Source organism: Marmota monax, unplaced genomic scaffold, assembly GCF_021218885.2.
Source record: "Marmota monax isolate L192 unplaced genomic scaffold, Marmota_monax_Labrador192_F-V1.1 WCK01_AAM20220418_F8-fsc00068, whole genome shotgun sequence".
Taxonomy (NCBI): domain Eukaryota; kingdom Metazoa; phylum Chordata; class Mammalia; order Rodentia; family Sciuridae; genus Marmota; species Marmota monax.
This window is the reverse complement of record NW_026692352.1, coordinates 443,958-516,046: the sequence shown is the minus strand read 5'-3', so window position 1 is coordinate 516,046 and position 72,089 is coordinate 443,958. Positions and strand designations below refer to the sequence as shown.

Here is a 72,089-nt window from a genome sequence, read left to right as displayed (position 1 = left end):
CCTTTGAACTGAAATAGAAATATGCTCTGATGCCTAGCCTTCTTGATCTATGATTTACATGTTTAAATTGTGAATTTGTCTGCATTGGTAGCTCAGTGGTAGAGCATTTGCCTAGTAATATGAAAGGCCCTGAGTTTGATCCCCAACTCTGCAAAAAAAAAAAAAAAAAAAAAAAATTAAAGATATATCTTCTACCCTTCATCTCACTTAAAAAAAAAAAAAAGTATTATTTCACACATAAATGTCACAGTTCTATTAGCCTGATCTAAGAGTGATGCCTTAATGTTCAGCTGCTATCTGGTTTTCATGAATGAGTTCAAATTAAATATTTCAAAATGGAAGTTTCCACAATTCAGTTACTTACATGTAAATCTTGTCATTGTTTTTTAAGGATTAACTGAGTATATGATTAAGATGGTAAATTTTTGTATCTATTTTAATATTTTATACATGTTAATTGTGACTCTTGTCTAGTCATTTGAACTCCCATTGAGTTATTTTTAACCACACAGAGTCTGTTATTTTACCAGAACTCAGTCCCACAGACACTTAATCTAATAGTTCATTTCTAATTGAAGCTGAGTTTGTCTTTCCTTCAGGCTGGTAGAAAGGATAGATTTTTCTTGGGCACAAGAAGCTGCCCAGCCTCCCAACAAGGAAATCAAAATGAAAGGGCAGGTTAGGGTGGCTGCTGAACCCATGTGCCACATCAATCAGCTGTAGCAAAGCAATAGATTTATGAGTAACATTTTAAAATACAAAATTGGACTTTGTTGCCATTTTGCCTACAATCTCCAGGGTTTCCATTTATTCTTAGACTACTAAAAAAAAACTCCTTAAAATGATCTGAATTTTTCCATGGTCTACAATCTTACCTTTGCTGTTATCTCTTCCTAAACCAGTTACTCTAATGGGCAAGCCTTTTTCTCAGCTCTGTGTCTTTACATGCACTAATTCCTCTTTCTGAATCATCCCTCTCCCACTCTGCCAAATTAAATATACTGGATTTGAAGAGATAGTCATATATATATATATATATATATATATATATATATATATATATATTTTTTTTTTTTTTTTTTTTAACTTGGGACTACATTTCTATTGAAGTTCAAACTTGAAAAAGGGATTTGGGACCACCAAGGCTTCCAAGTGGTCCAGTCTTCAACACTCATTTTAGTTTGAGCATGTTTTTCCATCTCAGAGGCCATGGGAATTTAGCTTCTTCCTTTTATTTTTATTTATTTTTCTTTCATACTGAGTGAAAAATTAGTTTCATGTTTTAGCATTGTTTTCTTCCTTTGCCTAAGGAAAAAAAATGTGTATTCTTAGTTTAATAATTTGATGATTATTTGCCATTTATTTGATAAACATTGCTTATGCACTTAGTATGTGCCAGGATATACATGGGATGCTGAATGGAAATGAAATCCAGGTCCTGACAGAGACACCACAGCCATAACTCCCTACCCTACTATGATTATAAAGAAACTAATATGATCCTTAAATCTGAAAAAAAAAAATTTGATTCCTTAGAGACATCTTTACTATGAAAGTACAATGCTAGTTATTTTATTGTTTCATGAAAACTTTTATATTACCTTATAATAACCATAAGAAATTGCAAAGATTTTTTTTCACAAGTAAAATAAATATTTATTATTTTCTAGATTCACAATTTATTTTCCTATATCTGGAATGACTGAACAGACTTCTGCCTAAAACAACAAAGGAAATATAAGTTCTGATTAATAAGGAATTTTTTCATGTGTTCTTTCTCTGAAGTCGCTGGCTACAGGTTTAGTCTTTGACCTAACATACTTAGGAACTTTCCCCTGATCCCCCAGGAAACAAGCATCTATAACTGGGACCTCTTGGGAAAAAGCAGAAGAATGACTTTGTCCCGGATCTGCTTGGTCTTTACTCCATAGACAATAGGGTTGAGTGCAGGTGGAATAATCACGTAGAGGTTGGCAAACATGATATGAAAGGTACGAGGGACATTATGTCCAAAGCGATGGGCAAGGATGGAGAAGAATGCTGGAATATAGAACATGAGGATGACACAGATATGGGACCCACAGGTGCCAAGGGCCTTCTGGCATGCATCTCGGGAGGGAAGGCGAAAAACAGCACCGAGGATGAGGGTGTAGGAGACAGCAATTAGGATCACGTCTATAATCACTGTCATGATGGGGACAGAAAAACCATACCAGATGTTGATGGAGATGTCTGCACAGGCAAGCCGGGCAACACCTATGTGCTCACAGTATGTGTGAGCAATGATGTGTGTCTTACAGAAAGGTAGGCGATTCACCAGGAAAACACATGGGACAAAAACACAGAAACTCCGTAAAGAGATTCCCACAGCAATTTTGACAATGGCTTTGGGGGTTAGAATAGTGGTGTATCTCAAAGGAGAGCAGATGGCTACATAGCGGTCAAATGCCATAGCCAGCAGTATAGCTGAGTCTAGGACAAAAGTGTAGTGCAAAAAGAATAATTGGGTGAGACAGCCAGGAAAACTGATTTTCTGTGGACCAAACCAGAAGATGCTAAGGGTTTTGGGAACACACGTGGTAGACAATATGAGATCTGTCAAGGCCAGCATAGAAAGGAAAAAGAACATGGGTGTGTGAAGACTGTGCTCCACCACAATGAGATAGACAAGAATACTATTGCACACGATGGCCACAAAATAAATAAAGCAGAAGGGGATGCTGATCCAGACGTGGTACTGCTCAAGTCCAGGGATGCCTGAAAGGGTGAAGGGGCCTGTGTTGTAGCTACTCAGGTTGTACATGGCTGTTGAAATCCAATGCATAACTTCTGTGTCCTAAAAATGAATTGTTATAATGAAGATGAGAAAATTGTATGGTTATTCTTTCTCCATCTCTTCCTCAGGTTCAGTTCTCCTCTTTCCTATATTTGAAGAAAGAAATTCCATTGTTTTTAAGAATAGTGCTCATCACTTTAAGAAATAATCCTTAGACCCCAGTACTCCTGGCCTTCATCAACAAGTTCCTCTGGAACCTTAAAATTCATAAAATGCTATTCCCACTTTAATTAATAAGTTTACCCTAAGTCAATATATTCTGTGTTGCTGTACAGGTATGTGTGGTGAGAAAAATAATCTAACTACATGCAAGAATACAAACTAAAGGAATGGGTCACAATTGGGAAAATAAGGTCATTATCAATTATAGACTCCTGCTATACACCAGGTTCTTACACAAATATTATCTTTCTTAGAACAGCCTTTGGGAACATGGATTTTTAACCCCTTCTTTTTTTAAAATTTTTTATAGAAACTGAAATTTTGAGAATTAATCTGACCAAAAATGATCTCATCTTTAGTAACTTGCAGCATCTAGATCATTAGTTTCCACAGCCAACACCTTTCAGGCCACTGTCTCATGCCAGGTGACACTTTTACATATTGTCAGAGGCCTAGAATTCACAAAGGGCATGGGAATGTAGAGAAGAGTGTGAAGTCCATCACTGGAACCACAATTTGTCCAGCACACCAATGCTACCCACGTTTTAATGACTGTCTTGAAAGTCCTTAGGACTAGCAGTCTGGAATGTCCTCTTAGACTGTCATGTTTAATCCCTCACATGGAGAATGTTACCAGAAAAGATGTGAGGCTCAATCTCCAGTCCACCCTAAGGAAAGAAGGAGGAAATCTTGTGTAAGAATTAAGAAAAAATCAGTTCTATTGTGCTTTTTATAATACAGAGGTGACCTCTAGTGGAAAAAAAATAGAATTTATATATTCTGAATTCTGGATCATGATAAAAGCAAATAAGCAAACTTTAGAACAAGGACTGATACTTTTTAAGAACTTTGGATGTACAACAAAAATTGAAAAATCTTCATATGAAATCAATTTTTAATACTATTAACAATCCTATGAGATAGGTATTAATATTATCTACTCTTCCTGAATGCAGAAAATGAAGAAGAGAGAAGGAACTTGTGTCAATAGCCACACAAGAAGGAAATGATAAACTGGGCTTGGTGTCACACACCTATAATCCCAGAGATTCTGGAGTATGAAGCAGGGGCATCAAAGATTGGAGGCCAGCTTGGGTAACTCAGTAACAGCCTGACTCAAAATAAAAAGTAAAAAGTGCCGGAGATATAGCTCAGTGTTGGATTACGTCTGGATTCAATTCCCAGTACCACAAAAATAAAAGGGAAGAATGAAATGATAAATCTGAATCAAACTCAAGGAGACTTTTCCTAAATTCCCATATATAACACCAAACTTCTCTATAGAACCAGTAGACTATAGAGAGTGTATATGATATCAGTCTTACAAAAGACCCAAAACTAACCCATGTAAAGTTAGTAAATTAAAAGTCTAAAACAAGTTAACATCATAAAATCAAACTTATAATAAATATAGATTACTTAAACTCCCCTATTAAAAAAGCAGAGCTATTTTTAAAAAATACAATTATATGTTGCTCATGTAAAACCTAAAACAAAATGACCCAGAAAGGATAAATTATAAGGAAAACATATAATTTTTTTTAAAGAGAGAGAGAGAGAGAGAGAGAGAGAGAGAATTTTAATATTTATTTTTTAGTTTTTTCGGCGGACACAACATCTTTGTTTGTATGTGGTGCTGAGGATCGAACCCAGGCCTCACGCATGCCAGGCTAGCGCGCTACCGCTTGAGCCACATCCCCAGCTCCAGGAAAACATATAATTCAGACAAATTTAAATGTAAAGGAAGAAAACTTACCAAAATGGAAATCAGAAAAGGTAAAATTTCATTCATAAAGCATTAAGTATAATATAAGGAATACTCCCTGATGAAGATGTAAGTCATGCCAGTGGCAGACAATTCTTCTTAGAACTCTTATTTGAGATAGCTGTTTCCTAGCAACTTCATTTGCTCACTTTTTCCTATGTTTTAATGATCTTCCACAATTCTCCTTAAAATTCTTTTTAATTGTTTAAGACATGTCTAGACATTAACTGGAGTAAGTTTGGTATTCCTGTGTGGCTCACCTACCCAAAATGTTGTTCTCACAGGATGGTTTTATATGCTATTGAAGTATAGTCACCCAATTCCAATGTCACACCATAACTCAGTACCATTTATCAGCCCCATAAATAAAACATTAAGACATTCCACTTTGAATCTGCTCAGTAATGTGATTCAGTTATCAAAAATTTGGTCTTTGAAAACCTCTAAGATATTGACTTTCTCACTTCTACTCATTTAGACTCTAGGCATCTTTGCATTCTTCTCTAACCAGGTGAAATTCTGATTCATCATTTCAATTACTCTCTTACCAATATTTTGCTTGCCCTTGCTCCACTGACCTTCCATCATGTATGTGTCGCAAAACTCGATTCCTAGATTAATTAACCTAGTAATTTCTCTAGGTCATGGAAAACAAACTTGCTAACTTTTTAAGGAGGCCTATTTGCATCCCCATAACTTCATGACAATTAACCTTCAACTTCACTCTTGATGCTGCCCAATGATCCATCCATGTTCGAATCCATCTCCTCCATAACTTTTTTCTCTACTTTCCTCAATCCCATCTCCATCCAACTTCCCCATCTCCCTCCAACTACATCTTTAGACAGCAACCTTTCATTTTATTTCAAAGAGAAATTAGAAGTCAGTAGATATGAAATCATGTATGACTAAGGCCTCACATTTGTATTGGCATCTTTTCTCTACCCTTATTTTCTTGTTATAGTTGGGAAAAAATGCCCCTTTCATATCTGAGGCCAAAATCAAATCTGTACCTTCTATCTCAAGCTTTCCCTCCTTGCCAAGTATCTTTCATTGTCATTCATTCTCCTTCTGTCCTTTGTCTTCAACATAGCCCTTTTAAAATTTGTTCATTTAGCATTTAAACAATTTAAATGTGTGGAAACATTTTCTTCTAGTTTAAACGACGAAAACCAAGGACACTTTCTCATTCATAGGTGGATATGTAGTTGTCTGCATTATTTATCTTTATTTTCTCATCCCCTGCTTATCTGGTTCCCACTAGTCAACTGAAGCTGCTTTCACTCAGGACACCAATGGCATAAGTGCCCCACCTCTTTAGCCTTTGTTTGACTTCTCAGCAGCACTTGACACTATTGATCATCTCTCTCCATCCTGATGCATTCTCTTACCTTGAGGTTGTGTTACAACACTCTGAGGTTTTCTTCAACTTCCCCGGCATCTTTTCTCATCCTTTGCTGTTCTTCCTATTCTGTATCTCTTATATCCTGATATTTCTCAAGGCTTTGCCTGAGTCCCTTTTTATTCTCTCTACACTTTTTCTGATCTATATCATTAGCTCCTAAGTTCCCAATTAATAGTTACAATTGACATGTTCCAATTCTTTACCTCTCATTTAGATCTTGCAAGACACATAGATCCAATGTCTCCCTGGATACCCTCTTTTGGATGTCTCATAAGTACCTGGAGATTATTTTTTCAAAAAATTTAGTACTCATACTTCCTCAAAGCCTGCTTTTTCTGGCTTTGTCCAATATGTAAGAGCATATTAGTATTATCCACTCAATGACCCAAAGCAGAAACTTCAAATTCAACATTTATATCAGCCTGTATTTAAAGGACCCATGTGCAATGAAATATATTGAGCCAATCTTTTTTTTTTAATAAAAATTTTAAATCCTTAACAAAACTAAAAAGGCCTCAAAATCTGTTCTTGCTTCATCTTTTGAGCCATTCCAAAAATGTTTCTAGAAACATCCTGAATTTTCTAGAAATCAATGTTTTAAAAAAATTCCATTAAAAAAGCATTGTGGGACTGGGGTTGTGGCTCAGTGATAGAGTGCTTGCTCAACAAGTGTGAAGCACTGGATTCAATTCTCAACACCACATATAAATAAATAAAATAAAGGTCCGTTGACAACTAAAAAATATTTTTTTAAAAAAAGAACAATTAAAAAAAATAAGCATCATGATAAATTTCCCTATTATTTTATTTCCCACATTCTAAGTATGTAGTTATTTACTCTTACATTTCCACTTAAGTTTTCACTGAGGTGCATATATTTTCTCTGAAATGAACAGAAACGAGGCCACAAATAGAGGAAACCTATGTGATGAAGAATAAGGCCACTGTCCTTCCTTCAGTTTGAGCTATTATACGTAAGGCATTCTGAACTGGGACCCATGCCTTGATTGATCATACACTGAATGCGGCTCCTTCTTAACAATTGTTATTAAAAAAATAAATCTAGGGCTAGGGATGTGGCTCAAGCGGTATCGCGCTCCCCTGGCATGCGTGCGGCCCGGGTTCGATCCTCAGCACCACATACAAAAAAACAAGAACCGCCAAAAACTAAAAAATAAATATTAAAAAATTCTCCCTCTCACTCTCTCTTTAAAAAGTAAAAATAAAAAATAAAATAAATCTAAACACTAGGTGTGTTATTCCAAATATTTGTGAGGTAACACGTGTTCTATTGGAGCCAAAGTCTCCAGACCATGAGGCTATCTGCAGATTTCTCCCCTTGATTTAGAATAATTGTTTCCATTCCTTCTCCTGCTTTAAAGCAAAACTAAGTTCTATGTATCAGTTAAGTCTCAGACAAGACCCCTTTCATTCAGTTTAATGATATTTATATGATACTCCTCTAGGAACAGTTTCTAAATCTCTTTATATTAGAAATTATATCTCCTTTTTTATGAAATTCATCATACTTACAACTAATTGTTTAATATTTATTTTCTTCTGGCTCGACTACAATCTCTTCAAAGTCAAACAGCATGTCACTTTTGTTCATATTTTGTTTTGATAATGTACTCAGTGACTATATAGAGATGCCACTCAATAAAACTTCAAAATTGAATATCACTAATGAGTCCAGACAAAAATGAAGATTTACATTGACTCAGTGTCTCTAAAAATATATTTTAATTTATTAAGTATGAATTATTTTAAAATAAAACAAAATAAGCCCATGAAAACTGATAGCCACTAATATGCCAAGCCAAGAAGATGTAAAATAATTATTTTTAAAGATAAAAATGAATAATAACTATTTTTTTTATTAACACTGTTCATAAAAACTTCATCAGCAATATAAGGCCTTTTTTGGGATTTCTTACTTTTGCCTGTCCTTTTTATATTGGTTAGGAGAAAATTTTTTGAAAATATTAACTCCCAAGACTGAATTAGGTATCTCAGTTGAACACACTCACAATGCCATATATACTCATCCCCTGTAGCAGCACTTAGCAGTTTATTGCATTTATCTGTATATCTTCTATCTTTCTTGAGATTAGACATTTTCACATTCATAGCCTTATCTTCTCATCTTAAAACACTTAATTTTACTGAATAAATGAATGATGTTTAAATCATGGCTTACAAGCTTCTGTTTGATATGGAACATAGCCCACCTGTAGTCTCCTTCTATTTTTCTGTATTCCACTAAAGTTCAGCTTAATGAATGAATAGCTAAAATAATTAAAAGATGAATGAGTGAGTGAATAAAAAACATAATACCATTAAAAATATACCCAGGCACATACAGATTCATAAAATCTACAGTCACAGATTAGATAACTGCTTAAAAACCAATTTTGAGTATTTTGAACTTGTGTTTGATTTGTGTTTCTTATTTGTTTTATACTGGATAAGGTAATTTATTTCTCTAAAATGACTGTTTCCTCATAGATGTTATGTGGGGATTATATGAAAAGATTCTTAGCTTGGATGGGGCTGGGGATTCGGCTCAGTGGTAGAGTGCTCACCTAGTATACATGAGGCACTGAGTTCAATCCTCAGCACCACGTAAATGTAAAATAAAGATATTGTGTCCACCTAAAACTAAAAAAAAAAAAAAAAAAAAGTTAAAAAAAAAAGATTCTTAGCTTGGTACTTGAAAAATATCAAACCATTCATAAGTAGCAACTAGTATGCAATGTCATTGTTACAAACATATGCATGTACCTACTGATGCAAAAACCCACAGGAGTACAAAGTTGCAGATCACACAGAAACCAGAGAGTTGGAGTATATTCTTCTATATCCAAGTTCAAATCCTTTGATCTGGGCTGTCAGATTGTGTCCTCCATATATAGCCTCAGTTCTACTTTGCCCATTTAACTATAGTCATTCCATTCTCTGAGGCTTTAAAATCTGAGCTGCAGGTTTTATTTCACAGGGAAAACTAGTCTAAGTCCAGCCCTGTCTTCTCTTAGCCTCCCCTTGATCTTTGTGCCTTTCAGAAGCTGAGCCTGCCCTTGACTTCCCAATGCTGGCTGCCAACACTTACCAAACCCCTGACCCCCGATGGGGACTGAGGGATGAAGAGAAATGCCACTCTTAAGAAGAATTCCTCTTATTCCTCTTCCTGGATCTTCAGAGAGGGCACTCAGAGCCTGCAGTCCCCTGAGGGTCCATGAACATAAACCCAGTCAATGAATTGTGGATTGCACACGGAAACATTCCCCAAGCGTCCACACAGAGGTCCCAAGAGCTATGGTGAGCTGAGTCCCTGCCGGCTCAGATCTTCCCAGACAAGTAGTGTCCTGAGAAAGAAAAATTCTCAGAGGCTTTAAATATTCCAAGTGCTCTGTGCTCTCTACACTGTTGCTAGAACAATCTACTGGGAAATCTGAGTGTTTATAGTATGTGTATATTTGAAGGAATCTGAATCTGAATTTCTCTAAGTAGCTTTTTTGTTGGTTTGTTTGTGGGACTGAGGATAAAATCCAGGTCCTCACACATGTCAAGCATGTGCTTTACCATTGAATTATGCCCACAACTTCTCCATGTACTATTTTATTAATGTTGTAAATATCCAATCATTTATTTATTTTAATATGTGAATGCAAATGGGTAGATGAGAGGAGGAATACAGTTTCTTTCTGGTTCAAATGAAAGATGATTCGGAGAATACCATGGTTATCACAAATTGGTATTGATCAAACAGTGGAACTTTCCTAGAAAACTCTTTACATGTACTGTCACACACAATCCTGTCAATTCAGATAGCTTTAGAATCACTTTCTTTCTTCAGTCATTGTTCTATCCCTTGTCATTTCTGCTGTTGGGCTCTGATTAATCTAAAGATTTCAATCCCATACTCTCCTCCAAAGCCATAGTAATCTTCCTAAGAGAGAAATGTGAGTATTGTTTCTGCAATTTACAGAAGTGTTTAGGGTAAAGCAAATCTTCATTAGCAAAACATATGAGGTCAAGCAATTTCAGACTCTATTTCCTATTGCCATTCTACCCTGAGGTATGCCATAAATTCTAGATTCACTTTAAATAGATTAGAATCTATACAGAGTCCCAACTGCATTATAATTTCTCAAGCACAGTCTCCTTTGCATATGTTATCTTTTCCTGCTCTTTTCTGCCTGACCTCTGTGTTCACTGCCTGATAAGCTGGCAGTAATCAAAATGTCTTGTAATTACTTGTTTGGCTGTCAGTTTCTGCTTTCAGAATATGAGTTACACAGATCTCACCCTCAGTCCAACACTGAATTTCCATGGTTGTTCAGAGTGGGCATGAAATTTGTGCTTTCAATTAGTGTTATTAATATAGTAGTAGTAACAGCATTATTAACCCCTCTATTTATACCACATTTTACTTATTGAAGTGTCCTTAGAACAGGGAGTCTGACTTCATTCACAGTAGAAGAAAAAAAAAAAAGAGGTAGTTTTAATGCATTTTATGGGTTAGTCTCAGATGCATTATTTCCATTGCAAAATTCACAGTACACTGAAATAAATCTCCCAGAATTATACGTGCATTTTTGAAATATACATGGTCTGTAGTTAATATATACTGACATTAATTAATAGTAATATAATAATTTGTTTCACTGATTATAACAAATATGCCCCACTAATGTAAGATATTTATAGTATTTTATTACTAATTAAAGGGAAACCTTTATAATATCTTTTTACTGTGCCAGAAACTACTAGACTAAATTCCTAGAAGACTCAACTTAAATGCTGATTGAGAGTATTGGTGCTAAAATCCTTTAGCCAATGTGTGTGGGAGTGGCTTGTGTTTTAACTTTACGGCTGCCTGAGACCATGGATAAACACTGTGATGAATAGTAAACTAACCAAAAAGCTTAATGTACAAAGCAGGAAACTGAGTTATCCAGAGGAGCTTTGAAAAGGACTTAAAAATCTCTAGGAATATAGAGTTCAGGTGTAAGCAGAGCTGTGGGAGCCCCAGATTCTCACCTCTTACTGACCTTAAAGACTGCAAAAGCCAGGAAGTGAAGGCTTAGAAGGTTGGTTATAAACTAAAAGGCTGAGTGTTGTATATGTGTCCAAAAATGCTAACAAAGCCCCTCAGGAAAGACTGGGAGATTTACTTTTTTTCTGGGGATTTAAGAAAAATCTCTGTTTATTCATTAAATGATCACTAAGATAACTGAATAAAGAATTCAGTAGTGACACATAAAAAAGAATACAAACTTTACAAGAAATATTTCCAAAAGTCACTTTTAAAACAATTAGCAATAACAGTGAATCCTGGAAAGTGGGAAAGACTCTAATTCCCAGTGTTACCACATTGCGTTGTTTAAGTTTTCCAGCTTTTATTTTATATAAACAAGCAAAAAAGGAAAGACATAAAACATATGGACCATCACAGAAAAAGAAAAATCAACCGAACCTATCCCTGAAAGAGCCCAGATGTTAATACAAAAACAAAACAATAAGAACAACAACAAAAAAAAATTAAATAAACTAGTTAAAATATGTTCATAGAAGTAAAGGAAAGTATGCCTAGAAAAGGAAAATATCACACCAAATATGAAATATCAAGAAAAAGATAGAACTTGTAAAAAGAAACCAAGTAGAAATTCTTATGTTAAACATGTACCATAACTAAAATAAAGGTTCACTACAGGAGCTCACAGACAAATTGGTGCAAGCAGAAAAAAAAGCAGCAGCAAACAGGAAGATCGATATATAGTACCCAAAACCAGTATAGAAAGCAAAGAATATAAAAAGGGCTAAGGATGTAGCTCGGTGGTAGAGCACCACTGGGTTCAACTTGCAGTACCTAAAGAAAAGGGCGGGCAGAGGGGGCAAAAATAAAATTTATGAAGCTTCTAAAAGAAAGTATAAGGGCAGATCTTCATGACCCTGAATTTGGCAACATACTGTTACATGTGACACAAAAAGCTTGAGTGATAAAACAAAATGCAGATAAATTCAACTTGATAAAAATTTAAAAAAAAAAAGGTTTCAAAACACACCATCAAGAAAGTGAATAAACAGCCAGGCACAGTGCTACACATCTGTAATTCCAGCATCTCAGGAGGCCATGACAGGAGGATCACAAGTTCAAAGCCAGCCTCAGCAGCTGAGGGAGACCCTAAGCAACTTATTAAGACCCTGTCTCCAAAGGAAACATAAAAAGGTCTGAATACGTGACTCAGTCATCAAGCACACCTGGTTTTAATCCCTGGTACCAAAAATAAATAAATAAATGTAAACAAACAACCCTCAGAATGAAAGAAAATACTTACAAATCATGTGTCTGATAAGCATCTTGTATCTAGCAGAAATAAAGAATACTTACAATTCAATAATAAAAAATCAAATGTCCAAACTATAAAAATGAGCAAAAGACCTGAATAGATATCCTCCAAAGCAGATACACAAATGACCACTGAGCATGGGCACAGATGACCACACACTCATCAGAGAAATGCATATCAAAATCAAAATTAGATCATCAGCTCACATTCTAAAGTGTCTAGAAGCAAACTTTCAGGTAGCATAGAGCTTCGATGAAGATGGGGAAAACTAATCTTCATATATTCCTGGTGGGTGTATAAAATGATACAGCCACTTGGAAACAGCCTGACAATTCCTCAAACAATTAAGCATAGAGTTACCACATAACCTAGCAGTTTCACCTTTAGTTATACTTAGGAGAGAAAAAAAAATACATATCCACACAGAAGCCTGAACACAAATATTTATAGCAGCACTATTCATAACAGCTTCCAAAGGGCTAGGAATGTAGCTCTGTGGTAGAGCACTTGCCTAGCATGTACAAGGGCCTGAGTTCAAGCCCTAGTACTGCAAAAAACTAAAAACCACAAACACAATAGCCCCCAAATGGGAAATAATCCAAACATCAACCAACAAATAAGTGGATAAATGAAAAGCACTGTGTCCATGCATTAAAATATTTGGCTATGTGGGTGAGCAGAAGAAAAAAGGAAAAGCAGAGAGGGCAGATGAATGGTGAATGACATAATCAATATATAATCTATACATATAAAAATATCATTGTGAATCCCATTAATTCCTACAGTTAATGTGTATTACTAATTATTATTTTTTAAGCCTTAAAAATGTGCCTACACAAAGGAATGAAATAATGTCACACACAACAACATGGATGAACACTAAAAGCTGTTATTGCTAAATTAAAGAAGCCAGTCACAGAGGCCAGATAATCCTATGATTCTGTTTATATGAAATGTCCAAATTAAGTACATCCCTAAAGACAGAAGAAAAATTAGTCATTTTTAGGGGCTCAGTAAAGTGAGGTATGAAATGTGACTGATGATGGATAGAGAGATTCTTTGCGAGGTATAAAACAAAGTTCTGGAATTAGGTAATAGTGACAGGTGCACCATCTAATGAGTACGCTAAAAGTAAATTAATTTCATACCCTAAAAGGGTTAATTTTATGGTAAGTGAATCGTACCTCGATTTTTAAAAAGACTAAGAAAAATCTAGCCCCAAAGTGGCAGTCATCCTAAATTTGGAAGATGCTGAGACAGATGTATCCTATTTCCTGTCTTCCTAAATACTAGCCTTTAATATTTCTGCTTTCTTTCTGCTGCTCTAGTTCCCCTGATAACCCTTCATCTGAATTCTCCAAAGCACTAATTAGTATCACCATATATTTTATTTACAATATCTTTTCATATTCCTTGCCTCAGTGGCACAATAATCTTAGACATACATACACACACACACACACACACACACACACACACACACACACTTTTCAGTCCCAGCCACAATATGACACTCTGTGAAGACTCCCTAACCATAGCACGTAGAATTATCCCCCTTCATTCTGGGCTCCCATAGCATGTTTTAATCACAAGTATTACAATCACTGGTGGTCTATTGACCTCGAATGCTGACTGCAGAAGGGATGGATTAAGCTTTGTTAAACGGATAAATGAGCGAGACACAATAATCCCTATGCATCCTTTTCTTTAGGATGACAAAGAATGTAAGAGATACTTATGAGTAGTGGAGGGGTGAAGAGAAGGCTAAAGTAAAAAGAAACATGGGTTTGAAAGCAGACACTAGAAAGGTAATGAATGAAATAAAGCCCACAAGGAAAATGCTTTCAAGAAGAGCAATGGGAAGAAGAAAAAAAAATGTGGGATTGAAGGCATAGGAGAGAACAAGTATTGGAACAGGAAATGAAAAGCAACTCAGGCTGAGAGCCTCTGAGTTGTTGCTGAGCCCTGCCCTGTCCCCAGATGACCCAGAGTGTCTGTCAATAGAGCCCTTCCATTTAGCTCTGTGCCCAAGCGTGTACCTGTGTGCCTTTTGTCACTGTGTTAAACATGAGTCACATTGACCCAAACACTGCTGGAGGGAATTGGGACTGAGAAAGGAAATGTTACACAGAGGCAAGAGAATCTCAGCTCCCAGAGGAGAAGAGGTTTTAATAAACACTGAGGCAAGATGTGAGATTCTGATCTTTTTATTAAGGAAGCCTATGCTCCCTGTGAAATATTGAATTGATAAAATCTGAGTCTAAGAAGGTGGCATCAGAGAGGTAAGTCTGAGTCAGATACTTTTGAGGATGGAGAAGAGGTATTAATACAAAGGAGAGGTGAGAAAAGGATACCAAATGAGTGCATAGCTCTGTGGCAGTGTTCACGGAGGGGCGGGTGGCTGAAGAGAAGAATGGGCTGGGGTAGCTGGAGTCACTGTTTTCCCGGGGAGTGGAGTGGGAGAAGCGCAGCTTAGGAGGTCACTTTCCAGGTAAGGATGGAGATATTGGTGGGTAATTGATCGTTGGCTCCTAAGGAGTGTGCATGATTCATAAATTACACTTGGATCCTATCCCCAAACATTGAGGAAGGGTGGAAGGAAAAGTCTAACTCCTGTGCATGGGAACCGTGTGCAAAGGACGCGAGGGTCAAGCTCCTTGACAGAGAAGTCAGGTAAAGAATTCAAAACCAGGTGATGGGAATACACTAGAATAGTAAAAGGGATAAATTATCCACTAGAAAGAAGAAAATCAAAAGACAGAAAAGGACAGCTAGAGAAGAAAGAAGAAAGAAAGAAAGAAAGAAAGAAAGAAAGAAAGAAAGAAAGAAAGAAAGAAAGAAAGAAAGAAAGAAAGAAAGAAAGAAAGAAAGGAGTTTGTGTTTGAAGATCTGGATTTCTTCTGGCAGAGATAAACCAGAACAACCCAGTATAGATTTGTTGTACTGGAGCTTGGAAGAGAAGAGAGAAGAGAAGCCTTAGAGACATATCATGGGTTAAGAAACCAATAAGGAATGAGTCAAAGGATGACAGAGGGGTTCCAGGGGAAACTGCCTAGATTTGCAATTGTGTGTGTATGTGTGTGTGTGTGTGTGTGTGTTTAAAATAACTTAAGAAAGGCTGTCAATGAAGAATTCATTTTTTAAAAAAAATCATGTTATAAAAAAAATCATGTTATAAGTATATATAGATATACCACAGATAATTTTGCCTTTATGCATAAGGAAAAAGAATCAAATATATAAACAGATGAATGAAAGGAAGTCTAGCAGAGTAGAGGAAGGAGAATGCGGGGAGGGGAGGGAAGAGGAGGGAAAGGGGGAAAGAAAAGGGGGAATCATAAACTGAAATCAAATTCTATGCATCTATGAGTTTGTTGGGATGAACCCAACTGCTATGTATAACTATAAAGGTCTAATTAAAAAATAGACAGTCGGGCACAATGGCACATGCCTGTAATCCCAGGGGTTCGGAGGCTGAGGCAGGAGGATCACAAGTTCAATGATAGCCTCAGCAATTTAGTGAGGCCCTAAGCAACTCAGCACGACTCTGTCTCTAAATAAATGTTTTTAAAAAGGGCTCTGGATGTGGCTCACTGACTCTGTAGTTAAGCACCCCTGGGTCCAATCCCTGGTGAGAGAGAGAATAAAGAAAGAAAGAAAGATATTTAATAATATCGCACAGTTTAGTAAGACTTCCACAGACAAAAATTTAATTTAGTATACTAACAGGATAAAAATTATGTTCATTTTAAAGTCCAGAAAATTGTTAGAGAGAGAGAGAGAGAGAGAGAGAGAGAGAGAGAGAGAGAGAGAAAGAGAGAAGGGCTGTGTGGGGACATAGCTGATAGGTAGAGCATTTGCCTAGCATGCATAAGGCCTTGGATTTGATCCCTAAAACTAAAAAAAAAAAAAAAAAAAAAAAACCCTTAAGGATCTTATATCTAGGTAAAATAAAATATATTACAATGTGACAAAGGAAACAATGAATAGCAGAGAGACATTAACACCACTTTCTTTCAAACTGAAAAATGGGTAAATAATTTATAGGAGGAAAATGATCATATGAGTTGGCTCCTGGTTAGTTTTGAAGTCTGCTATATAGGAGAAAAGTTCAATTGAGAAACAGGATTTGGACAGTGATAAGAATAGCATATTTGTTGTGACAATAATTTAATCGAACTGGGGAGGGCAGTGTTAAGTGCCCTCATACATCACGAAGATTGCTTCTGAGGCTATCATCTCCACTGGATCCTGACTATGTGAGCTGAAGAGAGCACTAATTAGACTGAGTTGAAGCCTGAACACATTCAGGGGTAACACAGCAGAAACCCACAGAGACTGAGAAGTTTATGATCCTGGCAGAAGCAATGAACAACTGCTAGGGATAGAGAAGAAAGTTAAAGGTTCTATCGCTGGTTCAGAAACATTAGAATCAATCTGAATCGTAGGGAGTGGGGTCTTGCTTAAACACCAGTTGCAGTTCCCCAGCCCAGATTTTCTAATTCAGTTGGTTTGCAGAATTCACAAGTTCCCTGAGGATGTTGATGACATTAGTCTCAGAGCCATACTTAAGAAGCATTTTCCTTCCCACTCCAGACAATTATACCACATTTCACAAGACTTGGGGACTCAGAAAACATCGCACAGTTTAGTAAGACTTTCACAGACAAAAATTTAATTTGATATACTAACAGGATAAAAATTATGCTCATTTTAAAGACCAGAAAATTGTTACTCAGAGAATACAGTGAATTGTCCAACAACACACTGAAGATAGCCACAGTTAATAACTGACGAAGCAGTTATCTGACTAGGCTTTTTTTACAAGCTCCCAGGGTCCTTTCTAACTGCCATAGCTGTTTTCACTGCCTCCACTCATCAGAGCATCTGTGCCTGGGGGGAAAGAGTGCAGGATCTGCAATGCCCACCACCTTCAACCCTATTTTTCTATTCTTCCACAACATCTGCAGAGGCTATTGTCCTCTGTTGTAGGACCACAGTCCTCTGTGTAGAGCCTGAGGCTATTGCAAAGCTTATTACAGTCTGCACTCACAGAGATTGTATTCCTTTGTTTATTTGTTTGTTTTTGCTTTTTTTTTAACACAATGCTTTTATTTATTTTATTTTTTTTAATGTGGTGCTGGGGAATGAACCAGGGTCATGCCCATGCTAGGCAAGCACTCTCCCGCTGAGCCACAATCCCAGCCCTGTTTTTGCTTTTTTGATGTGCTGGGGATTCAACCCAGGGCCTTCTGCATGTGAGACAAGTGCTTTACCACTAAGCTACATCCTCAGCCATATATATATATATATATATATATATATATATATATATATATGCTGTAGATGAACACACAGTATCTTTATCTTTATTTTATGTGGGACTGAGGATCAACCCAGTGCCTCACACATGCGAGGCAAGCACTTTACCACTGAGCTACAGCCCCAGCCCTAGAGGTTGTTTTTATTGCAATAGATGTCAGTGTTTTTCAGAACTGGGACACTGTGCAGAGTCTGTGATGTATTTGAACTCTGTAGTTTTCCCTCTTACAGCTGTGTAGAGAGCTCCTGAATAAGGATGCAGAACCTATCTGTGGGAGGGACCTATGATTGTGTACTTTGTGCAGAGCCAGGGTGTGACTGTCTATAGAAAGTACGCCTTTGTGCAAAGCCCTTTAGTGCTGTGGGCCTGTGAGTATGTGCAGACCTTGTGGTTGTTTGCAAGTTTGACAGGAGCTCTGTTAGCATATTCAATGTCTGAAGCTGTTTTTCCCCTGTGATACAGTCTGCAGAACAATCGTGGCTTTTTCATCTGCTACCGGCATAGCAGCTATGAACCTCTCTGACACTCGAGTGGCAGGCTGCCTCCTCACTGGCATCCCTGGACTGGAGCACCTACACATCTGGCTCTCAGTGCCCTTCTGCACCGTGTACATAGCTGCCCTGGCAGGCAATGGCATTCTAATTTGCATCATCCTCTCCCAACCAAGCCTGCATGAGCCCATGTACATATTCCTGTCCCTGCTGGCCAGTGCTGATGTCCTACTCTCGACTTCCACCATGCCCAAGGCACTGGCCAACTTCTGGTTGGGTTCTAGCCACATTTCCTTTGATGGCTGCCTCACCCAGATGTTCTTCATCCACTTCCTCTTCGTGGCTGACTCCGCTATCTTACTGGCCATGGCCTTTGACCGCTATGTGGCGATCTGCTCCCCTCTGCGATATGCCACAATCCTCACAAGGAAGGTCATTGGGCAGATCGTTGCTGCCACCTTGACCCGCAGTTTCATCATTATGTTTCCATCCGTCTTTCTCCTCAAGCGCCTGCACTACTGCCGGATCAACATCATTGCACACACCTTCTGTGAACACATGGGCATTGCCCGTCTGTCCTGTTCTGATATCTCCATCAATGTCTGGTATGGACTGGCAGCTGCTCTTCTCTCCACAGGCCTGGACATCATTCTCATTGCTATTTCCTATATCCACATCCTCCTAGCTGTCTTCCACCTCTCTTCTCAAGAAGCCCGGTCCAAGGCCCTGAGCACTTGTGGATCCCACATCTGTGTCATTCTGCTCTTCTATATCCCTGCACTGTTTTCTGTCTTTGCCTACAGGTTTGGTGGGAAACACATCCCACGTTATGTCCACATCCTGCTGGCCAACCTCTATGTGGTCATCCCCCCTATGCTGAATCCCATCATTTATGGAGTGAGGACCAAGCAAATTCTGGAAGGCGCTAAGCAGATGTTTTCAAATCTTGCCAAGGAATTTAAATAAATGCTATAAACTTGGCTTCACCTGAATCCCTTTCAATACGAATCATTTCTCCTGTTTTCACTACATCCTCATCTCTACATTTTCCAATTATCGCCATGTTATTCTAATCCATGTCCCAACTTATTTAAATATGTCATCTAGGCAAACCAGATTTCCTTTCTTAGAAGCCTGTTTTAATACTCATCCCACTATCTTCTAATATTCAAATGCATTCTTATCTTCCATCACTTCAATAAGAACTAGCAAACCAGGGTTAATGTAATAACTTACCCCAAATTTACCATGCAAATAGGACTTTTCATGGCATCAACTTGCAGTAATTTTCTAATATGTTCTTAATTTCTTGCATATAATTTTCACATTTATTTATCAGTTTAAAATCTTCCTCATGGTAACCCCTGAGAACTGTCATATCTAAAAGCTTACATAGTTTCACAGGATATTTGTGTTTCTTACCATCTCCCTAACACCACAATCCCCCTTCCCCAATTCAAAAATACTAACACACAACAGCATGCATAGATAGACATACCTGATTATCACTTTAAGCACAACATATAATTTCAAAAACTCTCATAGAGCCTGTACTAGTGTGACCTGTTTTCCTGAACTGGTGTGACCTGACAGAGTCTAGATAATAGGAAATGAGTACTCTTTTCCATCCAAATATGCTTTGTATTTAAAAATTATATTCATCATTAAAATTAGAAGTCAAAATACCTACTCAAATATGATAGCTACAGATTTCTGCATGCTTTAAGGAATAGTTAAGGAAACAATAAACATTCATACGTAATATAATAACTAGTTCACATTCACTAATTTTTAACACCAGGATTCTACCTAAGCTGCTGTTCTCTGAGGTTAAGAAAATCAGATTAGCCTGAATTTCAGCCTAAGATCAACTCATCATTGAAAACAGTTCATATCTCAACTGTTCCCACTCCCTCACATAGTGAAAGATCCACCTTTTGAGATTTTGCACCACCTTTCATCTAAATCACTATTCTGTTGGTCATGACTATATTCTTCCTTGTTTTATTAGAAATCTTTTCATGAATGTATCTTAAGTCCCTGTGTCTAAACTGTGTATGCTTTAGGAGAAAAGATTATTTTGCAAGTACTTTTATTGCCATGGCCTAAAGCAGAACAACCTACTCGTGAAATGCAATGTATGTGTATGTATACAAAATTCTTATTAAAAATTTTAATGTCACATTTCTTCTCTCCATTCATTCTTCTTTGAGAGAATACTAAGTCCTGGGATTCAGTGTAACATAGACAAAAGAACAGTGCTAGGTGCCAGAAGATGTGAATTTAAAACCCAGATATACTAGTGACATGGTCAAAGAGCTTAAAAGTTTGCACATCAGTGAATTTACTTTTTTACGCATCTGTAAAGGAGATGAGAATGATACATCATTGTATACCTATTGCTTAGTAAGCATTCAATAAATGTTCAGTATAGTTGTTTCTTCTTTCTTCCCACAAAGCTCTTTCCACATCTTTGTAATGATGATAATGAAAATTAGAAAGAACAGATATTAGCATTCTTACTCTGTGAATGAGAAAACTCTACAGGAGTAGTGACCAGTTTTTAAGTTCTAAATCTTTTTAGAGATTCTATCTCTTTCATGGACTAACTGTATGACTCTGGACAAGCTGCTTCACCTCTCTGTCTCAACCTTCTTATCTTTAAAAGGCAAGCAATTAATAGTACCTTTCTCTTAATGACTTAATGAGAGAGAAATTAATATATACATTTTCCTGAAACAATTCTTGGCAGGTATATAAATGCTCTACAAATGATAGCTTTATTTGTATTGTTGTTTCAATTATTGTTAATCAAGGGCTCATTTGCTGACTCACAGTTAAGCAGATGGATTATCTGGTCTAATACTCTGATTTCATTTCTAGAAGGAGAAACAGGAAAAAGAAAATAATTTTAAAAAAACAGAAAAAAAATGTTTTTTACTTCATTGTTTATAATAACTGAATTCAGTAAAATATTATTTTAATATGTAAAATTTAAGCATATTTTTTAAATGGCAGACATTGCTTTAAATACAGCCATGCCACTCAAGATACACAGACTTTCCTGCTGTTTTGCAAGCATGCCAAGCTCCTTTCCCCTTCAGGCTCATACTTGTTATTCTTGTCGCCTGAGACATAGCTTCACAGGATTCCCCCCGAACCACATAGTTCCCTTCTTCCATTCAGCTCTCTGTTTATATGTCTCTTCCACAGAAACATCTTTACAATCTCCCAGTAAAAACAACAAATATGTTTCCCTTTTTTCATGACAAAAAATAAAATGAATGTAAAAAGCATTATAAGCAAAGAAACAAAAGTCAATGACAAACTAGGAAGAATCATTTTTCAGATTATGTTACAAATGAAAGACTCATTTGTCCTTCTGTAGAAGAGGTCCTTAAAACATAGAGGGAAAAAGTAATCAAAAGTTCGATGAACAAAAAGGGAAAAGACATAATTTAAACAATCCTAACTTATCATCAATTAGAGAAAATCAAACCAAGATGCCATTCCTTGCCTGTCAGATTGGCAAAGATGAAAAGCATTAACCCTGTGTTGCCCATAATGTCAGAAATCAGGTCTTCTCATACTTTGCTTATGGATGGATCATATGATTGTATTTCTGTTCAATTTGGAAATATTTCACAAAATTCTTATACATTGTTCCTTTAACTTACAAATCATATTTATTGGAAATTACATTTCAGATATGTCTCCACATGTACAAAGTATCATGTTCACAAAGTTAGTCATTATGGTAAAATTTTGTAGCATTAAAAATATATAAGACATCAAAAATGGAGTCTGAATTTCTGGATTCCAAATTTACATGTTAATGCTTACTAGAAATGTAAGAATTTGGTAACTTTTACCCAGGTACTCAAAAGCTTTGTTGGAACACAGACTTGGGTTAGTATTTTAGTACCCATATTCACTAAAGAAATGTGACAAACTATGTTTGTCCCAGTAGAATATTTTTAACCTTTTTAAACCTCAGTTTCAGCCAGGAACCATGGTACACACCCATAATCCCAGTTTCTCCTGAGGCTGATGCAGGAAGATCACAAATTCAAGGCCAGCCTCAGCAACTTAGCAACTAAGACCTTGTCTCAAAATAAAAAATAAAATGGGCTGGGGATGTGGCTCAGTGCTTAAGCACCTGATACCAATAAATAAATAAATCATATGAAAATAAAGACAAAGCAGAGTTTAATCTTAACAGAGTAAGATACAGTCTTCAAAAGAAGGAAGCCAAAATTGAAATATTTATAAAAATTTGGAGTCTTGTTTAAAATGGTTCTTTCAATTCAAGGGCTTGATTAGGATTAATAAAGATAACAGTTTAGAGTTGATGAAAACAGCAAAGAATATTTAAATAGGGTGCTTAAAATTGTCTGAGGAATAAACTATTATTTGTTGCTATCTGTTGAAGAATTGAACAAGTTGATGCTCACTTAAATGTATTTCTGGGTTGAATAATAAAGTTATTAGAAAGTTACATCTTCTTATTCAAGAGCTTTATGAAATCATCTTGACAAATACAGTGGGATAGTAAGTTTTTTGTTTGATTGTTTTTTTTAATGTGACAATAAATTGTGGAGGTAGACAATTTAATTTTTTAGTCTTGAAGTCACATTTTTACTTGAGCTGATTCTAATATGGTTTCCTCATTAATTAACAAATTCAATAAGTCTTTGGCATGTGTTATCTTATAGCTGTATGAATAGGATGATTTTACCTTGGTTTTAAATTCTTTAACAAGAGAGAGAAGATAAGGAAGTGGAGAGAGGATACTGATTAAGTAGCAATGCAGACTCACCTGAGTTTGTGATTATGAATTTAAAGTAAAAAGAAAAAGTGTCAAAAAAAAAAAAGAAAGAAAAAGTGTCTGTGTATAAATGTGTATGTGTCTCCAACCTGGGTTGAATGAGGAAGAGAGAAATTTAGATACCCAGTTTAAATAGTCTTGACATTTTGCAAGGAAAATCCAATGAAGATGGAGAATGATAGAGTGTTTGAATACATATGACAAAGAGTGGTTATAGTACTGAACGTTAAATTGAGCAAACGGGAGGAAGTGTGGACACCGTGGAGGTGCTGTGGACAGGGGAAGGTGACAGGAGCCAGTAGATTATAAATCCTCACAGGTTAGAAGGATATTGGAGGGATGATAGTATAGAGGGAAGTTTAACAGATAAAGAAACATAGCAAACTATATGAAATTAAGATTACAGGCAGGTTGTAATTACTGGTGATAATAGGGGTGATGCATGACTGTTGGAGTTAAAGACTGAAAGGAGGATGAAAGACACATTCGTTTTAGAGAAAATGATGACTAGAAGTGACAGAATAAGCAAGAGTCCCAAAGTCATCAAGAATCATGATAAAAGAATTATGGAAAGAGAGACTAAGAAACTACTAAGGAAAGAAGGGGAATGTCAACCATGAGCAGATAATTGGCCTAAAGACAATTAGTGAAAGCTGTTAAATAAAGAATTGAAATAAAGATGTGGGGGGAGGGTATGTTTTGTTTTAAGAGAAGGGAGGAAATCAGTGGTATATTACAGGGAAAACAACTAACCCCAACTCCAGGACAAGACATTATAAGAAGTGTGGGGGAAAATAAAGAATTGTCCTGTGGAAAGCAAGAAGTCAGTTAGACCAAGAAAGGAAAAGGAAAATTCCAAGAAGATTTTGGCCATACAGGGAATTTTGTTGATAGCTAAGTTCCTGATTGTCAATAAAGAAAATCAAAGGTGGCAGAGGAATGGCATATGGAATTGAATATAGGGATACACAGAGCCTTATGGATGGAGATCTGAGCAATGCCTTTGAATCTTGAGCTTCCCGTATCTTAATAGAGATAAACTGCATAATTTCAGTGTTCCCTGTGGTCTCAAAGCACTGAGTGGCAGTATCATCTGGAGGGAGGTATGAGCAGAGTATGCAGGAGAATCCACTGCTTTTTGCTGCAGCTGATGGAAATGCTAAGGCTGGGGAGGTTGGGGCACAGTGGTGGGAGCTGGTATTCTCTGGAGCAGGCAAGTATTCTTCCTGATTCCTGGGGCATCCCCCAACATTCCTCTTTCCTTTTGGGTAAAAAAGAAGCTTCTCTGCTCTTCACAGCATAGTCAAGTACTCCCTAGGCCTTTTCTTCCCCTTAAGCACACAATGATAGGGTTTCGGGACTTATAAAAATATTTAAATCCTTAAAACAATAACATACTGACCTCATGGAATGAGGGGACAGTTTAAAACCAAAATTAGTGAACGCTTACTATTCATGAAGCATATTGTTATACTTCAGTTCACTTTCCTTGCTAATTATTAATGTGGGTATGTGTATGTATATATTATTTGTGTTTGTTTGCTTTAAATTGTGGGGGAAAAGCAAACACTATTGACGTTAAAACCCCAACACCAGCATCCACTGAACTCTGGCAATATCAGAACATACCTGGACTCTAAGATCCTGCCACGGCTTTTCCTTGCTTTGGCCATAAAGGGAATTCATCCTCTACCTCCCACCACTCCAGGATGGGTGTTGCAGCATCCCTGAACAAAGCACAGCTGGGAATGACTGGATCTACTTGAACTTGGCCCTCTGGGCAGGCTTTTCTGGCCCCTAAATCCCTTCAAGACCCTTCTGCATCCCTTCTGTCTCCTTTCCCCTCCCCCACCCCAGGAGTTTTCCTTGTCCCATCCAGGTCCAGATCTGCATATCCATCAAAGGCTATGGAAAACGGGCACCTCTCACATTCTTTACTGAGAGTTTCGATTCCTCTACCTAACCTCAGGAATTTGCTGGTGTTTGGTGAAGAAATATAAGAATTTGAACAGTTGAAAGTGTGACCCAAGCTTGGGGAGGCAGCACAGGAGAACTGATCTTGGACCATGAGGTGGCTGTTAAAAGGCTAGTGCCCAGCAGAGCCTGCTGCAGGAAGCTAAATGAGATGAGAGAAGAGGCACTGAATCCTTGGATTAGGAGGATTCCCTTAGACCAGGATGGATTGAGACCAGCAGCCCACATTACCCCTTCCCTTTCTGCTCCAGATATGAGGGCAATTTCTTTCTTTTCTTCTACATAAGAGGTTTTCTCAAGATATAATTTACATAGTATGCAACTCACTTTTTAAATACATACAATTCCATTTTTATTTACAGAGCTCTGCCACCATTGTCACCAACAATTTTAGGGCATTATCATTATCCGACCCCACAGATGATATCCTTTTAGTATTACCATGTATCCATATGTTAACTGGTACACATTTCGATTATTTCTATTATGCTGCTATGAACATTTGTTTACAAATTTTTTGTGTGGAATTGTTTTCATTTCTCTTGGTTATGAACCTAGAAGTGGAATTGCTAAGTAGTACAGTAACTATGTTTACACTTTTAAGGATCTGCCAGGCTGTTTTTCAAAGTGATTACACCATATTAAATTTCCACTAGAAGGTATGAAGGTCTCAATTTTTCCACACCCTCTTCCAATCTTATTACTATCTGTCTTTTTGATTCTAGCCTTCTTAGTGGGTATAAATTGGTATCTCATTTTGTTTTTTTTAAGAGAGAGAGAATTTTTAATATATATTTTTAAGTTTTCGGTGGACACAACATCTTTGTTTGTATGTGGTGCTGAGGATCGAACCCGGGCCGCACACATGCCAGGCGAGTGCGCTACTGCTCGAGCCACATCCCCAGCCCTCATTTTGGTTTTGGTTTGCATTTCCCTAAACAGCTAACAATGATAAACTCAATTTCTTTCCAGCTCCCAGTTGGCCCTCATTCAAACCCCTGGGAATGGAAGTATACATTTAATGTTGGAAAGACTGGAGTAATGGAGAAAATATGTTAACATAAATCCAAATCAGTTAGGGTGGTGAGTGCATAAGACTTCTGTTTTATTTCTCCTGTAGCCAAGGCCAAGTCCTGCTTTCTCAGGTCCCAATACATAGCATCCAGGCTCCCTCTCCGAATTGGAAAGGGAAACTAAATAATTGCTTAAAAGGTTTCTGTTATTTTTAATCACTATGATGATGAATTGTATGGGTCAACTTGCCCAGAGCACCCAGTTATGTGTGTGGCCAAACCTAATTCTGGATCTTCCTGTGAGGACATTTTAGATGATATCAGCATTTAAATATGAGGAATTTGAGTGAATCTGACTGCAGTCCATAATGTGGGTGGACCTTATTCTGAGGTCTGAATAGAACAAAAGACTGACCTCCCACCAGGGAGAGGGAATTCTGCTAGCAAATGCCTTTGAATGAAAACTGCAGCATCACCTCTTCCTGGGTCCCCAGACTGCTGGCCCAGGCCACCAGTTTTAAACTTGCCAGTCTCCATAATCACGGGACTCGCTACCTTAAAATAAGTCTCTTTCTATATATATTTGTAATCTTCTGGTTCTGTTTCTCTGAAGAACTTTTTTTTTTTAAGAGAGAGTGAGAGAGAAATTTTTAATATTTAATTTTTTTAGTTCTCGGCAGACACAACATCTTTGTTTGTATGTGGTGCTAAGGATCGAACCCGGGCTGCACGCATGCCAGGCAAGCCGCTACCGCTTGAGCCACATCCCCAGCCCCTCTCTGAAGAACCTTGACTAAGGCAGTCACATCAAAACAAGTCCAAACTTTGTGCACCCAGGTTTCTTATACATTCGTAGTATTCATGTCATTAAGCATCTCTTCCTTTTATTTTCCAGACCAGGTTTCTTTGGCTAACTTTTATAAATGCTTCATGACTCTGTAGAGACATATCCCCCTAGAAAACATGCTCAAAATCATTAAGTTTAGGATAAGTTCTCTGTGTGTTCAATGTATCTTTTTAATCTGAAAGCTAACTATAACAGTTAGTTGGTTCTTCTCTTGTTAGTCTTTCAATGATGATAACTAAATCTTGTGTACCTTTCTGGTTTTATTTATTTATTTATTTATTTATTTACACATTCAATTCTGATGCCGGAAGTCATCCTAGCTCTCCATTTTCCTTGTTACATTTTCCATTTTCCTTGTAACATTTTCCTTGTCCCCAATATATCTTATATTCTTAGGGTTTGGGTGAATATACTTCCTCGGTGATCCCTTCATTTCTAAATTTTCTCCCCTCAGGTCTTTTCCAAATTTCCTTGACTACTATCTGATTTGTTTTTCAAAATACAAATCTAAGCCAGTCTCTGTGGCTCACACCTGTATTCCTAGTGCCAGGGAGTTCCTACATCTTGAGTTCAAAGCCAGACTTGAATTCAAAGCCAGTCTCAGCAATGGTGAGGTGCTTAGCAACTCAGTGAGACCCTGTCTCTAAATAAAATACAAAATGAGGCAGGGGATGTGGCTCAGTAGTCAAGTGCCCCTGAGTTCAATTCCCAGTACCCAAAAAAAAAAAAAAGAATGCTAATCTAAAACCATCACTCCTTGAAAAGCTTCCAATTATTTACCATTCTTACCATCAAGGCAAAGACTGTTGTGACTTCTTTGGTATTACATGGTCTGTCCTGTGTCTAGTCTGTGTCACACCTGCCTCCCACCAGCCCCTCACACACCAGGCACTGTCATCCCTTACTAACACAGAATAGAATTTTTTCCCACCACAAATCTTGGTACATTCTGTTCCTTCTCTCCTGCACATAGAAAAGTCATGTTCATTCCTTATATTCTTCTTATATGTCACCTCCCAAAAAAGACATTCTCTAACCCGGAGACTATGCTTATGATATCACTTACCAAATATAGTTATGACCATATGATTTAGAAACTTAATTTATTTGTATGATTTTAATGCATATCTGCTCACTGCACCTACCCCCAGTGCTATGCACTAATTATTGTTTGCCTTTGAATTAAAGAAATTTAAAACTGGAAGTTGACTTGGATTTTAGATTCAGTTCTAGACTTGCCACTAAATTAGTATATAATTTTTTTTTTGTACCAGTGATTGAACCCAGGGCCACTTAAACCCTGAGCCACATCTGCAACTCTTTTTAATAAAACATTTAATTTGAGACAGGGTCTCACTAAGTTGCCGAGGCTTGCCTCAGCCTCTAGAGCCTGTGGGATTATAGGAATGTGCCATTGCACCTGGCAACTTAGAATAAAATTTTGAACAACTTATTTCGTAATTTCAGTCTTCATTTTTCTGTCTAATACATGGATAAAATTTTTCTTTTGTTAAAATATAGGTATAGTATACTTGGACTAGTTATTCAAATTCCCCAAATTAATATGTTGAAACCCTAACCCCTGTTAGACCAGGATGCAAGAAAAGACCACTGACTCCAATTAAAATCAAATTAAAGCAAGCTTATTATTTCGACCGGCCCGGCTGCCTCTCCCTCCCAAAACGGCGGGAACAAGACAGCCCTGCAGCTTTCTTGCTGCCCAGCTTTATAGCCCAGAAAGTTACACAAAGGGGGGTTACAGATAACAGAACTCTGACAAGCATCACACTAATGGTAGTTTACATTTTTTTTTTTGCTGGCCCCAACATCAGAATTTATGAGGACCATTAGAGCCTCAGAGAGGGTCGTTGTCTGGCCAAGGAAGGCCAAGATCTGTGAGGTGTCACTAAAGTTTCAGAGAGGGCTGCTATCTGGTCAGAGAGCCAGGCATGGGTGAGTTCAAGGCACGGGCAGGCATTCCAAGCAGGTTCAGAATTTGCAGTAATTTATAGTAAAGCCGAAATTATCTTTTCATGGCTTTGTGGCGAGATGCCCAATTTTAAGAAAAGATCAGGTTGGGTCTATCACCCCCCCCCAAAAAAAATGGTGTCAGTCAAGAGGTGTGACTCTTGGTAGGTGATTAGATCATGAGGGCAGGGTCCTAAGTAAGATTCATAGTTTATGAAGAGTCTCAGGTTAAAAAAGCAATCAGAGTAACCACTAGAGGAACAGGTCCTCACAGATGCTCAATCTGCCTGCACATTGACCTTGGTCTTCTCAGTCTCTGGTATATAAGAAGTGAATTTCTGTTGTTCATAAGCCACCCGGTTGGGGTATTTTGGCAAAGCAGACTGAGTGGACCAAGGTGCTTTGTCTAAGAGGATGAACTATTCAACTTCTATTGGACAAATACAGTTCTCCACTGAAGATGTCGTGCTTCCCACAGTCTGATTCCAGAAATGCTAAGCTATTCTGAGGGCAAAATGAGAGTAAGTCAGGAAGAATGATCTATTACCCACACAAGATTTGCAAAGAACCTAAATGTATGATTTTTTTTGGGGGGGATAGGGAAGAATAGATGGTGCAGAATGTTGCCCACGGGAGTTTCTTACTTGAGAGGAAATAGTTTGGTGTGGAAAAGATGGACTTTGATGTCAGTAGTGTGGTTAAGGTAAATGTAAGAATAGAAAGGGGAGTTTCCTTTAATTTCCTTTCTAATGCCTTGCCTCAGTCTCTCCTTTGTTGTTGTCTGTTGGTTTGTACTTTTCTTGGGAAGCCAGTGCCCCTCCTTTTGTGTATTTTTCAATGACTTCCTTTTGCTTCTTGACTCCTCCGATATGTTTAAATGAGAGTCCCAAAACAGAGTAACTATAAAAGTGAAACCTCATCAACAATGGTGAAAAACTTACAGGGGAAGACAACTTAGACAGTTCTAAAGGGACATAGAAAAGAAATATAATTTTTTAAATACTTTTTTAGTTTTAGGTGGACACATATCTTTATTTTATTTTTATGTGGTGCTGAGGATTGAACCCAGTGCTAGGTGAGCACTCTACCACTGAGCCACACACCCAGTCTAAGAAATATAAATGTTATGTGAGGAGATAATACAGTCTTTGCTCAGCTTGTATGAGATCCTGCAAGCATCAGGGAATATATGTGGTCCCTATGGAATACGCTACTCGCTACTTGAGTCCTGCATGCATAAAGAATTCTATCAAGGTTGAAACTTTTCAGGGCTTTCTGAGCAAAGGATGGCCCTATGGGTCCAGAGAGCATGTCATGGTGAGAAAGGCAATGGGAACAATGGGTGACATTCTATCTGTAAGAACCCGTTTTCCCCATGATCCCAGGCACAGTGGAGTTAATGCTGGGTATTTCACTCTCTGGGGCAAAAGCTAAGTGTTTCTTCTAAGATATCATGTTAAAAAAAAAAAAAAAGATCTGATTCTAAGCCCACCTCATTCAAACCATCCTGGAATATATGTAAGCAATAGAACTAAATCCTGAATGAACACTGACATAACTGTTCCCTGCAGAAAAACCTCCAGGCAGCTTTGGAACAGTAGAGAACAGAACAGACAATGAATCCAGAAGTTGAAGGTTGCTATGATAAAGAAGAAGGCATTCTAAAGTAGGTTCTTGAAATAGTTTCAGAGAGTTGTAGAATCCAATTCTGTCTGATTTCAAAGTATATAAGACAGCCTTTCCGCGCTACCCAGGGAAGGATCCATAAGACGTTGTTCTTGATTCCCGTTGTAACTTTAAAGGGAAACTGTCACAATGTCCGGAGCCCTTGATGTCCTGCAAATGAAGGAGGAGGATGTCCTCAAATTCCTTGCAGCAGGAACCCATTTAGGTGGCACCAACCTTGATTTCCAGATGGAACAGTATATCTACAAAAGGAAAAGTGATGACATCTACATCATAAATCTGAAGAGGACCTGGGAGAAGCTTCTGCTGGCAGCTCGTGCCATTGTTGCCATTGAAAACCCTGCTGATGTCAGTGTCATATCCTCTAGGAATACTGGCCAGCGGGCTGTGCTGAAGTTTGCTGCTGCCACTGGAGCCACCCCTATTGCTGGCCGCTTCACTCCTGGAACCTTCACTAACCAGATCCAGGCAGCTTTCCGGGAGCCACGTCTTCTGGTGGTTACTGATCCCAGGGCTGACCACCAGCCTCTTACAGAAGCATCCTATGTCAATCTGCCTACCATTGCTTTGTGTAACACAGACTCTACTCTGCACTATGTGGACACTGCCATTCCATGCAACAACAAGGGAGCTCATTCTGTGGGTCTGATGTGGTGGATGCTGCCCGAGAAGTTCTGCACATACGTGGCACCATTTCCCGTGAGCACCCATGGGAGGTTATGCCTGATCTATACTTCTACAGAGATCCTGAAGAGATTGAAAAGGAAGAGCAGGCTGCTGCTGAAAAGGCTGTGACCAAGGAGGAATTTCAGGGTGAATGGACTGCTCCAGTTCCTGAGTTCACTGCTACTCAACCTGAGGTTGCAGACTGGTCTGAAGGTGTGCAGGTGCCCTCTGTGCCTATCCAGCAGTTCCCTACTGAAGACTGGAGTGCCCAGCCAGCCACTGAAGACTGGTCTGCAGCTCCCACTGCTCAGGCCACTGAGTGGGTAGGAACAACAACCGAGTGGTCTTGAGTTGTTCTGCAGTCACACATTAATAAGCAAGGTGGAAATAAGGAGAATAAGCACCAATTTATGGAGAATAAACAACCAATTTATAAAAAAAACAAAAAAACAAAGTATATAAGACAAAGGGTTAATATGCTGACTTTTTAGAGATCAATGCTATCAAGATGCCCTTTCAAATGGTATTTGGAGCTTCCACCCAGTGAAAATTAGTTCTATATTTTCTTTACTAAAAAAGTGTTGCTACTAAAAAAAAACAATTACAGACAACTAAGTTAAATTTGGATATGTTGTTGATTTACATTCAAGCACAAGCTCCTTAATTCATTATATAGGAGTAACAATTTGTTACTGCTCAGCAGCTGCTCAGCAAGCCATGCTTTGAATACCCCTGCCTTATTAGACCGTCCATCCTTATTCTTCTTTTCTCTCTTTGGGGAAACTATATGGTGAGTAAGTATCCTCACCAAACAAGGGATTTAAGAAAGACATAAGAAGAAACCTTAAATAGTGACAGTTCCTGCTTTCCGGATTTTTGCTTCTATCTAAAGAACTCACATTTAGAGCCATGAAGACTCTGTAGGTAGGAGGTGAAAAGGATGCAATAGGCATTGACTTAGGACTTCCTGAGACTCAGAATTGAGAAGTATACACAATATAGAAAAAAAAACTTATACTCAGGACTTGCTGGTACAGAAACCAAGATTTAGAATTGACCTCCATCCTCCCCTTCCTGAGCTGAATGTCCAGCTTAACCATAGAGAAATGGTAGAGAAGGAAATTTTGGAGACACGTGGGTAAAGTGAGAAGGTGAAAGGAGAACAGATTACAGAGGAGGGACTTCTTCTTCTGTAAACCTCTCCAGGGTATGAATCCTCTCCTCCTTGAACACCATGATATCTTCTCCCTCAGGCTGACTCTGCAGAATCTGGCAAAAACTGTGGGACGATAGATCTTTCATAATTTGTTCCAGACACTGTTTAAACAAGAAGGAGCAGAGGCGGTTGTAGGAAGAGTAGAGAGTCTGAGAATTCTGGAGGCAGCTGACGCCCAACTGATCCAACTGTATAGGGAGCTGGATGAGCTGATTAGAGACGGGGGCAAGCCAAGTCCTGGGTCAGCCTAGGTACTGCTGCAGGTGGGATTAAATAATACTCTTCCATCAATTATCGAGGAGAAAGCAAATGACTGAAACTCATCCTTTCTGGGTCTATGGGTCACATCCTAAGGGAAAATGGAAAAGATTTTTCCAAGCCCTGCATATCCTTTGTGGAGTTGACAGCATTGAAAACCCTGAGAATCAAAACTTAAATGCTGAAGATTTATTTTCTTTTAATCAACTTAACAAAGAATCCAATAAACATATGTGTTACTTGGGGGGAAAAAGTTTAAAACATCCAAAATACCATGGTGTCCTAAGGCATTATTCAGATCACACACTAGGAAGGCCATTCTTGGACTACTCACTCCAGTTGGGTTTGTCTTTGACTTAGTTAGCCTTGGTCCCAGGAACCATGTTTGAAGTCTGTAAAGACAGGGTGAGAACCATGAAGTAGGAAAACCTGTTTCTAAATGTTTGTGTGTGGGGTTGGGAAAAGGATTCCAGAGATCAGCTGTCAGGGGCTAGAAGGAAATTCTCCTTCAAAGAATAGCCTGACAGCCCCCTGGGAGACATCCTGCAGCTACCTATCTCCCTGGAACATCCTGCGGTTATCAGGATCATCAGACATCTTGCAGCTGGCAGTTTTACCACCCACATCCAGCAATTGCTGATTAGAGAGCTTCCCCATCCCCAGCATATAAATACCCCTGTGTGAACAATAAAAGTTTGCAGCTTGATCAGAACTCCTGTCTTGCTGTCATCCTTTGTGTCTCTTGTCCCTTCATTCCTCTCCACCTAGGTTCACTGCCCACTTTGATGTGTCCTGCCGGATGGGACAATCAGTATAACTTAAGAGATGAGCAGTCATAGAAATAGAAAAAATAGAAAGAATTTTTCTGGGGAGAGGAAATAGATTTATTAGAACATGATTATGGAATTTGGAATGGGCTGCTCCACTTGAGAAATTATTATTATTCTCATTTACATATTCAAATTTTGGTTTTTTAAATGTTTTATTTGTTTTAATTAGGTATACATGACAGTAGAATGCATTTATGCACTTTGACATATCATACATAGGTGGGATGTAATTTCTCATTTTTCTGAGTTTACAAGTTGCAGAATCATTGGTCATGTAGTCACATATATACATAAATAATAATTTCTGTTTTATTCTACTATCTTTCCTATCCCCACATACCCTTGCCTCCTCTCCCCTCCCATCATTTCCCTCTACCCAATATAAGGTAATGCTATTCTTCTCTAGTGCACCCCACCTTATTGTGAATTAGCATCCGCATATTAGAGAAAATATTCAGCCTTTGGTTTTGTGCGATTGGCTTATTTCGCTTAGCATGATATTCTCTAACTCCAACCATTTACTGAGAAATGTCATAATTTCACTCTTCTTTAAAGCTAAGTAATATTCTATTGAGTATATGTACCATATTTTCTTTATCCATTCATCTATTGAGGGACACCCAAATTGGTTCCATAGTCTAGCTATTGTGAATTGAGCTGCTATAAACATTGATGTAGCTGCGTAGCTATAGTATGCTGATTAAGTCTTTGGGGTATAAACCAGAGAGTGGAATAGCTGGGTCAAATGGTGGTTCCATTCCCAGTTTTCTGAGGAATCTCCATACTGCTTTCCATAGTGGTTGCACCAATTTGCAGTCCCACCAGCAATGTATGAGTGTACCTTTTTCACCACATCCTTGCCAACATTTATTGTTGCCTCTATTCTTGATGATTGCCATTCTGACAGGAGTGAGATAAAATCTCAGACTAGTTTTGATTTACATTTCTCTAATTGCTACAGATGTTGAACACTTTTTCATGTATTTGTTGGTCAATTGTATTTCTTCTTCTGTGAAGCTTATGTTTAGTTCCTTAGCCCATTTATTGATTGGGTTATTTTTTTGTGTATGTGTGTGTGTGTTAAGTTTTTTGAGTTCTTTATACGTCCTAGAGATTAATGCTTTATTAGAGGTGCTTGTGGTAAATATTTTCTCCCAATCTGTAGGCTCTCTCCTCACATTATTGTTTCCTTTGCTGAGAAGAAGCTGTTTAATTTGAATCCATCCCCTTGATTCTTTATTTTTTATTATTTTTTTTAAAGATGTAATTATTTTTTAGTTTTTGGTGGATACAACATCTTTATTTTATTTGTATATGGTGCTGAGGATCGAACCCAGTGCCCCGCGCATGCCAGGCAAGCGTGCTACTACTTGAGCCACATCCCCAGCCCTTTGATTCTTTATTTTTAATTAATTATTTTTATTTATATTTGACAGCAGAATGCGTTACAATTCTTATTACACATATAGAGCACAATTTTTCATATCTCTGGTTGTATACAAAGTATATTCACACCAATACCTGTCTTCAAATGTACTTTGGATAAAAATGTCCATCACATTCCACCATCATTTCTAACCTTTATTGATTCTTGATTTTACTTCTTGCACTTTAGGAATCTTGTTAAGGAAGTCAGATCCTAGGCCAACACAGTGGAGATTTGGTCCTACTTTTTCTTATACTAGGCACAGGGTCTCTGCTCTAGTGCCTAAATCTTTGATCCATTTTAAGTTGATTTTTGTACAGGGTAAGAGATGGAGGTTTAATTTCATTTTGCTACATATGGATTTCCAATTTTGCCAGCACCATTTGTTGAATAGTATATCTTTTCTCAAGTGAATGTTTTTTACAACTTTGTCAAGTATGAGACAACCATATTTATGTGGGTTTGTCTCTGTGTCTTCTATTCTGTACCACTGGTCTACAAGCCTATTTTGGTGCCAATACCATGCAGTCTTTGTTACTGTAGCTCTGTAGTATAATTTAAGTTCTGGTATTATGGAGGCCCCTGCTTCACTTTTCTTGCTAAGGATTGCATTAGCTATTCTGGCTCTCTTATTTTTCCAAATAAATTTCATGATTGCTTTTTCTATTTCTATGAAGAATGTCATTCATATTTTAATAGGAATTTCATTAAATCTGTATAATGCTTCTGGTAATATGTTTGTTTTTGTTTTTGTTTTTGTTTTTTTGACAATATTAATTCTGCCTATCTATGACAAAGATACATCAAGTAAAGAAAACTTCAAACCATCAGGGGATGAAGAGAGATGCAAAAATTCTCAATAAAATTCTGGAAAATCTCATACAAAAATATATTAAAAATATAGTGCATCACAATCAAGCGGGATTCATCCCAAGGATGCAGGGTTGTTTCAATATATGGAAATCAATAAACGGAATAATCAATAATCTTAATAGATTATTGATTATCATATTAATAGACTTAAAAACAAGAATCATATGATTATCTCAATAGATGCAGAAAAAGCATTTGACAAAATACAGCACAACTTCATGTTCAGAACACTAGAAACACTAGAGACAGTAGGAACATACCTCAACATTGTAAAAGCTATATATGCTAAACCCAAAGCCAGCATCATCCTAAATGGAGAAAAATTGAAAGCATTCCCACTAAAAACTGGAACAAGACAAGGATGTCCTCTTTCACCACTCCTATTCAACATCATCCTTGAAACTCTAGCCAGAGCAATTAGACAGGAGAAAGAAACTAAAGGGATACAAATAGGTAAAGAAGAACTCAAATTATCACTATTTGCTGATGACATGATTCTATACCTAGAAGATCAAAAATTTCCATCATAAAACTTCTAGAATAGGGCTGGGGATGTGGCTCAAGCGGTAGCGCACTCGCCTGCCATGCGTGCGGCCCGGGTTCGATCCTCAGCACCACGTACAAACAAAGATGTTGTGTCCGCCAATAACTAAAAAATAAATATTAAAATTTAAAAAAAATAAATAAATAAATAAAACTTCTAGAATAAATGAATTCAGCAACGTAGCAGGGTATGAAATCAATACCCATATTAATTCCTATATATCAGCAATGAATCTACTGAAAGAGAAATTAGAAAAACTACTCCATTCACAATAGCCTCAAGGGAAAAAAAAAAAAAAAAACTCAGACTCAATCTAACAAAAGAAGTGAAAGACCTACACAGTGAAAACTAAAAATATTTGTTTTTGAAGTTATTTATAGATTCTTGTCCCAAATCTGATCATTTCTACCAACAAAACATATTTTTATTCTTAATTCCTATGACAGGGTTTCATTAGTTTCTCATCATGCCTCTTTTATTCTATCTAAACAACAACAACAACAAAAAAAAAAGGTTAATGTTTGGATTTAGGTGACTCTCCAGCAAATTTTGACACTGTTCCCAAATGGGTAGTTCTTCTAATCTGATGATTAGGTCATGCCACTTTTTTTTTTTTTTTCACATGCCACTTTTCTTGATAATGATGTTTCTGGAATCTTGTAAATCATTTAATTAGTTTAAAACTCTAGATAGACATGAGGTCCATTATGGTAAATTCCATTTTGCTTCCTCCAATGCCTCATTAATTTATACTCATTCAAACTTTCCTAAATCTAAATGTACAGCCAGGCAACTCTGATTTAATGGATATAAAAGACACACCTGAGCATTTTTCCATCTGCATTACTTGATCTTCCCTCTCTGAACAAGTTCCTCTCTAATCACCACTCCATGATGCTACTACCTCTTATATATTCCACCCATATCCCTCACATTCCCTCTCTGTCCTTTGGCATCTCCTCATCTTCTAGCATCTTCAGCATCTTCCTCATACCTTCATCGTGCACCTTGGAGCTCTGTCCAAATATCTGGATGCTTCAAGATGAGGGTCTCCCTTTTATGATGACAGATCCTAATGCCTCTGCCCTCTCTGATGCTGTGATGCTCACTATTGTTTGCCTTTTACCAACTCATACTCCTCCTGAGCTAGAAGCCTCACCTCAGGAGAGGGGAAGAGCACTGACTTTGCAGCCAGAGGTCCCGTGCTGTGATTTACATGCTCCACAGACTTCAGTAAATTACTTAATTTCTTTGAAATTCATCTTCCTCCTTTCTTAACGAAGATAGTAAACCTTGCCTAATTTATCTTCCAGGGCTTGTCATAGAAATTGAATTATGGTTTGAAAGACTGTGGTGAAATCTAAGTATCATACAAATGTCAAGAAAGAAAACCAATAGAAAGTTTGTTCAGGAGTGGGCTTTCCAAGTCCTCACCAGACTAGACGTTTGCTCAGCAAATGCTCAGTACAAAAGAGAACGGAAATCTCCATCTTCCTGTCTTTGCTCCAGGTTTTTAGGTCTCTGATAGAGGTGCTGGGAAACTAAAGGAAGGAGGTTATTCACTGCTTAAGAGACAATGTAGCTCCTGGTCCTACCTTCTACCTTACCTTTTCTTTACCATTCCCTTGGTCAGACTTTGCAGACAGCTCATACCTCTAATAAAAGCCCATCATCCCTCTTGTTTTTTTTTTATTTTTGATTTTTTAAAAATTTTAGTCATTCTGTTCTGCTTTGATTTTTTGAAGTTTTTGCATACAATCAGTACAAAGCCCCTTGCAGAAGTGGTTCCACTCCAGGGAGCAAAGCAGTGTTCAGTGTTCTAGATTTAAAATAACTTTTGAATATCTGCTATAGTCTAGAGAAGCTCAGAATCTTTGCATCTTGAACTAAGGTCAAGTTTTCATAGAAGACAAATCACCTTGATTAAGGGAAGAGCTAGAAGCAGTCAGAAAACAGTTAACTAAAATACCCTCAATCCCATAGGAGAAAGCATGAAAAAAAAAAAAACTATAGAAAATCTATTATCTACATGAACAGACTGTAATGCATAAACCTTAGTTATTTCTGATTTGTACAAAGTTATGGTTTAAAAAAACTATTGAATTTATATAAAATCTAAAAAAAAAAAAAAAAAAAAAAGAAAGAAAAAGAAAACCTATTATCTCAGGTACATATGACCTGAGAGCAAAATCCCAGGTGTTCCTTTAACAATGATTGAAAATAAGGGTTAGGGAGCTATAAATACCAGAACCAATTTGGAATTTGAAGAAACAAATTGGTCAGAGAACTCCTAATGCTGAGACCAGCAGACAGAGTATGACTGACAATGAAGTATATACCCCAATAACCAAGTTAGATCTGGAAGAATCACCAATACTAAGATTTCTTTCATTCCACACTTGGTGTCCTTGAGACCCCACCAAATTCTCTTGCCATAGATACCTGCTCATTTGTGCTAATCATAAATCCTTAATACCAAGGTCATTGACCCTTATCTACTAGCTGCTCAATATCCCATCTCTCCTGCTCAGTGATTCTTGCAAGGGCTATACCATACCCCAAAGGCATAATGACTCACTCCTCATGCCAGTCCCACCCATGCATGTATTCCTTTTAAGGACAATTTGTACTTCCTGTAGGAAAAAAGAAAAAAAGAAAAGTTAAGTTCAGAAATCACAAAATACTGATAACATTCAGAAAGTCTTAGGATTTAGATCATAAAAACAGCTTTGGTTCTAAGCAGATGATCCAGAGAATAACAAAGGTCATACAAAAGATTTTTAAAATAAATTAAAAATAAGATCTCCAGCATCTAAAAGCTGAGATTCACCAGGGCACAGGGGAGATTGACTACTTCTTTAGATGCATCTGAATCCTAAAAAGGAAATCATTTCCTTCCTTTCTTTCATAACTAGTATATTCTCTATATTGTACTAAGTCCTTATACACAATGAATATAGAAATGATCTCTGACTTAAGAGTGTTGTGTGCTTATTCTCCAACCCTTGTTTCCTATTGCTCGATACATTCTCCTACTGTGACTTTAACCCTCAAGTATTATAACTTACATAAGTTATAACATGTTATGACTTAAAAGCTATACTTGTGGCTAGACTTTACTTGGACTTCAGAATTTATTAATTTCACCTGGGGGATAAACAGGAAAGGCTAACTTGATTTTTTAAAAGAGTAAATGCTGGGAGCCATTAGCCAAGTAGGTATGACAATTTCCTTGCCAGCGTACCCCATGTTGCAGTGACATTGAATGTACGTGACCTTGCTCAAGGACCAAGGCAGATTAGGGTGTTCCCGGTTTTAAGATAATCGTGTTTAGGGCGTTCCCAGTTTAGGTTCCAGGTTTAAGGTTTAAGATTATTCCTGCTGGGAATAGGGCGTATCCTGCTGCCTGAGTTCCCCTTGAGTTCTCACGGGATTTAGACAGTATATTTTGGAGATAGAAGCCCAGTGGAGGTGAATTTGGGAGAGAAGGTGGATTTGGGAAGAGAACGTGGATTTCCCCAGAACATGATTGTAGACGGCTGGTGAGAGTTCAGGAATAAAGAGTTGCTGTTTGAATCTACAAGCTGTGTGGTGGCTCGTGATTGTGTGCCCAGCCAGACTGCGGCATTTGTGCCCAGCCAGACGGCATTTGTGCCCAGCCAGACTGCGGCATTTGGTGGCCCGTACGGGGAACTTCTGAAGCTTGGAGGTAAGTGAAATTGCTCGCCCCTGAGGAAGAGCGAAAGAATGGGTGACCAATTCAAAAAACAATGTGTTATTGTTTTGATTTATTTTGTTTTTGTTTTGAGCTGCCTGTTCTTAGAACTTTCTCAGGCAAACTGGGGAAAATGGTTGACTCAAGATTTGAAGTTGTTCGCCTCCGAGGAAGAGAAATTGTTAGAGGAAGGAGGCACCCCAGTAAGACCAACAACAGTTAGGGCATATGTTGATACAATACAAAAATGTAGCACATGGCCTTTTAAAGACGAGTTATTAAGTATACCAATGGGACCATCATGGTATCCTGTAGAAGGATTTTTCTTCAACAAGAGATGGCTAATTCTGTTTACTACATTTGTCTAAGATCTTGGTTTTTACAGACATCTGATTAATTTACAAAGCTAAAGTGTTAAAATATCAACCACTAAATATAAGATCAAGTACTCTTTACTTATTAAGTTCCATAAGGTAATATATTTAAACATTATGTGTGTTTTCATAAATTGGTAAATGGAAAAAAGTTTAATATTGCTTTGGTCTGTGTCTTTGCTGAAACAAGGTTACTAAGAGTTAAGATTCTATCGTGTAATTTATATACAAAGAGTAGAAAAATTTTCAGTTGGGTTTCAATTATAGTATTATAGTATCATAAAAAACATGAAAGTCTTTCATTTTATTAAAGTGGAGTAATTTGTCTAAATCAGAAATTTTATAAGAGTTGTTTCAAAATGTGAATTTATAAAAAGGGTTAATGGTTAAAAAAGAGATAGAAAAAGATTCAAGATGTGGAAATATATTTTAATATAAAAGGTTAAAGGAAAAAGAAATGTTTCTAGATGAGATAATCTCTGTGTGGTAAAGTAAAAGTTGTAAAATGCCATTTAAAAAAATTTTGAGGAAACTAGACTTACTTTAAAAGCTTGAGAAAGGAATAAAGAAGAAAAAGGTATTTGTACATGGCAGATTGAGACAAAGCTTCTCAATGGAGTTTTAAAAAAAAAGCCTTTGATTGAAGGGCAGCCATGTAAATTAACATTGAAGTGATTTAAACAAAATCTAAGCCTCGTTTAAAAGAGTGAAGCTGTAGGTGGTGAAAAAGTACATTTAAAAGTACAGTATAGATGATAATTAAAAGGCTTTAAAAGGTTAAATTAAAGGTGGTTAAAATGCCTTCATGATGGAGGAAAGAAGCTTAATCTTAAAGGCATTACTTTAAAAAAAATCGGAAGATAATAGGATAAAAGATATTTAGATAAAGAAGATTAAAAATTTAAAGTGAAAAACTTTAAAGACAGAAGTATAGAAAGTTAAAAAGAATAAAGATAAAAAAGATATAGGAAGATAGAAAAGATGTAGGAAGACAATAATTTTAAACCCACAAAATAGGAAAAAAAAAAAAAAACTAGGAGGAAAATAAGCAACTAAGGGTAAAAATACAAACCTTAGGAAAAAAAAAAAAAAAACTAGAAGATAGAAACAAGATAGAAAATGGTTGAAAATGTCAAGTAAGGTATTACACAGATAGAAAATGCAAAAAACTAAGACAACTATTAGATACAGACATATACTTATTAAAGCAAAAAGAGGGAATTGGAAGGGGGTATATATCCCCCAAAGATAAACTTAAAATAACGCTTTTTACTCTAAACTTTTAAAATTTGGATTCATCAGGACTTAGTGCTGCGGAAAGGCATATGTATCCAAAAAATGTACATAAGCCTAAAGTACTTTGGAAAGATATTCTAACAGGACAATGGAAAGGTCCTGACCCAGTGATTGTCTGGAGTCGGGGGTCTGTTTGTGTTTTTCCACAGGGAGAACAGCAGCCCATTTGGATTCCAGAGAGATTAACTAAAACAGTTTCTACAGATCGAAAAGAAGATGATTTGACTCAAATCCATAACAGCTGATATCCAGAACTCCAGCTTGGCCATTCTTACATCTGCGACAGTGATTAACTAGTGATGCAATTTTTATTTCCTTGCCAGCGCACCCCATGTTAATTGTGGTAGTGCTGACATATCTTTGCTGATGGTGTCACCAGTGATGCAATTTTTCCCAAGGAGCCGTCAATTGGCTTGGTGTTGTGGCATTTCTGTATCCTCCTCCCTTCTGCTAGTGATGGTCTAAAATTTTGGGGCCAATGGCTTATGCTGGACCGGTAGTCAGTGACGGGTATGATCCAATTGCAGTGGTATCAACCTAAGACAGGAGGCTGACGCCTAAAGGTCAGTTTTCCGATGACGGGTAAGAACCATATGTTGAATTGGACAACCTACCAGGCACGGTCCATAAGCCACATTAACCTCACTCCCCCACTGGCACCAAGGCCAAATTTGGGGGCCAACAGAGGGGAGGCAAAGAACCTCACCCCCCCACTGGTGCATAGACCTATCCACAAGTATGGCTGTATGCTGGACCGGTAGTCAGTGACGGGTATGATTCAATTGCAGTGGTATCAACCTAAGACAGGAGGCTGATGCCTAAAGGTCAGTTTTCCGATGACGGGTAAGAACCATATGTTGAATTGGACAACCTACCAGGCACGGTCCTTAAGCCACATTGCTTGTTGTTTAATTAATCAGAAGGGGGGAGATGCTGGGAGCCATTAGCCAAGTAGGTATGACAATTTCCTTGCCAGCGTACCCCATGTTGCAGTGACATTGAATGTACGTGACCTTGCTCAAGGACCAAGGCAGATTAGGGTGTTCCCGGTTTTAAGATAATCGTGTTTAGGGCGTTCCCAGTTTAGGTTCCAGGTTTAAGGTTTAAGATTATTCCTGCTGGGAATAGGGCGTATCCTGCTGCCTGAGTTCCCCTTGAGTTCTCACGGGATTTAGACAGTATATTTTGGAGATAGAAGCCCAGTGGAGGTGAATTTGGGAGAGAAGGTGGATTTGGGAAGAGAACGTGGATTTCCCCAGAACATGATTGTAGACGGCTGGTGAGAGTTCAGGAATAAAGAGTTGCTGTTTGAATCTACAAGCTGTGTGGTGGCTCGTGATTGTGTGCCCAGCCAGACTGCGGCATTTGTGCCCAGCCAGACGGCATTTGTGCCCAGCCAGACTGCGGCATTTGGTGGCCCGTACGGGGAACTTCTGAAGCTTGGAGGTAAGTGAAATTGCTCGCCCCTGAGGAAGAGCGAAAGAATGGGTGACCAATTCAAAAAACAATGTGTTATTGTTTTGATTTATTTTGTTTTTGTTTTGAGCTGCCTGTTCTTAGAACTTTCTCAGGCAAACTGGGGAAAATGGTTGACTCAAGATTTGAAGTTGTTCGCCTCCGAGGAAGAGAAATTGTTAGAGGAAGGAGGCACTCCAGTAAGACCAACAACAGTTAGGGCATATGTTGATACAATACAAAAATGTAGCACATGGCCTTTTAAAGACGAGTTATTAAGTATACCAATGGGACCATCATGGTATCCTGTAGAAGGATTTTTCTTCAACAAGAGATGGCTAATTCTGTTTACTACATTTGTCTAAGATCTTGGTTTTTACAGACATCTGATTAATTTACAAAGCTAAAGTGTTAAAATATCAACCACTAAATATAAGATCAAGTACTCTTTACTTATTAAGTTCCATAAGGTAATATATTTAAACATTATGTGTGTTTTCATAAATTGGTAAATGGAAAAAAGTTTAATATTGCTTTGGTCTGTGTCTTTGCTGAAACAAGGTTACTAAGAGTTAAGATTCTATCGTGTAATTTATATACAAAGAGTAGAAAAATTTTCAGTTGGGTTTCAATTATAGTATTATAGTATCATAAAAAACATGAAAGTCTTTCATTTTATTAAAGTGGAGTAATTTGTCTAAATCAGAAATTTTATAAGAGTTGTTTCAAAATGTAAATTTATAAAAAGGGTTAATGGTTAAAAAAGAGATAGAAAAAGATTCAAGATGTGGAAATATATTTTAATGTAAAAGGTTAAAGGAAAAAGAAATGTTTCTAGATGAGATAATCTCTGTGTGGTAAAGTAAAAGTTGTAAAATGCCATTTAAAAAAATTTTGAGGAAACTAGACTTACTTTAAAAGCTTGAGAAAGGAATAAAGAAGAAAAAGGTATTTGTACATGGCAGATTGAGACAAAGCTTCTCAATGGAGTTTTTAAAAAAAAGCCTTTTATTGAAGGGCAGCCATGTAAATTAACATTGAAGTGATTTAAACAAAATCTAAGCCTCGTTTCAAAGAGTGAAGCTGTAGGTGGTGAAAAAGTACATTTAAAAGTACAGTATAGATGATAATTAAAAGGCTTTAAAAGGTTAAATTAAAGGTGGTTAAAATGCCTTCATGATGGAGGAAAGAAGCTTAATCTTAAAGGCATTACTTTAAAAAAAATCGGAAGATAATAGGATAAAAGATATTTAGATAAAGAAGATTAAAAATTTAAAGTGAAAAACTTTAAAGACAGAAGTATAGAAAGTTAAAAAGAATAAAGATAAAAAAGATATAGGAAGATAGAAAAGATGTAGGAAGACAATAATTTTAAACCCACAAAATAGGAAAAAAAAAAAAAACTAGGAGGAAAATAAGCAACTAAGGGTAAAAATACAAACCTTAGGAAAAAAAAAAAAACTAGAAGATAGAAATAAGATAGAAAATGGTTGAAAATGTCAAGTAAGGTATTACACAGATAGAAAATGCAAAAAGCTAAGACAACTATTAGATACAGACATACTTATTAAAGCAAAAAGAGGGAATTGGAAGGGGGTATATATCCCCCAAAGATAAACTTAAAATAACGCTTTTTACTCTAAACTTTTAAAATTTGGATTCATCAGGACTTAGTGCTGCGGAAAGGCATATGTATCCAAAAAATGTACATAAGCCTAAAGTACTTTGGAAAGATATTCTAACAGGACAATGGAAAGGTCCTGACCCAGTGATTGTCTGGAGTCGGGGGTCTGTTTGTGTTTTTCCACAGGAAAACAGCAGCCCATTTGGATTCCAGAGAGATTAACTAAAACAGTTTCTACAGATCGAAAAGAAGATGATTTGACTCAAATCCATAACAGCTGATATCCAGAACTCCAGCTTGGCCATTCTTACATCTGCGACAGTGATTAACTAGTGATGCAATTTTTATTTCCTTGCCAGCGCACCCCATGTTAATTGTGGTAGTGCTGACATATCTTTGCTGATGGTGTCACCAGTGATGCAATTTTTCCCAAGGAGCCGTCAATTGGCTTGGTGTTGTGGCATTTCTGTATCCTCCTCCCTTCTGCTAGTGATGGTCTAAAATTTGGGGGCCAATGGCTTATGCTGGACCGGTAGTCAGTGACGGGTATGATCCAATTGCAGTGGTATCAACCTAAGACAGGAGGCTGACGCCTAAAGGTCAGTTTTCCGATGACGGGTAAGAACCATATGTTGAATTGGACAACCTACCAGGCACGGTCCATAAGCCACATTAACCTCACTCCCCCACTGGCACCAAGGCCAAATTTGGGGGCCAACAGAGGTGAGGCAAAGAACCTCACCCCCCCACTGGTGCATAGACCTATCCACAAGTATGGCTGTATGCTGGACCGGTAGTCAGTGACGGGTATGATTCAATTGCAGTGGTATCAACCTAAGACAGGAGGCTGACGCCTAAAGGTCAGTTTTCCGATGACGGGTAAGAACCATATGTTGAATTGGACAACCTACCAGGCACGGTCCTTAAGCCACATTGCTTGTTGTTTAATTAATCAGAAGGGGGGAGATGCTGGGAGCCATTAGCCAAGTAGGTATGACAATTTCCTTGCCAGCGTACCCCATGTTGCAGTGACATTGAATGTACGTGACCTTGCTCAAGGACCAAGGCAGATTAGGGTGTTCCCGGTTTTAAGATAATCATGTTTAGGGCGTTCCCAGTTTAGGTTCCAGGTTTAAGGTTTAAGATTATTCCTGCTGGGAATAGGGCATATCCTGCTGCCTGAGTTCCCCTTGAGTTCTCACGGGATTTAGACAATATATTTTGGAGATAGAAGCCCAGTGGAAGTGAATTTGGGAGAGAAGGTGGATTTGGGAAGAGAACGTGGATTTCCCCAGAACGTGATTGTAGACGGCTGGTGAGAGTTCAGGAATAAAGAGTTGCTGTTTGAATCTACAAGCTGTGTGGTGGCTCGTGATTGTGTGCCCAGCCAGACTGCGGCATTTGTGCCCAGCCAGACGGCATTGTGCCAGCCAGACTGCGGCATTTGGTGGCCCGTACGGGGAACTTCTGAAGCCTGGAGGTAAGTGAAATTGCTCGCCCCTGAGGAAGAGCGAAAGAATGGGTGACCAATTCAAAAAACAATGTGTTATTGTTTTGATTTATTTTGTTTTTGTTTCGAGCTGCCTGTTCTTAGAACTTTCTCAGGCAAACTGGGGAAAATGGTTGACTCAAGATTTGAAGTTGTTCGCCTCCGAGGAAGAGAAATTGTTAGAGGAAGGAGGCACCCCAGTAAGACCAACAACAGTTAGGGCATATGTTGATACAATACAAAAATGTAGCACATGGCCTTTTAAAGACGAGTTATTAAGTATACCAATGGGACCATCATGGTATCCTGTAGAAGGATTTTTCTTCAACAAGAGATGGCTAATTCTGTTTACTACATTTGTCTAAGATCTTGGTTTTTACAGACATCTGATTAATTTACAAAGCTAAAGTGTTAAAATATCAACCACTAAATATAAGATCAAGTACTCTTTACTTATTAAGTTCCATAAGGTAATATATTTAAACATTATGTGTGTTTTCATAAATTGGTAAATGGAAAAAAGTTTAATATTGCTTTGGTCTGTGTCTTTGCTGAAACAAGGTTACTAAGAGTTAAGATTCTATCGTGTAATTTATATACAAAGAGTAGAAAAATTTTCAGTTGGGTTTCAATTATAGTATTATAGTATCATAAAAAACATGAAAGTCTTTCATTTTATTAAAGTGGAGTAATTTGTCTAAATCAGAAATTTTATAAGAGTTGTTTCAAAATGTGAATTTATAAAAAGGGTTAATGGTTAAAAAAGAGATAGAAAAAGATTCAAGATGTGGAAATATATTTTAATATAAAAGGTTAAAGGAAAAAGAAATGTTTCTAGATGAGATAATCTCTGTGTGGTAAAGTAAAAAGTTGTAAAATGCCATTTAAAAAAATTTTGAGGAAACTAGACTTACTTTAAAAGCTTGAGAAAGGAATAAAGAAGAAAAAGGTATTTGTACATGGCAGATTGAGACAAAGCTTCTCAATGGAGTTTTTAAAAAAAAGCCTTTTATTGAAGGGCAGCCATGTAAATTAACATTGAAGTGATTTAAACAAAATCTAAGCCTCGTTTAAAAGAGTGAAGCTGTAGGTGGTGAAAAAGTACATTTAAAAGTACAGTATAGATGATAATTAAAAGGCTTTAAAAGGTTAAATTAAAGGTGGTTAAAATGCCTTCATGATGGAGGAAAGAAGCTTAATCTTAAAGGCATTACTTTAAAAAAAAATCGGAAGATAATAGGATAAAAGATATTTAGATAAAGAAGATTAAAAATTTAAAGTGAAAAACTTTAAAGACAGAAGTATAGAAAGTTAAAAAGAATAAAGATAAAAAAGATATAGGAAGATAGAAAAGATGTAGGAAGACAATAATTTTAAACCCACAAAATAGGAAAAAAAAAAAAAAAACTAGGAGGAAAATAAGCAACTAAGGGTAAAAATACAAACCTTAGAAAAAAAAAAAAAAAAAAACTAAAAGATAGAAATAAGATAGAAAATGGTTGAAAATGTCAAGTAAGGTATTACACAGATAGAAAATGCAAAAAGCTAAGACAACTATTAGATACAGACATATACTTATTAAAGCAAAAAGAGGGAATTGGAAGGGGGTATATATCCCCCAAAGATAAACTTAAAATAACGCTTTTTACTCTAAACTTTTAAAATTTGGATTCATCAGGACTTAGTGCTGCGGAAAGGCATATGTATCCAAAAAATGTACATAAGCCTAAAGTACTTTGGAAAGATATTCTAACAGGACAATGGAAAGGTCCTGACCCAGTGATTGTCTGGAGTCGGGGGTCTGTTTGTGTTTTTCCACAGGGAGAACAGCAGCCCATTTGGATTCCAGAGAGATTAACTAAAACAGTTTCTACAGATCGAAAAGAAGATGATTTGACTCAAATCCATAACAGCTGATATCCAGAACTCCAGCTTGGCCATTCTTACATCTGCGACAGTGATTAACTAGTGATGCAATTTTTATTTCCTTGCCAGCGCACCCCATGTTAATTGTGGTAGTGCTGACATATCTTTGCTGATGGTGTCACCAGTGATGCAATTTTTCCCAAGGAGCCGTCAATTGGCTTGGTGTTGTGGCATTTCTGTATCCTCCTCCCTTCTGCTAGTGATGGTCTAAAATTTTGGGGCCAATGGCTTATGCTGGACCGGTAGTCAGTGACGGGTATGATCCAATTGCAGTGGTATCAACCTAAGACAGGAGGCTGACGCCTAAAGGTCAGTTTTCCGATGACGGGTAAGAACCATATGTTGAATTGGACAACCTACCAGGCACGGTCCATAAGCCACATTAACCTCACTCCCCCACTGGCACCAAGGCCAAATTTGGGGGCCAACAGAGGTGAGGCAAAGAACCTCACCCCCCCACTGGTGCATAGACCTATCCACAAGTATGGCTGTATGCTGGACCGGTAGTCAGTGACGGGTATGATTCAATTGCAGTGGTATCAACCTAAGACAGGAGGCTGATGCCTAAAGGTCAGTTTTCCGATGACGGGTAAGAACCATATGTTGAATTGGACAACCTACCAGGCACGGTCCTTAAGCCACATTGCTTGTTGTTTAATTAATCAGAAGGGGGGAGATGCTGGGAGCCATTAGCCAAGTAGGTATGACAATTTCCTTGCCAGCGTACCCCATGTTGCAGTGACATTGAATGTACGTGACCTTGCTCAAGGACCAAGGCAGATTAGGGTGTTCCCGGTTTTAAGATAATCGTGTTTAGGGCGTTCCCAGTTTAGGTTCCAGGTTTAAGGTTTAAGATTATTCCTGCTGGGAATAGGGCGTATCCTGCTGCCTGAGTTCCCCTTGAGTTCTCACGGGATTTAGACAGTATATTTTGGAGATAGAAGCCCAGTGGAGGTGAATTTGGGAGAGAAGGTGGATTTGGGAAGAGAACGTGGATTTCCCCAGAACATGATTGTAGACGGCTGGTGAGAGTTCAGGAATAAAGAGTTGCTGTTTGAATCTACAAGCTGTGTGGTGGCTCGTGATTGTGTGCCCAGCCAGACTGCGGCATTTGTGCCCAGCCAGACGGCATTTGTGCCCAGCCAGACTGCGGCAAGTAAATATAGGGCTGGGGATGTGGCTCAATCGGTAGTGTGCTTGCCTGGCATGTGACGGGGTGCTGGGTTCGATCCTCAGCACCACATTAAAAAAAACTTTAAAAAAAGAGTAAATATATATTTTCTCGATTAAATTGCTAATTTTCCATAAATCCCCATATTAGTGAAGGACCTCCTCATTCTCCCAGTAAATTAATACAAGAATCTCTCTTAGATTCTTTCTTTCCTCCTTCTATATGCAGCTGTCACTGTGCATAATCATTCCACATCAGCACCCTATTTTGGTAGTTCCTGCATATTCTCACCACTGGTTCAATAGTGTACCCACTGTTCTCCCTGACTTCAGAATTTTGTGCCTCCAAATCCCCTTACTCAGCCACCCAAGAGATCTCTCCGAAATTCAAACAATTGTACTTTCCAAAGCCTATAAAAAATAAAATCAAACCTCACCGAATATATATGTACTGCCTAAAAAGTAGGTTAGCATACACATTGCAGGACAGTACCTATTTAGTACCTAATCCGAAATTTAACTTTAGGCAAACAACTGCAAATTGAGCTTGTGGGAGTTTCTTTGTAAAGCAAATTTCCTTCCTTATCTTCTCTGTGACAAGCTGCATTTTAAGTACAAATTATTTTTTTAAAGCATATTTAAAAGTTAGGGCTGCTAGGTTGTTTTGTTTTTAAGATGGGGTTTTTCAACCTTGTGGGGTGATGTCAAGGGAATAAGAGAGAACAAGGAACACTTGTTAGTAGAACTCAAACTTTCTTAAAAAAAAAAAAAGATGCTCAAAACAGCAGGTATGGTGGGATCTTTAACTTGAATTTTGAAGTAACTGGTCTCAGAAGAATTATAAGTTAAAATAAAAATTTAAGCTGTATTCATTGGCATCATTTACCAACTTTTTGATTTATTCATCCCTCTTGTTTTTTTTATTTTTGATTTTTAAAAAATTTTAGTCTGATGCATGCTGGGCAAGTGCTCTACAACTCAGCCACAACCCTAGTCCCCAAAAGAGTTTTGAAGCAGTAAGAGTTTGAGACAATTTCTGTGCTAGATATCACCCTTCCTTCACATCTTTCTTCCAGACCCTACCTCTGCCTTTAACATCAGTGCTCCTTTGAGCTTTTCTTTGGCCCTCTGCTCTGTCCCTGTAAATATGTCCCTTCAGTGTGCTCCCCTAAATGTCACAGCACGTTTCTTACTTGACACCGTTAGTCTCAATTCACTTACCTATTCTTCTTAATGTCTGTCATTAAGATGCAAGAGAAGGGCTGTGGGGTGTAGCTCAGTCAGTAGAGTGCTTACCTCTTATGCACAAGGCTCTGGGTTCAATCCCCAGCGCGCCACACACACCAAAAAAAGATGTAAGAGAATACTTGATGTATTTCACTTCCTGAATAATAAGGTTACTTATTCCTAGTTCCCATCTACACATTGGCATCAAATTGTATGGAGAAGAAAACAATTGTTTCACAAATCTATGTTTTCTCTTTCTCTGTAACACCCATTTTAATGTTTTATTGTTGTTGTTTGTTTTCTGTTTCTTCTCTCTCTCTCTCTCTCTCTCTCTCTCTCTCTCTCTCTCTCTCTCTCTCTCTCTCCCTATCACAGCCAAACTCAGATGTTTCCTCTTCCTGGATTTAGGCATTTTTGTTACTGCCTGGTCTCTTCAGCCTACTTGCTATGACCAGGTTTAAATCCACTCTAGGCAGTTTGGGCAGATGCGGGTGAATCTCAGGACTTGAGCAGGCTTCAACCTGCACATCTCTGCAGGGAATGAGGAGTCAGTCAGACCTAGACCCCTTGTGATGAGAGGTGGTTTGAAGTACATTTCGTGAACTTATTCCTGAGAACCCGAGGTACTCATTAGAATAGAGACAAACGCCTATATTTCTAGATTTGATTTTCCAAGAGTCTTCCATTTGCTAGAGGACTGTTCAAGACAATCTTTTAATACCTAATCAAGTTCTCCCCATGTTGTCCGACCTCTGTCCGGACTTTTATCTGCACATCTCTTCCCTCCTGCCCACCCCACCGGCAAGCAAACAATTTCTACAGCCAGTGACACTCATCTGGCTAGTCTCATTGGTCAGGAAGTTTAGCTTTCTTTTTTTTTTTTTCTCTTGTCAGAGTTCTGAGCCATTAAAACCTACAATTAAAATTCCTAAGCTCTATAAGCTTTGTATGTCCATAGGTATGAGGACTTAAAGATTCATGGTCATGGCCTCTCAGTTATATAAGTTAAAATTACAGGTGCACACACAAGGTATATATGCATATGTGTCATTTATTTCTTTTTTTTAATTTTGGGGTGGGGATGGAGGTACTGGAGATTGAACCCAGGGGTACTTTACCACTAATCTATATCCCCAGCCCTTTTTATTTTTTGAGACAGTGTCTCACTAAGTTGGTTAGGACCTCGATAAGTTGCTGAGGCTGACCTCAAATCCTCCTGCCTCAGCCTCTCCAGTTGCTGGGAGTCTGTGCGACCATGCCCGGCATACATATATGTAATTTTAAATTGATAAATTTTAATGATCTCCTGGCAAAACATGCTGGAGTGCCAAGTGGTGGTCTTTTACTCATATAACTAGATTTTTTTTTAAATTTATTTAGACATTTTATATATTAATAGAGAGTCCAGGCCTATTACCAATTTTATTGAACGGTGAAATCATGTTGGAAAACTAAAGTAAACCGACATTAATTTACAAGTGCCATCTGTGGCAGTCTGATGTTCTCAAACGCCTGACGAATTGTGTTCATCAGGGAAAACGAACAGTTTTCCATTCCGGCCTTCAAAAGCGATCTCGGTGTGGCTTGCCACGTGACCGGCGGCGGTGGCCACACCCTGCGAGACCGGTCGGGTCCCCAGGGTCTCACGCGGTGCTGGACAGATCTGGTTCCATTGGAGGCACCTCCGCTCTGGCCCCGCCCCTTTCCCCCTGAGTCTTTCGGCTTCGGTGGAGGCGGCTGCGGCTGCAGGGCTGCGAATCCTGGGCTCTGATCTAGGCCACAGATTCCAGGTCAGTGAGCAAATCCATTTTCAGGAGAGCGCTGTCCCCTCTAGAACCGAGTTGGTTGCACCTTGCAGGTGGGGTTGGGGTTCACGGGCGGAGGAAAGGCGCAGGAGTTCGCGGCAGTTTTGAGTTTTGGCTCAAGTTTGGGAAAGGAGCATGGATTCAGAGGTCAGCATCCCCTCCCCCAGCTCCAGCCTTGCTGCTCCAGGAAGTGACACCGTCCATCCTCCACCGCGGGAGGTCCTCCTTCTCCCAGAGGGAGGGGACCGATGAGCCACACTGCCTTCTCTGCGTGTCTGCAAAGGCCTGAGGCTGGCTGAGGCTGGCTGAGGAGGGAGTCCTGCCTTTCGGAAGGAAGCAGAGCCAAGCTGGTTAAGTTGGGATAAAAAAACAGTGAGAGACCCTCTGTTCCCCAGAATTAATTTAAGACTGCCTGATTTGCTCTGAGAACTTTGTCTGATGTTGCTCACATCTGAAGCTTCTCTGAGGATGGCTACTGCTCTGTGACAATCACTTGTGACTTCTGGAAGAGGTGAAAGAGATAAGATCCCTTCACTTTCAGAAATATAGATAATATAGAAATAAAGATAGTTATTATTAATAATAAGTTCTTAATAATTAAGGAAACTATATTTCTAATCTTCCTCATTGGGAATGAGTTCACTGAGGTTGGGGGATATTTCATTTAAGCAACGAATCAATTAGTTGAGACAGAAATGGGTGGTTAAGAGCATAGGTGCACACTGGCTGTGTGCCCTGGGCATGTTACTTGACCTCTCTGAGTTTTAATTTCTTTTAACTATAACATGGACAGAGTAATGTGTGCATCCTAGAGTTTGGAGAAGGATTAACTGAGGGAGGTTTAACCACACAGGAGACTGACTGACATGGTAAATTAAGTTATTATTGACAACTCCATACCCAGTTTTTTGTTTTTTTTTTTTTTTTTTTTGGGGGGGGGCGACAGTCCAGAGATTAAACTCAGGAGCACTAAACCACTGAGTCACATCCTCAGCCCAATTTTGTATTTTACTAGGGACAGGCTCTCACCGAGTTGCATAGCGCCTTGCCTGTTGCTAAGGCTGGCTTTGAACTTGAGAGCCTCCTGTCTCAACCTCCCCAGCTGCTGGGATTACAAGGCTGTGCCACCATGCCCGGCCATACCCAGCTTAAAAAAAAAAATGCAGCAATTATGTATACCACAATTTATAAGTTCTCTTTAAATAAAAAATTACAAGTGAGATATCACAATGCAGAAAGAAATATAAGAATTTTATATTCTGGCCTTAAAAAAAAAAAGTTAATGGATTATCTAACACTGACTCAAGTTAGAAGAAAACCTGTGCAGGACAATATATTAAATTATTATAACTTTTTGAAATATAGGTGAGTAATTTATTTGAAGATAAGCTTAAAAATATTTAAAATTGATTATGTTCTAATTCAAATGCATATAAAATGCTCTTAGATCAATTCCAGATAATAAAGTGATATATAGCCCTACATAAAGATTAAAAATGTGATTCTCAAAGCACAAGTAGTCCAACTCACTTCTGAGTGTAACTGCAACTGTTTTATCCCACTGGCACTTCAGCTCCCTGGAGCCTGCCCTTTTCATTTCTCTCTCTTCTGAGCCCCTAGCCTGAATCAGCACCATAACCCCTGCTCAGTCACTGACTTTTTTTCTGAAATCCTTTCTGATATTATGTCATCTTCCACTGTAATAGATGCTTTAGATCTTAATATCACTCCATTCGTTGGCCTTCCCTCCCCATTTCTAGCTGTTTTGCACCCTAAAATATATCTACTTGGGAAACAGGGTCTTTTCACTAAGGCAGAGCTTTTGAACCTTTAACATACATACCAATCATCTTGGAGATCTTTTTAAAGTACAGATTGTGAGTGATCTGGGTGAGACAGATTTTGCATGAAGAGCTCCAGTGGATGCCAATGCTGTTGGTTTATGGACCACATGACTTCCTTTTCCAAGCATTTGTTTCTGATTTGACTAGTCTCCCCTTGTTCTGAATTTGGCTTTTTCATCTGCTGATTCAGCCCCTAGGACTGTGGGACCTCAGGCTCTCCTGGTCTGCATACTTCATGTAGTCAGACTACACCCTCTCAACCTGTCCACACTGCTTCTGAGGCATGGCCTCTCTTGTCTTCTCTTTAAGAGCCAGGACTTGCTGGTACATAAGCATGGTCACTCAAACCTGTGCTGACTCCTCCCCTTCACAATTTCTTTTCTTTACCTAGCTTCAGTGTTATTCCCTTTGACAAAACATATCAACTTGTATATCATCTTTTCTATTCAGGAATCTGTCTTGAATATCTAAAGTAGTGCATTAGATGAGGGTTGAGGGTCTCATGAAATAAAAGTGAAGCCACGTATGTAATTTAAATATTTTTAGTAGCCTCATTAAAAAGTTAAGAACAGGTAAAATTAATTTTAATGTTTTTTAATTGAGCCCAATACATGGAAACTATTAAGATATATAATCAGTCAAATTATTAACGAGGTACTTTAGATTTTTTTCTTACTAAATCATCAAAATCCAATGTGTATTTTACACTTCAATACTTTTGTCTTACTATCTATACATCAAATATTCAATAGCTACATTTGGCTAGCGTATTTGACAACAGAGTTCTACTTCTCGCTTAGAAGATAGCAAGTCAAGCCTTCACCTTTTCTCATTGCATTTCTTCCTGATTATTTTGTTTTTGTCAGTTCTATTGAGTTGTAATTTATATCTAATAAGTTGCAAATTATAAGCATGCAGTTCTGTTTTGATATGTAGATATGTAGAGAGTTGTGTAATACCCCCAAAATCATGATATATGAAGGGCCTTTTCTTTACCCTCCATGTTTCCCTGTGTCCCTTTCCAATTCATCCCCTCTGAGCCTGGCTTCCGCTGATATTCTTTCAAATGCTATCACTTTGCCTTTTCTAGGATTTTATATGATTGGTATCATACAGTATCTTATCTTTAGTGTCAGGCAGCTTTGAATTTATGTAATGCTTTTTTTTTTTTTAAATATTTATTTTTAGTCATACACAATACCTTTATTTTGTTTATATATTTGTATGTGGTGCTGAGGATCGAACCCAGGGCCTTGCATATGCTAGGCAAGCACTCTATTGCTGAGCCACAACCCCAGCCCTTATGTAATGCTTTTTGAGATTTATCCTGTTGTATGGATCAGTACTTTCATTTAACTGGTAATGTTAAACTTGACCTAAGCTGGCTTTCCTGCATTTGAATTTTTACATAAAGATTTCATCTTTCATAGTGAACTGTAACCTAACTTCTTGGGTAAACAGATTGCAACCTATCCTTCCACCAAATAGCAGTCTCAGCTAATCACAAGCAGCCAACTGACGAAACCATGTTCAAATAAGACAGGCAGTTGCCAGAACCAATCAGACTGTCTAAACCTCACTTCAGTTTTCTTCCTAGCACTTTTTTTTTTTTTTTGAGGGGGTGGTGGTGCTGGAGATTAGACTTAGAGGCACTCAACCACTAAGCTACATCCCCAGCCCTATTTTATAGACAGGGTCTCACTGAATTGCTGAGGCCTCACAGTTACTGAGGCTGGCTTTGAACTCGCAATCCTCCTGCCTCCAGAGCCACTGGGATTACAGGTGTGCACCACATCGCCAGGCACCTTCATGGCACTTCTTTTTCTCTGGTTATAAATATAACTGGCCTACCTAGTAGGAAAGAGTATTCTAAACCATTTTTGGTCCAGACTGCTGCCTGATTCGAGAATTGCAAATAAAACCAATTAGAATTTGCAAATTTAAATTTATTGTAATTTTTCTTTTATTAGTAATATGCCATTGTATGCATATGCAACAATTTGTCCATATACCAGTTAAAGGCCTCATAGACTTTCCATTTTATGCCTTTATAAGGTTGAAACTCTTCTTCAAGAGGATTGCGTATTCCAAGTACAGTTTTGCCTGAGATATAATTTTGCGTGTGTGTGTGTGTGTGTGTGTGTTGGGGGAGATAGGGTGGACCTTAGTAAGAATAATACTATATAATAATAATAATAATAGTAAGAATAATACTATCACAATTTTTTTTAACATTAGCTATTACATACATTAGCACATTTATTTCCACATTCCAATGCCATCATCAACTCCAAATATAAGCTCAAATCCAAATATAATTTGAAATTCAAATAATATTAATTACTCTTTTATTCCAGGTGCAGTGCTAGGTTCTGGGTTACATGGAATGGTCAAGAGAGATTGCGCCTCTGCCTTCACACTGCTAATCTAACAAAGACAGTACAGCCTCACAGTGCTTGTGCTAAGTGAAATGGTGTGGCTGTCACAGGAGATATTGAAAATCCAACTTGATCTCTCAGGTGTGATTACTCTGGTCAAACAGTGTCTCTAGTGGTGGTTAAATACTATCACAGTAATACTTATCAGTAATACTAATTAGGTGTTCAGGGTTCATTAATTTGTCAACAATTATGTTCATGGAGAGAAAGATTATAAAGGAGTAGTAAGAGCTCTGAATGTCTGTATTCAAATACCTTTTCCACCGCTTAAGCTGACTTCTTAACTTCAGTTAATACAACTATGAAATGGGGCCTAAGGGACACTCATGGTGGTGTTGAGTACATGCAGAACAATTACATTTGTGTGTGGTACCTAATAGGCTGTCAATGTTAATATTTCACATTAGCATTGTTCTTACTAAGCAGGGTAGAGGGATGACCAGGTCCAGGACCTGTGAGAGCATCACAGACCACTAGGTGGCAGTACTGAAGTCCCATTTCAACTCACTGGATCTGCCACAGTGCCTCACAGTCACCTTCCTCAGCTATGCTTATGTCCTATAGCATCCCCCCGCACCCCACCCCACCCCCGTAGTCTGGGGCATTTTCTAAGGCCTTTTGTTCTGATGGAAGTGTTCTTATTTCCAAACTATTTTATTCATCCAAGTTGAGGACCTGTGTTTCAGGCACATTGTGCTAATTGCCCAGGCTATAGCTGTGAACAAAAAAGTCTGATCTCAGAGAGCTTATATATATATATATATATATACTTTTTTTTTTAACCTGTTTGACTGTCAAGATGGAAGGAAATTGGTACAACTTTTAGGGCCTTGTGGTCTTGGGCCCACACTGATCATGTTGCATCAGTATACATGACTTTTGCTGAGGACCAGCCACAGACAAATTATGGAATTCCGCTTGTTCCCAAAACCAGTTAGGCAAGCAGAGCAAATGGGGAAGAAAAAAAGAAAATCCAAGTGAAAATGATTCAGTGCTGGAAACAGTTTTTTAAAAGTCAAAACAATATTCTCAGTGTGATTTCGAATGATGGTAATTGAATTGAACAACTGAAAACTTCCAAGAAAAATAAATTGAATGTAAAGGTGGTGTTTTTCAAGAAGGATATAAGGCCTCACCTGCCCTAATGACCCCTTCTTTACACACAGGCCCCTGCAGATCCTGTCAACAGCTATGACTGGCCTCCGTGGAATCCCCTCAACAAATAGGATCGTTCCCATTTCCACACTCAAAAAGCACTGGGTCCATGCCTGACTCTTACTGCATTTAGCACCAACTATTTTTGGTTAAAAGTATGAGATTGAGGACACAGCTTTGAACAAGGACCCTGAAAAGAATAGGCTTCTGGCAACTCTATAACCTAGAAAATGCATGATTTTCTGAAGTCACTTAACATCTCTATTTCCTTTTTGAAGGACCAAGATTGTATTTATTTACTTATGCAGAGTTGTCCTATGAAGGACAAAGAAAGCAAGAAATCACAACTGGTAGAAGTGTTAGTTATAAAAATATTTCTTCCCCTTATTGTAGTCATTCCTGTTTCTTTGGGCTTGGCTGGGAAGGTGAGCAGAAGGATGAAAGAGCTCTGTATGGAGTGGAACGTGGCAGTGTCTTCACAGCCAGTGAAGCAAAGAGATCAAAACAAAAAGCTTGAGAGAAAGATGTGATCGATACATGGAGGGAGGAGGAGGTTCTAGATTTTTATTCATCCAATGTTGAGGACCTGTGTGTCAGGCACATTGTGCTAGCTTCCCAGGCTATAGCTGTGAATACAAAAGTCTGATGTTAGAGAGCTTAACATTCCAGTGGGAATATTCAGACAAGGAAGATACATATCAGGCGGTGAGAAAAAGAAAAGGCTGGTGAGTATGCAGAGAGTGATTCCATGGTAGCTGCAATGTACATTGGCTAGACAGAGCAGACCCTTCAGATAAGGAAAATTCGAGAAGTGAGTGAGTCACACAGATACCAGGGTGAAGGGTCACTCTTGCAGGGGGAAAAACAAATGCAAAAAATCCATAGGCATAGTCTGTTTTCATGCTTTTCACTTTGAGAATGTATTTTGATGTTTTGGAAGGTCAGACAGATGATGGCTCACACAAGGCCTCTTCTCTTCAGGGTTTCCTTTTGTCCTTCCATCCAATAGGAGTAAGAAAAAATAATAATCATCACTCTGATAAGGTGGAAACTGGTGTCTCATATGAGTTGGGGTAAAGAAAGTGTTGGAAATTAGAATGAGAAGTTTGCCCCAAGTGTCGGACCTGTATCCAGCACAGGATAATAAACGTCTCCTTTCTTAGCCTGAGCCTCTTTTGTTTGTTTGTTCTTTTACCTAGGATTCCATAGCAAGACCACCTTTGAAGCAGGGCTGGACAGGCAGGAGACAGCAAAGTAGCTACAATGACTTCAACAGTTCTGGGGGACATCCGCGATGAGGTGACCTGCCCCCTTTGCCTGGAGCTCCTGACCGAACCCGTGAGCACAGACTGTGGCCACAGCTTCTGCCAGGCCTGCATCACAGAGAATAGAGAGGAATCAGAGATGAGCCAGGACAAGGAGCGCAATTGTCCTGTGTGCCAGACCAGCTACCAGCCTAGGAACCTCCGGCCTAATCGGCACCTGGCCAACATAGCGCAGCGGCTCAGAGAGGTAGTGTTGTGCCCAGGGAAGCAGCTGCAGGTAATTCTTTGTGCACACCATGGAGAAAAACTCCAGCTCTTCTGTAAAGAGGATGGGAAGCTAATTTGCTGGCTTTGCGAGCGTTCTCAGGAACACCGTGGCCACCATACATTTCTCATGGAGGAGGTCGCCCAGGAGTACCAGGTGGGAGCCCGGGATAGAAAGAGGACAGGGAGGAGCAGGGTCCTTGGCAAGTTTTAACTTGACATGATGCTTTGATCTAACTTCTTTGTAGTCCACCATGCCCTCACCCTCTGTTTACCCAAAGGATGAGCCTAGAAAATGCCTTCTGGTCAGGAGTGTAGACTTTGTCTTTTCCTTCTTGCACAAGATTGATTAGAATGAGCTGCTGGGGGTAAAAAGGAAGCCAGTGGATTGAAGGTGGGAAGTACATTGGCAATGAAAGTAAAGGAGTGAAGTTGTTTTGTGGTCAGATTCTTTGCCCAGGAGAAAGATAACTGGCCCATTCTTGTTGATCTCCATCCCTGTGTATATAAGATGATCTGGGCTGTCTCAATTTTTCATCCCAGGGTAGGACAGCCTCCTTCTAAGGTCAGCATGATCTCTGCCTAGTTTATTGCACGTCTAGGTACTGAAACAATCTCGAGTTTGACCCTGTTACCCTGATGTGTTTCTTCCAGGAGATGTTCCAGGAGTCTCTGAAGAAGTTGAGGAAAGAACAGCAAGAAGCTGAGAAGCTAAGAGCTTTTATCAAAGAGAAGAGGGCATCCTGGAAGGCAAGAAAGATTCCTCCCAAGGGTATTATAGGAGCAGAGGGCAAAGGAGTCCTGGTTTTGTCTGTTCCTGAAATTATGCCTAGTAGTGTTTCCCTTCGCCTCATCCCTGGCCACATCCCTTCCAGACCAGAGCATTTCCCATGTGCAGGGGGACTCAGATGGAGTTATATAACGTATCAAAAGTGAACCCAGGTCTTTGAAGCAATCACCTAGCAGAGGAACCAGGGCTAGAAGTTGTCCCAAATTCATAATTCTGGTTCTTATTTTAGTTTGAGTTCCTGGGAATGCCAATTTAGTCATAGGCCAATAATTAACGACCTTATTACCCCTGGAAGCAGAGGCTGGTACAGAACCAGGAGAGGCTAGAGAGGCTGCCCTGAAATCTAAACCTTTATGGAATTAGTCTATATCTAAAAGGCTTAGATAAGGCATCCTGGGGCTATTGGTCTGAAAACAAAAGAATGGAGGAAAAAAAGAAATAGCTACCACAGATCTGTACCTGCAGGCATTTCCTGTCTCAGTGAGGCTGGCCCAGGAAAGCAGTGCTGAACCTGCCTCCCTCATCCCCTGTGGAAGAGACACTCAGCTCACCCAACAGCAACCCCTTTTTCTTCCTTGATACTGAAGACTCAGATGGAGCCCGAGAGACAGAGGATCCAGACAGAGTTTAGTCAGCTGCGAAGCATCCTGGACAAAGAGGAACAGCGGGAACTGAAGAAGCTGGAGGAGGAAGAAAGGAAGGGGCTGAGCATTATAGAGAAAGCCGAGGAGGAGGTGATCTACCAGAGCCAGTCACTGGAAGAGCTTATCTCAAATCTGGAGCATCGATGCCAGGGCTCAGTAATGGATCTGCTGCAGGTAAGACTTAATGGAGCCTCAAATGTGAGAGTCAAGAAAAAGAGAAACCAACTTTCCTTTTTTTCTGGGAAACAGAACCAACAGCTTGGTAGGGGTGAGGAAAACTAAATCCTTTGGCCCAATAATGCCTCTTCCCTTTTGAATGGCAAAGCATAAGGTAATTTTTTTTTAAATTTTAATTTGTTATATATGACAGCAGAATGCATTATAATTCATATTACACATAGAGAGCACAATTTTTCGTATCTCTGGTTATACACAAAGTAGAGTCACACCATTCGTGTGTTCATACATGTACTTAGGGTAATGATGTCCATTTCATTCCACCGTCTTTTCTACCCCCATGCCCCTCCCTTTCTCTCCCACCCCTCTGCTCTATCTAAGTTCATCTATTCTTCCCATCCCCCCCCACCTTAATCCCATTATAAATTAGCCTCCTTATATCAGAGAAAACATTTGGCATTTGTTTTGGGGATTGGGTAACTTCACTTAGCATTATCTTCTCTAACTCCATCCATTTACCTTCAAATGCCATGATTTTATTCTCTTTCAATGCTGAGTAATATTCCATTGTGTATATATACCAAATTTACTTTATTCATTCATCTACTGAAGGGCATCTAGTTTGGTTCCACAGTTCAGCTATTGTGAATTGTTCTGCTATAAACACTGATGTGGGTGTGTCCCTGTAGTATGCTGTTTTTAAGTCCTTTGGGTATAGACCAAGGAGTGGGATAGCTGGGTCAAAAGGTGGTTCCATTCCCAGTTTTCCAAGGATTCTCCATAGAAAGCGTAAGGTAATTTAGAGTACAAATGCTATATTTTTATTTATTACTTATGAAGGGCAGTCTAAAAGTTTATTTGATTTTGTGTGGAAAGACCTCCTATATCCAGTGATACTCAATTCTTTCTCAATCCCCAGGTTGCCAGGGAGAACATATCAAACCCTGCCCCCACTTGAAAACCACTGTTTTTCAGGCACCTCCTGTCTCTGTTGCTATACTGGGAATTTGCTCAGTTTAGTCACAGGAAGATGCATGCCAAGCTCAGGTTCTTAGAGGATATATAATTACCAGCCCTTCTTTGCTTTTACTCTCTTCTCTAAGAAAGAATCATTGAGCAGGTTGCAGTAACAGATATTTGAACAGGTTTTGGGTCTGGTCTCTGATCTAAGTGTGGGTGGTTTGGAAGAATACAAGGTATCCAGTCTGGAAAGATTTGATGGAGGAATTTGAACTGAGACTGAAACTTGAACTGAGTTGAAACTTAAAACGGTTGGTTACTGCATGGAATGATGAGTAAGACTAAAGAGTGGGGGCCAGGTAGACCTATCTTGGAACCTTTAGGCTGTCCCTTATTTTTTGTTCACCTTCTTGCTTTCCTTTCACTCTGCCTTTACTGGTGAACTAATTATTTCTTTACTTATTCCTGGGTGCTAGCATTGGAATCGTGGAATAGTAATTTTCCACCTTATTGGAGCTTTTCCTCATTCTTATCATTCCACCCTGTCTTTGGGGTCATTCAGGTATACACAGCAGAAATTAGAAAGTCAAATAGGAGGTAAGTGGTCAATGCTGCTGAAATGAGCCAGGAAGTGGCAATAATGAAGGTGACTGACGGGTGGCTAAAAGAAGGCAAGGAGGTGAGATGAACTGGCATGGTCAAAGAGGAGATGTCAGATCGATATATGGTGCCTTTTATGACAGTATTTTGTCTATGTTTGGGGACTAAGTGGCTGCTAGTATCATTCAGGAGGCTGGGAGTCAAGATAGTCATTGCAGTACTAGTAGCTCATTTGCTGGGAAAAAAAAAATATATATATATATATATATAATCTGCATGATGATAGAGGCCTCAGCAGAAGTACAGATTTTGATAATCATCAATACATGTATGTTAAAATCAAGGCAATGGTTGAAGTCAGCAAAGGTCAGGTAGAAGGTCAGAGAAGATAAGGTTTGCAAGATAACCTTTTAAAAGACTCTGAGTTTGCATCTGCAGTAGCCAGAGTAGAATGTCTCTCAAGGTTAGGAATCATGACTTCATTATTCCCAAGGCACAGTGCATGGCAAATAATAGGTGGTATAAACATAACATCACACACACATACACACACACACATAATGTAAAAATAAAGGAATAATGATTTGTCTCTGATGTCTTCACATGAGTACTAAGGGTCAATCTGCCCTAAGTTTTTGTCTCGTTTGTGACTATACTCCTTTTGCATCATGACGTGGTAGAAATGGGCTGAGGACATGACCTGTTATGCCTTGGCTTAAACTGTCTTTTTCTTTTCTAGGATGTGAGTGATGTCATGCAGAGGTATGTGTAGAGAACATGAGCTGTTTCCCTTGTGATTTTTATTTTCTTTCTCCTCCCTATTTTCTTTCCTCCTCCTGTGATACTAGGGATTGAACCCAGGGACACTCTACAACTGAGCCACACAATCAACCTTTTTAATTTTAAAACAGGATCTCATTAAGTTGCTGAGGGTCTCGATAAGTGGCTGAGGCTGGCCTTGAATTTACAATCCTCCTGCTTCAGCCTCCCAAGTTTTTGAGATTACAGGCATGCATTGCCATGCCCAACTTTTGATTCTCCTGATTAACAAAAGATCCTACTCAGATTTGTATTGTAGTAAATGGGAAAGAGGGGGAAAAAGTCTCAGAGAGGGAAGATTTAGTACTGTGGTGTCTTGAATCACTTGTCACATGAAAATTTGGGGATCACAAAATAAAGGGAGCAGATTCCATGATAGGAGAATTTGAATGATGGGAGGAAATAAAGTTGTCTGCCATTGAGAAGTACTGTTGCTGACAAAGGGTTATAGTGTCAGTGACCCCTGCATACTCTGTGTCACATGACTCCTTTTCCACAAACCTCTGTCTCTGCTTTCATCCCTGGTTAAAGCTACCTCAGCATGCACAGGGATGTTCTTTGCCTCCACATTTTATTGAGGGAAATTTCCATCTGTGTTGTTTGCATGGTTTTGAGCATTTGCTCTTGGGGCATGCGCCTTAAATTTGCCTTTCTCCACTGGCTTTGGTATAGTCCAGGCCTTAGCACCTAGTTCTCAGATTTCCATTTGTCTCAGTTTCAGTAAAAATATAGACCTGAGACATAAGAAAAAAGTAGTTTTGGTCCCAGAGCTGTTTTCTTCTCCATCACGTAGTATAGAATCTTATCCAACAAGATGACAGCTAAATTTGCCCGCACACCCAGCACCTTCAGGCTCCTTATAGACAATGAAGCACAGAGTCTATTTTCACTCAGTTTGAAGGTGAGGACATCTTGTTTCTCCAGGTGTAACATCCCTAAAGACAATGAATCCTGAGATCCTGTTTTAAAAGCCTTCCTGCTGGGCATCTAGTGTAGGGCCTAAGCCCACAGACTGAAGGAAGCTCTGCATTGGGTACTTCCAAAGCCCCAGGAGCAGATTCCTGGGTTTTACCTGTCTGCTCTGACATCCACAGCCCTCCTGGTGGACCCTCTGATACAGTACTGATACTTTAAATATTTTGTACCTTTTTTAGAGGTAGCAGAGGATTACCTAGCCAATATTCTCCTCAATTCCCCACTATTTTTAGGAAATAGGAAAAAGAAAAATCATTGCATTTTATAAAAATAACAACAGAAAAACAAAGAAACATGAGGCGTTAAGAAGTTAAATCTTAAATTCATCAATAGGCCTGAGAGGTGAGGGAGACAGAATTGTGGAGGAACCCAGGGTCACATTATGGAGCTCATAATGTCTGTCCTCCCTAGGAGTGAATTCTGGACCCTGAGGGACCCCCCAGCTCTCCCTACCAAGCTGAGAAGTATGTTCCGAGCCCCAGATCTGAAAAAGATGCTGCGAGTGTTTCGAGGTGAGGAGAATGTAAAGAAAGAGTTTGGATGTGGAATTACTGTAGTGGTAAGAAATAATGAGGATAGAGGGTGTAGTTGCTCTTGGGAATAATGGTGAGGAGGGATGACACAAAGTGAGGGACGGGTTGTACTAAAGATGTCATTCATGCTTAAGGGAAGAGGAATTGACCAGTTCATATGCTCACAGCAGTCCCTCGCATTCTGCTCAGTCTGGTAAGGGGAGAGATGTCAGACCCAAGAACCTTGCTTCTATTCAACATATTTTACTCTTTATCTTACAGAGCTGACAGATGTCCAGAGCTACTGGGGTGAGTGGAAACCATGGCCTCTTTGAGTTGACCTGTCTGATGCCCTTTCACATGTTCCACACCCCAAACAAATTCACACATTCTCTCAGGTCTGAGACATTCCTGTCCCCTATCACCTACTTCCAATTCCTCCCAACCATCTCTTCTTTCCCTTCTTTGTGTCACAGGACCCCTGTGCCCATTCTCATCTGATATTTGTACCTTTTCCTACAGTGGACGTGACTATGAATCCCCACACGGCTAATTTAAATCTTGTCCTGTCGAAAAACCGGAGACAGGTGAGATTCGTGGGTACTAAGCTGTCTGAGACTTCCTGTCTGGAAGAACATCATGACTTTAGTGTCCTGGGCTCTCAGCAGTTCTCCTCAGGAAAATACTACTGGGAAGTAGACGTGACCAGGAAGACTGCCTGGATCCTGGGAGTGTGTAGCAATTCCATGGGACCTGCATTCTCTGGCAGCCAGTTTGCTAACAAGCAGAATGCCTATTCGAGATACCAACCACAGACTGGATACTGGGTGATTGGGTTACAGCATAAACATGAATATAGAGCCTATGAGGATGCTTCCACTTCCCTGCTCCTGTCTATGACAGTGCCCCCTCGCCGCGTTGGAGTTTTCTTAGACTATGAGGCTGGCACTGTCTCCTTTTATAATGTCACGAACCATGGCTTGCCCATCTACACCTTCACCAAATATTACTTTCCTACTGCCGTTTGTCCATATTTTAATCCTTGCGACTGTGTAGTCCCGATGACCCTGCGTCGCCCAAGCTCCTGAGTATTCGGCTGCCCCCACTCACAGCTGAGTAGTAACCTTCACCCCGCAGCTCATCTGCATGAGTCTCCTTTCTGATCAGTTTTCTGTGTTCTCACTCCCTTCCTGTTGAACATACACCCAGTGGTGATGTTGAACATCCTTGACCAATGTTAAAGAAGATCAGGGGAGCTTTCACTATTTTATCATTAAGCAGACATCGTATTTGATGGAAAGATTTCTATTGACACACGGGGTCAACTTAAGAAATTCTCTTCTATTAATTGGCTTCAAGTTTTTGTACTAAATGAAAAATTGAATTCAACAGATATCCTATAGTTATTGAGATAATTGTCATTTTTATTCTGCTATCAGGGACAAGTACATCAGTTTGTTTCAGTTGTTAAATCTACCATAAATTTCTGAAATAAATTATTATTAATCATTAGAGGCAAATAAACCATGTGTCATTATTGCTAACATTTTGTTTAGGTCTTATTTTTATCTGTTATGAAAGAAATTGACCTGTAATTTTATATTCTTATGATTTCTTTTAAAAAATGCAATAATGAGCAAAGAAATTACTGTGTAATTAAATGTAGAATCCAGTGCTAAATACAAACCGTTGTGATTTCAGTGGCTTTAAGTTCAAAATGAAGAAAGAAATTGTAAATTCATCCTTCCCTCTAACTTCTACCATAAACTTTAGACTTGACCTAAAAATTTAAGGATAAGCAAACAAAAAATGAAAAAGAAATATGCCTCCCAAGCAAATTAAAATTTAAAAAAAAGTTGAGGGGAGGATGACAAGAAAATGATCAGCCTAATAAAGACTCTTCTCTTGGAATGGGAGAAAAAATGGGAAGCAAAAATATAATTAACACACTTTGAGGAAGAGGGTGATTTTTTTTTTCCCCATTACTCCATATCCCCTTTTATTTATGCCCAGCACAAATAGCAGGTATGAGCCACTGTGATTTTGGTGGAGGGGTGCCATGTGCTTTCTTTTTTGTTTTTGTGCTATATGTTTTCTGAGTCAACTATAAACATTATGAGGTTAATGTAGTGGTGGAAGCTGTCTGTCACCATAGCCAGGAGCCACTAGTGGAGTTGAGCACCTTGCATGTGACCAGTCTGGACTGAAACATGCTGTAAGTGTAAAATGCATACTAGATTTTTGACTAAAAATAATGTAAAATATCTCACTATAAACCTTTATATTGTATATTGCATTGATTATATTTTGGATACATTATGTTAAATAAAATTTATTATTCATCTGTTTCATTTTCCTTTTTTAATGTTGATAACTAGAAAATGTAAAATTACATATTTGGCTCACATCATATTCCTACTGGACAGCTCTGGACAGGACTCTGTGATCAAATTTCTATCCCAAAGGGAGCCCTAGTGTAACAGCCTATGGACCAGGGTATAAATGGTCATTAAAGAGACACATTTTGACAACGACCCCTCCCCCCAACACACACTCACACACACACACTAAGGAATTTTTATAAAGGGTAGTGGTAGAGGAAAGAAATTCTCAATATATCCCCAAAGTCAACTTTTGAAAGATGATAGTAAGGCAAGAGAATATGTAACTACTGCATTTGGCCCCTGCCTTTAGCCTTAGGTCTGTTGGGCACTTGGAGCTCCTTCATGGATTGAGAAAATACTAATTCACCCTCAGGACCAACTCTGATGTCTGGGATAAGAAGAATCCGCTTGTACTAGTTGGTTCTAGTGTATAGTTTCATTTGGGAGATAAATCTGTGGAAGGTCAGAGACCAGATAGATACTCCTCATCCTGATCTGCATGTCAATTGGAAGAAATAGAAAGGAGATAAGAGTGGGAAGACCAGGGCCCAAGGGGCTGGTGGAAGTTTAGGGAGAAATCTCCCTCAGTAATTGTTGCCTTCCCACTTATTTTCCCATGCAATAACTCCAAGATAAAAGGATTGACCGGCTCTGCTCTACCTACATAGTAAAGCTTAAATTCACGTGGAGAATCAAAAGAGATCAGTCAATGACCTTAAAAAATTATAAAAATAGAAGTACTACCTGAGATTCTGGGGAAGGTTTGCCCAAATAGACTTAGGGAAAATCATTAGGGTAAGTTGGCAACATTGATCCTTCCCTGTATGGGGGGGAAGAGGTTTTCCTGACCTTTGCAATTTTTGGTGTGTTAGAGTAGGATAATGTACTCTAAAAATAAAATTTTATTTATGTATAATGGATGAAATACTGAAGAAATTTATTTCTTGCTCATGTAAGAATTCTAACATGAGTGTTAACTAGTGGTGTCATTGTTCCATGTGGAATTCATGGACCATGTAGGATTTCTTTCATCCTGTGGCTCAGTCATACCCAAGGACCATATTGTTAGCATCAATATGGTGGAAGGGTTAATAAAATTCAAGGAGGCAACTTGCTTTTTAAATGCCTACTTCATATATGGGAGTCATAATTTCTGCTCATTTTTTGTTGCTAAAAATAGTCATGTGGCCATACCTAACAGAAAGAAGGGTTTTCTTTCTTTTTCTTTTTTTTTGTAATCATATACTATCAAATCTCAAAAGAGGGAAAATTTTTGGTGGAGACACAATAGTCTGTCACAAGGGAACCCTAAACATTCTTATTACTGAGGACTCAGGATCCCAGTTCTTTGTGGAGCTTTGTTCATTCCATCCCACAGCCTATAGTGTAGTTCTTAAAAGAGAACTCTGTGGCCAGAATTCTAGGTAAGTGACAGTTTTCTTAGTGTTTCCTAATAAATGAGTCTTGGCTAGAACTGGTATTTAAATTTGATTCAACTTAAAAGGATAGATTGTGAGTGTGTGTGTGTGTGTGTGTGTGTATAAGAGACAGGAGCTTTCTTAACATCTTTGTTTTGATACAATGTAGGTACTTTTCACATATTTTAAGTATATAATTTGATAAGCTTTGACTGGTGAAATCATGACCACCAAGATAAGAAAGATATCCATCACCTTTAAAAACTTTCTCCTACTCTTTGGTAATCCCTCCATCTCTCACCCCACCATACTCCTATCTTCCAGCAAACACTTTTCTTTTTATCATAATTTGCATTTCCTAGAGTTTTGTATGAAGTGAATCACACAATTTTATCTGGTTACCCCTATTCACCAAGCTGTTGTTTGTATCAAGTGTATTGCCAAGTAGTGGATAGACAAAAATTCATCCATTTATCTGTTTTGTAAGTGTAGGTTACTTCTAATTTTCGACTGCTACAAATAAATCTGTGATAAACATTTGTTATAAAAGTCTTTCAATAAACGTGATTCTTATTTCTTGGTTATATAGTAAAGCTAATGTTTAGTAATAAGTATATAGTTAATTAAAAAAAATATTGTGGAGCTATTTTGTAAAGTGATGGTGCCATTTTACGTCTGTCTCAACAGCATATCGACTTCCGTTGCTCTACATACTTGCAACCACTTGGTGTGATTTGTGTTTGATTTTGGATATTCTTTCTTTTTTTAAAATATTTTTTTTAGTTGTCAATGGACCTTTACTTATTTATTTATATGTGATGCTGAGAATCAAACCCAGTGCTTCACACATGCTGGGCAAGCACTCTACCACTGAGGTACAACCCCAGCCCAATATTCTAATAGAAGTGTAATTTTCACTTCTTTAATAACTTGGGATATCAAACATTTTTTTATGTGCCTTTAGCCATTTGCATGCCTTCTTTGGTGAATTGTTTCTTCAAACTCTTTGCTCATTTTAAAAATGTGGTTGTTTATTTTCTTAGTTTTGAAAGCTTTATACACTGTTCTGACAAGTCGCTCATTATATATGAAATTTACAAATATCTTCTTCCAGTTTATGGCTTGCCTTTTCAACCTCTTAATAATGTCATTCAAAGAGTAAAAAAATTTTGATTTTGATGATGTTCACCTGGCAGATTTTTTTTCTCTATGGATTAGACTTTTAGTGTTTTATCTAAGAAATCTTTCCTAATCCAAGGTCTCAAAGAATTTCTTTTGATTTTCCTCTAGAAATTTTTTAATTTTAGATTTTACATTCAGACTATGGCTTGTATTAAGATAATTTTTTTTTAAATAGTGCAAGGTGTAGAATGAAATCCACTCCCTTGTATGTATAGATGCACTGTTGCATTACTATTTGTTAAAAGACTGTTCTTTCTCCATCAAATTAGCTTTGCATCTTTGTCATATTGCCACTGATCCTATGTGTATAGGTCTCTTTAGACTAGGTCAGTTCCATTCATCCACTTGGCTACCTTTGCACTGGTACCACATGTGTTGAGTACTGTGGCTGCATAATAAATCTTGAAATCAGAGAGTTGTTTCATTTTGATGTTACCCTGTATTAATATGTAATTTAGGATCAGTTTGTCAATTTCTGAATTATAGTCTGCTATAATTTTGTTTAAGATTGCATTGAACTATTGATTAATTTGAGTGAGAATTGACATCTTACAAATCTTGAGTAACCTGATCTATTAACCATGTATTTTTTCTACTTATGTTTTTTTCTTTCTTCAGCAACATTTTATAGTTTTTAATATATACATTTTTATCATCTTTATACCATTTCATATATTGATGCTATTGTATTTGTTCAATTTCTAATTTATTATAACTTTCTAGAAATATAATTATGTTTGTTTGCTGATTTTACATACTGAAATCTTGCTAAAACTCATTTGTTAGCTTTAGTAGTTTTTAACACTTTCATAGAATTGATTATATAGGTAATTATGTGACATTTATTCACCAAGAAAATTATATATTTCTTGGTGAATAAATGTCACATAATTACCTATATAATATATATATATATATATATATATATATATATATATAATATTATATATAAAATTTACATTTAATATATTTATATATTTATATTATGTATATTTGTTTCTTTGGTGCTAAGGATTGTTTAACCACTGAGTTACATCCTCAACCCTGTCTTTTAAATTTTTTTATTAAGTTTCTTAGGGCCTCGCTTCATTGTTGAGGCTAGCTTTGAACTTGTGATCCTCCTGCTTCAGTGTCCTGAACCATTGGGATTACAGCATGCACCACCATGTCAAGCAATATACATAAATAAATCATTTATTTACTCATTTATTTTTTTGAGATGGGGTCTTCTTATGTTGCCTAGGCCAGCCTTGAATTTACGGGCTCCAGTGATTATCCTGCATCAACCTCCCTCCGAAATAGCTGGGACTACAGGTATGTGCCAATGTGCCTGGCATTGTGTGTGTGTGTGTGGGGGGGGTGTGTGTAAGGTGTAGATATTTTATAGTCTGTTAGTGTGCTGAAGCCAGATTTAAAGTTATGTAGTCAGTGTAGTTAGATAAATCGGGTCTAATGCCGAGTGAAATCTAAAATGGAGGCCATGCTGGCAATGATTCCGGGAAACGCAGGACAACTCATGGAATGTTAATGAAGTCCCAAAAAGGCCCTAGGCCAAAGTCCACCTCAAAGAAATGTTAATGAACAGCCCCCAGCAAAAAGGTGCTGACTCAGAAGTCCTTCCTGACCAGATTACTTCTTTGGCCCACCTGTGTCCCACCCCTCGGGCCTTCCCACCTACATTCCATCACTGAAAGAACTATAAAAAGGGGAGACAACATCCCTTCCACGGATTCCACCTCTTGGGTCCCCTTCTTCCTCTGGGAGAAGTCTTTTCTGCTGTCCTTTAATAAACTTCTAATTTCTACTCTGACCTTGCCTCGGCGTGCTTCTTTGGTGTTATTCTTCAACATTGGGGAAGCAAGAACTCGTCACCGGTCAACAGCGGTAACAGTGCTACACTATATTACTTTATTTTCAAATGTCAACCCTACTTTTTATCCCTAGAACAAACCCCACTTTGTCATAATACATTATCTTTTCCATGTGTTGTTGAATTTGATTGCTAAAGTTTTGCTCATTATTTTTGCATCTGTGTTCATGAGGAACAGTCTGTAGTTTTTGTTTGTTTCTTTTTTATGTCTTTTTTTCTGGTTTTGATATCAGAATAATGCTGGTCT

The 72,089-nt window shown here is 38.3% G+C and overlaps 3 protein-coding genes and 1 pseudogene across 4 annotated transcripts; 3 read left to right on the top strand and 1 right to left on the bottom strand.

Moving 5' to 3' along the window:
- Positions 1–1,858: 1,858 nt before the first annotated feature.
- Positions 1,859–2,803, bottom strand: LOC124091120 (olfactory receptor 52H1-like). Its single transcript, XM_046442091.1, has one exon. It carries the CDS (start codon positions 2,801–2,803, stop codon positions 1,859–1,861), a length of 945 nt encoding a protein of 314 aa, XP_046298047.1.
- Positions 2,804–18,127: 15,324 nt separating this feature from the next.
- On the top strand, positions 18,128–19,301 carry LOC124091119 (olfactory receptor 52B6). Its single transcript, XM_046442090.1, has 2 exons — positions 18,128–18,212; positions 18,307–19,301. Exons 1-2 carry the CDS (start codon positions 18,128–18,130, stop codon positions 19,299–19,301), a joined length of 1,080 nt encoding a protein of 359 aa, XP_046298046.1.
- Positions 19,302–30,765: 11,464 nt separating this feature from the next.
- Positions 30,766–31,758, top strand: LOC124090966 (small ribosomal subunit protein uS2-like; annotated as a pseudogene).
- A 20,573-nt stretch (positions 31,759–52,331) lies between these two features.
- On the top strand, positions 52,332–67,339 carry Trim6 (tripartite motif containing 6). 2 transcript variants are annotated; one of them, XM_046441776.2, is made up of 8 exons: positions 52,332–52,530; positions 59,182–59,524; positions 60,166–60,261; positions 60,889–61,119; positions 63,422–63,444; positions 64,888–64,988; positions 65,271–65,297; positions 65,511–67,339. In XM_046441776.2, exons 2-8 carry the CDS (start codon positions 59,246–59,248, stop codon positions 66,074–66,076), a joined length of 1,323 nt encoding a protein of 440 aa, XP_046297732.1. In that variant the 5' UTR covers positions 52,332–52,530; positions 59,182–59,245; the 3' UTR covers positions 66,077–67,339. The 2 variants fall into 2 exon arrangements, with proteins under 2 accessions (XP_046297732.1, XP_046297731.1); XM_046441775.2 differs by having other exon boundaries at positions 59,182–59,668.
- Positions 67,340–72,089: the final 4,750 nt, after the last annotated feature.

Coding starts and splice junctions, on each gene's coding strand:
- LOC124091120 (XM_046442091.1), bottom strand. CDS start 2,803: ATGTACAACCTGAGTAGCTACAACACAGGCCCCTTCACCCTTTCAGGC.
- LOC124091119 (XM_046442090.1), top strand. CDS start 18,128: ATGATTGTGTACTTTGTGCAGAGCCAGGGTGTGACTGTCTATAGAAAG. Junction 18,213..18,306: donor CCCTTTAGTGCTGTGGGCCT/GTGAGTATGTGC, acceptor CCTGTGATACAG/TCTGCAGAACAATCGTGGCT.
- Trim6 (XM_046441775.2), top strand. CDS start 59,246: ATGACTTCAACAGTTCTGGGGGACATCCGCGATGAGGTGACCTGCCCC. Junction 59,669..60,165: donor AGGTCGCCCAGGAGTACCAG/GTGGGAGCCCGG, acceptor TGTTTCTTCCAG/GAGATGTTCCAGGAGTCTCT. Junction 63,445..64,887: donor GTGAGTGATGTCATGCAGAG/GTATGTGTAGAG, acceptor TGTCCTCCCTAG/GAGTGAATTCTGGACCCTGA.